General features: G+C 40.2%; 13 protein-coding genes across 13 annotated transcripts; 7 read left to right on the forward strand and 6 right to left on the reverse strand.

The window, feature by feature from the left end:
• Positions 1-1375: 1375 nt before the first annotated feature.
• On the reverse strand, positions 1376-1585 carry P174DRAFT_370566 (uncharacterized protein; the record flags this gene model as incomplete). The annotated part of the gene is made up of 1 exon (XM_024822338.1): positions 1376-1585. A coding segment is annotated over one exon (210 nt), but the record flags the coding sequence as incomplete, so codon positions are not given.
• Positions 1586-19549: 17964 nt separating this feature from the next.
• Positions 19550-20325, forward strand: P174DRAFT_388260 (16 kDa allergen; the record flags this gene model as incomplete). The annotated part of the gene is made up of 3 exons (XM_024823395.1): positions 19550-19738; positions 19803-19887; positions 19946-20325. 3 exons carry the CDS (start codon positions 19550-19552, stop codon positions 20125-20127), a joined length of 456 nt encoding a protein of 151 aa, XP_024682109.1. The 3' UTR covers positions 20128-20325.
• A 1548-nt stretch (positions 20326-21873) lies between these two features.
• Positions 21874-23204, forward strand: P174DRAFT_459701 (uncharacterized protein; the record flags this gene model as incomplete). The annotated part of the gene is made up of 2 exons (XM_024829790.1): positions 21874-22023; positions 22092-23204. 2 exons carry the CDS (start codon positions 21874-21876, stop codon positions 23202-23204), a joined length of 1263 nt encoding a protein of 420 aa, XP_024682110.1.
• A 115-nt stretch (positions 23205-23319) lies between these two features.
• Positions 23320-25051, reverse strand: P174DRAFT_440823 (uncharacterized protein). Its single transcript, XM_024827145.1, has one exon. It carries the CDS (start codon positions 24806-24808, stop codon positions 23435-23437), a length of 1374 nt encoding a protein of 457 aa, XP_024682111.1. The 5' UTR covers positions 24809-25051; the 3' UTR covers positions 23320-23434.
• A 1087-nt stretch (positions 25052-26138) lies between these two features.
• P174DRAFT_440824 (uncharacterized protein) lies at positions 26139-29068 on the forward strand. The gene has a single exon (XM_024827146.1). The coding sequence runs from the start codon at positions 26155-26157 to the stop codon at positions 28930-28932; it is 2778 nt and encodes a 925-aa protein (XP_024682112.1). The 5' UTR covers positions 26139-26154; the 3' UTR covers positions 28933-29068.
• An 11587-nt stretch (positions 29069-40655) lies between these two features.
• P174DRAFT_440825 (uncharacterized protein) lies at positions 40656-41425 on the reverse strand. The gene is made up of 2 exons (XM_024827147.1): positions 41128-41425; positions 40656-41077 (listed from the first exon to the last, which is right to left on the reverse strand). Exons 1-2 carry the CDS (start codon positions 41308-41310, stop codon positions 40865-40867), a joined length of 396 nt encoding a protein of 131 aa, XP_024682113.1. The 5' UTR covers positions 41311-41425; the 3' UTR covers positions 40656-40864.
• A 1727-nt stretch (positions 41426-43152) lies between these two features.
• Positions 43153-43362, forward strand: P174DRAFT_370332 (uncharacterized protein; the record flags this gene model as incomplete). The annotated part of the gene is made up of 1 exon (XM_024822328.1): positions 43153-43362. A coding segment is annotated over one exon (210 nt), but the record flags the coding sequence as incomplete, so codon positions are not given.
• A 451-nt stretch (positions 43363-43813) lies between these two features.
• Positions 43814-43987, forward strand: P174DRAFT_370410 (uncharacterized protein; the record flags this gene model as incomplete). Its single annotated transcript, XM_024822331.1, has 1 exon — positions 43814-43987. A coding segment is annotated over one exon (174 nt), but the record flags the coding sequence as incomplete, so codon positions are not given.
• A 589-nt stretch (positions 43988-44576) lies between these two features.
• Positions 44577-45092, reverse strand: P174DRAFT_420120 (uncharacterized protein; the record flags this gene model as incomplete). The annotated part of the gene is made up of 1 exon (XM_024824845.1): positions 44577-45092. One exon carries the CDS (start codon positions 45090-45092, stop codon positions 44577-44579), a length of 516 nt encoding a protein of 171 aa, XP_024682116.1.
• Positions 45093-46669: 1577 nt separating this feature from the next.
• Positions 46670-48201, reverse strand: P174DRAFT_388269 (aldehyde dehydrogenase; the record flags this gene model as incomplete). Its single annotated transcript, XM_024823396.1, has 2 exons — positions 46670-47808; positions 47868-48201. The coding sequence occupies 2 exons, from the start codon at positions 48199-48201 to the stop codon at positions 46670-46672; spliced, it is 1473 nt and encodes a 490-aa protein (XP_024682117.1).
• Positions 48202-48641: 440 nt separating this feature from the next.
• On the forward strand, positions 48642-51097 carry P174DRAFT_450533 (Zn(II)2Cys6 transcription factor; the record flags this gene model as incomplete). Its single annotated transcript, XM_024828946.1, has 6 exons — positions 48642-48941; positions 48998-49105; positions 49190-49537; positions 49598-49761; positions 49848-50063; positions 50131-51097. 6 exons carry the CDS (start codon positions 48642-48644, stop codon positions 51095-51097), a joined length of 2103 nt encoding a protein of 700 aa, XP_024682118.1.
• A 174-nt stretch (positions 51098-51271) lies between these two features.
• P174DRAFT_450534 (uncharacterized protein) lies at positions 51272-51731 on the reverse strand (the record flags this gene model as incomplete). Its single annotated transcript, XM_024828947.1, has 2 exons — positions 51272-51567; positions 51627-51731. 2 exons carry the CDS (start codon positions 51729-51731, stop codon positions 51304-51306), a joined length of 369 nt encoding a protein of 122 aa, XP_024682119.1. The 3' UTR covers positions 51272-51303.
• A 226-nt stretch (positions 51732-51957) lies between these two features.
• Positions 51958-52523, forward strand: P174DRAFT_483692 (uncharacterized protein; the record flags this gene model as incomplete). The annotated part of the gene is made up of 2 exons (XM_024830751.1): positions 51958-51973; positions 52120-52523. 2 exons carry the CDS (start codon positions 51958-51960, stop codon positions 52521-52523), a joined length of 420 nt encoding a protein of 139 aa, XP_024682120.1.
• Between the last annotated feature and the right edge of the window lie 11131 nt (positions 52524-63654).

Raw genomic sequence — 63654 nt, forward strand, 5'->3', positions numbered from 1 at the left:
AGTCCACCAGCGAGGCATAAAGGTGAGTGATTAGCGATGGGTGGCTGCCGTTAGAAATATGCTAGACTGTAGTAACCTCTTCTATCCATCTGTGATATCCACTGACTTCATGAAGGACGGATGATCAGGTTTTATGTCTATCATAGAGCGCATACACTCATCAACCATTGACACGTGCGCATATGAGCGCTGACTATAGACAATTCTTCTCCACCCCATCTGGTCCACAACCTGGGCACACGGATTATAGGCAAAAAGGCCACCCACGCAGGTGGTCTATTCTCTAGTATCTTGCCTGAGTCAAGCTTAAGAATAGCGCGGATGCGGGTTTATTCGATCCCAGACTCAGAGAGTGTAGTAACCAGACCTCTGTCAAGGACATTAACCTGTTGCTCTATTACCCTATGAAAGTCTCTTGAAATGGCCTATTAGCATAGTAAGTATAAAAGGCTAGAGAGCCAATATACAGTTGTTATTTGTATTCAATAAGGGACCTGACGCTTTGAGACACTAATTACTAACTATATGCATATTTAAGGATGGCGCATCCCATAAATTATGGTTACTCTCTAAGCTATTAAATGGAGCGGTAGCTAGCACAGCTAGAAGAGCTCAGGCAATTAACCTGCTTTTTAGATATATTAGGTTATGGCCATGGGGAAGAAGTAGTTAATTATTCTCTTAGTCACTAGGTGATATTATAGGAGTGGTGAATCACAAGCTTCTTTCAGCATGGTTCTATATTAGGTTATCCAATCCTCTTCTTAAGGGTTGTACTCTAGTACACTTAGATTGAACCTTAAGACCTGCCTGGATATTAGTCTGAGAATAATCTTATTACCTCTGACTAAGATTGTTTCTTATCCCTTCTCAGCTTTAACAGAAGATTAGCCTCCTTTGTAGTCTATGGTTCACCCTTTCTAGAGGTCCCATGGGCCTCACTGGTATCTTGCTATTTTTACTCACCCTCAGCAGAGAGGGCTGAGCAATAGGCTAACTGAGTATCTTCTTTTCTACATGTTAGCACGGAGTCAAGCATGCACCCTGATAGAACACCTTTAAACAGCTAAGAAAGAAACTATAAACGCCCATCGAGCGGCAGAGACAGGAAATGAGAATGGAGGATGGTGAATGAATCCTCTCTTATCTATTATTTATTAGGAACTTATAGCTGTTTTAGGGCTTGCCTATTTGATTGCTGCCTCTTGTATTTAGATGTTGTTGATGGTTTGCTGACATTGTTAGAGTGAGATGGGTTGGGTTTAGTATTATGATTAAATAGGCGCAATTCTTACTAACCATGGGTGTGGGAATGGTTATTTATTTAGGTGCTATTATTTCTGCTGTCTATACTATTATTATAATCTTGATAACTCTAAGCTACATTGTGAAGAACAGGTAGAGGTTCTAGATATAGATAGATTATCTCTGAAATAATAGTACTGTCGCATCCTAGAACTAGCTGACACTGACTACTAGCCTCCCATGGGCCATCATCAGCAAGGATTGCGGGATTAATAGGAGTAGTGCTCTGTATATCTAGGAGCCAGAAGATCTCTTTCAAGCTATTATCCAAGGTAGATATGCTTAGTAATAGTAGGATAGCTTCTGTAATACCTCTAGGAAAGCAGGGTAGCTCAGTTAGGGTCCTAGTGTTTTCTTAGGAATTGCAGTGCGAAGCTATATCTGGGGTTAAGGCGTGAGGTGTTTAAGGTGCTATATTATATAGAGGTGTTATACTATGCTTAGCCTTCTTTAGGCTTATCATGCTTAGTGGTTTAGCAGGTATCTCCCCGGGTGCACATGGGCGAGTGTTCATACTTAAATTCATGCAGACCTTGGCTGGTGGCCGCACAGGGAGGTGATGCTTAGGAAAGGGGAGAGTGCTTGGGAAGGACTCATAGCAAGGTCTAGAATAAGGGGAATCACTAGTTCTTTCAGAGCATGGATAGGGTAATCTATAAGGGGAGAATGGCTTCCTATGGGGAGGAGCCCATGGCTTAAAGTTATTCACTTAAAATATAGGGGTCATATTGTATTATGAGGACTTGGAAGTGTTTAGGGGCATATAGTGGTAGGAAGGCAACTGGGACAAGGGGAAAAAAAAGGGCATAGGAATTAAGTAATTACTATAACTTTCATGGCTCTGTTAGTCTCCTTATACATCCTCTCCCAGGCTGTCCAGTCCACATTTCCGTCCTTCCCTTGGAAGTACCTACTCAGCAAATTGTGCAACCTACAAATCCTATCTAGCGCCGCTAATGTGTCCACCTCTGTGTAGCAATAACACCTGGGGCCCGAGACCTGCCACTTTGAGCTAATCACATTCGGTTATTGCAGCTCCATGCCTCACAAGTCAAAAACACAGAAATAGACAGGATGCGGCAATTTTGCTATTGGTTCACAGTCAAGGCAAGAATACAGAATGGCCGTGGAGTGGAAGACAAAAACCAGTCCACAGACATAGCAGACAGGCTGGAAGCCAGGCCAGGTACCTAGCTAATTAGGAAGCTTCCTGTCCATATGTAATCCGGAAGCAAAAGTGATGAAGTAACCAGAGAAGCTTATATAACTCATCACAGCAGGAGCGTGGAGGATCATCATAATTTTAGTGAGAGGGTCTTACTGTATGGGATGTTAGAAGCAGCAAGCAAAATGCGAAAACCACTAGACAGCTGGTGCGCGTCATGGGATAACTACAATAACTGCACTATGAGGGCTAGAGTAGGCTGGTAATAGATAGCTCAAAATTCAATGAAGCAACAGTACTGGGTCTTGATCTTTCTGATAACCTATCAGCAACTCCATAGCTGCAGGGGGCAAGAAGAGTGGAGTGGACAGCGCTATACTAGGAAAGGGCAATCATCGGATAACATAGCATCCAGGAAAGAGGCCAGAGCACCAGAAACTGATATGGTAAGGAGAAAGGGGGAAGAGAAAGTGCGTGGTCATTCAAGGGAGAGGTGTCGGGCTTATATAGATGGAATGGATGCGTTGAGGTGGCAGGAGAAATGAGTAAAAGCAGCGACAGGTGGTGCTATCCTTAAAAAGGTACACACTATCCTGCACCGGGAAGTACGATGCCCGTCAGCGGCAGGCGGTAGTCAGCAGCAGAGCGATGGTTCAATGGGAGCTGTTTCTGGCGCCCCGCTAACCATCACAACAGATACTATAGTTAAACTAGATTTAATTTATATTCTAGTTAATTACTGGATTATGATTCCTAAGCCATGGAATCCCTAACACTATATTATATCATCCTATTAGTATAATATTAAAATTAATCCTTTTAAGGTGTCCTAATATAACTATTAGAACTAGTTCTAATTTAGTTTAGAACTAGTTCTAATTTAGTTATAATTATAAGAGTTCCTAAGTTCTCTCTATTCAGACCTATAATTAGTTTAGGTACTACCTTTATTTTTCTAAGAATCCCTAGCTTTCCTATAAATACTAGATTTATAAAATTGCCTGTTGCTCCTAAGTTAATTATTATTTTAGCTAATTAATTAAGAATATTTATAACTATCTTTAAGTACTTCCTATAATATACTATTACTATAAGGTATTCCATTTCCTATTTTAGTGCTCTTATTATTAGAGGTAGCATAGGAAAATATCCTCCTATTAGTTTGCCTTAGTAGTGCATTATATATTAGTCCTTAAAGCATACCATCTAATATATTACATTATATTCTAGGTATTATTTATATCCTTTATAAGAGCATTTAAGCTTCCAGCATAGACAGGTATCATTCTCCTCTATGATTGCTAGTACTAATAGCTAATATTTTACTATATACTTATTATTATGATAGATATTATAATTATTACTATAATAGGTGATCTATAATACCTATTCATATTATAGGTGTCCTTAGAAATATTTATATAGATACTAGTAGAGTTGCATAACCGAACCGCAAAAATCGAACCCGAACCTCACCGAACTCGCAGCGGTGCGGGGTCGGGGCAAGCCTAGGGAATTGCTTTGGGTTCGGTTTCTCTACCCTGGAACTGTTTCGGGTTCGGTTAAAACTGCCGGTTATGGTTTTTGCAGTTTACCGGATTAGGTTAACCAACCCGCACCCATTTTACCTAGAAATCACTGAATTCTAGGTATTTCTAATTAATATAAATATCACTGGATAGCCCTTGATTCAGGCTATCTAGTGATATTAATATCATTTAAAACACCTGGTGGTTTGCTGAGATATAAGGAAATTTCATCTCTGTAATAGGTTGGTATGAAAGTAGTGGTAGTCTATTGGGATAATCGTTCATCGCAGGGGGCGTAGAGCCTTCGAATCGTGCGAGGGTAGGGGGTAGGCCAAAGGCCGCCCCGTACATGTCCCACTGATATCAAGGGATTCTGGCCCCTTTTATAATTCTACCTAAGCTATGAAGGAATGTAAGAATCTACATGGTTACATACATGCTAATAATATCTACTAATATCCTCTGCACACTCTTATAGACTTAATTAAAATCACACATGTTAATTAATATTACATCCTCCCCTGCTTGGATTGAACTCCATCCACAGAGTTCTTAGTTAGCAAGTAGAAGGTTAGTTAGCACCCATTATTGCAGCTAAATGGGTTTGACCATTACCAAGATATATTAATTACTAGATCTAGTATTTAGATAGTATCATTTCTTTGTTAAACATCCATGGACTAACCAAATTGTTCTTTATTCTCTAGCTTTAAAATCAGGGTGGTGGTGGTCAGCGTCTTCTTTATTAATATATAAGGGTTGTAATTAGATCCCTTCACTTAGTAATATTAATATATGAGTTGCCTAAGCAATCAGCAATCACTAAGCAGTGTATAGGGAATTATAGTAAATATTACTATTTATAAATACATGTAAACAAAAGAATTAATAAAGGTAGAATTAACTAATAATTATAAATAAACAAGTAAGCATTTACTGCTAGTATGTGTAGCCTAGGTATAAATACCCTTAACCTTTAGCACTTCATCATGTATGATATTTTATAGTTTAAACCTTAATAGTATATCCCCTAGCTAAACTCCTTCTTATCTAAACTAACATTCTCTTGTCATTGCTCCCTAATATAGAGTATTTTAGTGTTCTTCATGTCTTATTTCATCTTCATTCTATTAATTTCAAGATGCCTAATATTCCTAAACGTGCCAGCGTTATGCAGGTGGCTGAGAAAGAGATTAGCTATAAATTAATAAGCACCTAAACATCCTGCATAATGTTACTGGACCCTATATAAGAGATTAATTAGGCTACTTAAAATAAGCAGATTCTTATAAAGGACCTCAAGACACAACCTAACCATGATGCCTTCCTCCTGCAACAACACAGCGATGAAATGTCTGAACCATGTTCCACCTGTGCGGGTGGTCGTGGTACCTTTCATTCCTGCGTAGCTGCCCCCGATGTAGTCGATTCTTTTCTAATTCGTGCAGTCCGTTCCTTAAGCAAGGGGGACTTCGTGCTCTTAATGATGACAGCCTTGTTGTACGCAACTAGCCTATGGAAGTAGAGAATATTACTACTAGTTTGATGGAGACTGGGCAACTGGTTATAAATACTCCCCTTAAGAAAGGCAAAGTATCTGCAAAGAAGTTAACCCTAGAGATTGTTGTATCTTCTCTGTCTGAAGGCCCTACTACTCATTCTTAGAAGAAGATATCCTTTTTCAATCCTCCTCCCTTCACATTAAAGACAAGCACTCCTACTTCACCTTATAAGTCTATTAATCTTCATCCATATGGGTTCTTCCAGGCTGATGAGTTTAGTATAGTCTTATTTCACTAATATCATTCCTAAGATGCTCCTTCTAAGGCCCCTTCCACCCTTCTTAATAAGGGCAAGAAATATCTGACCCCTTTAACTAATACTACTCCTTTGAAGTAGAGACATTAAGGTCATTCCATGGATGGTTAAGTGCTTACCTAGCTAATCTCTACTAAGGATTTTAAGAACTTAGGGTGCCTACATTCCATTTACTAAGACCTAGTAAAGTTTAATAAGGTTATAGTAAATTAGATTAATGCTCTAGAGGCCATTGAGGTAGAGGAAGAAGATATAGAGGAGGTTAATAAGTATAAGAAGATATATTAGAACTAGGTTCTTTTAGACTAGGGTAATCATTAAGGCTGAGATAGAGGATGAGGTGGTTAAGCATAGCTCCCATTAAGGAAGCTGATAAAGTCAAAGAAGCTTTTTTAGTTAGATTAATTTTATAGTTCTTAGAGTTTAGTGTGGATGTGGCTCTCTTATCTGGTATTAGTTTATAGTTTTCTTTTATATTTAGCTATCTTTAAGTAATTAGCTTTAGTTAACTAGGTAATTCATTCCTTTATCTTAATATTCTTATAATATTAAGCAGCTTATCCTTCTCTAATTACTCCTAATAAGCTGGAATCACCACTATAAATAGTCTATTAAAGTCTATATCTTTCCTGCTAGTATCCCTTTAGGGTTAATTACTCCTTAATAATTTATATATTATTCCTCTATTTAGCTTATTATCTAAAGAAGTTAAGTTAATTTCACTCTAGTCACTTCCTAGAGTTAACTCCTTTTAATAGTGCACAGGTTAGCCATTCCCTATTAGTGTATTACCAACGCGTTCTTAAAGCCTTATTTATTAAGTATATTATTTTATTAAGATATCCTCCCCTACCTACTTTGAATATACTCCTAGACATTCAGCAGATTCCTAATCCTTTTAAGTTATTTTTAAAAGTTTATTATATAAGAATGAGGGGTTATCAACCTCTTTAAGTACCTTATATACTTTAATTAGTGTATGGATTAATAATCCTACCTTCTATAATTATTACATCAGTATAGTAGATGTCTATAATTTCTCTAGTTTATTCCTAATATTAGCTTCTACTAATTATTAGCTATTAATAAGGTTCTCTACTACATATCTACTAGGCTCTGCGATAGCGTACATGCTAAGCAGGTATAATTAAATAATTTAATATAGGCTAAACTATTTACTTTAGAACTTCTGCAGAGATTTGTTTTAAATAAGGACCTATTAACTAGGTTTAAGGTGGGATTCCTTTATATTACTATCTTAAATCAGGTTCTATTTAATCATATGTACTAATAACTTCTTGTTAGCTAGGGATTAAGTATAGTTAATACATTATAATTATATTTTGATATCTTAACTAGTTAGTTAATTATATTACAGATAACCAGGTAGCAATGGATGTACACTATAGAGAAGATAAAATAGTAAAAGCCTTGTCTAGGTATGAACATGCACTCATGTAGCAAAAACTATAAGAGGTAGGTATTCATCCTATAGATGTGTTAGTTTACCTATAAGATACTTTATTAACATCTTTCCTAGTAAGCTGTTCTGTTTTTAGTTTTGCTATTAGTTCTGGGGTGATTCAGAGTCATTATATAATATTTAGTTTTAAGAATTTTAAGATATAATGCTATAACTTAAGATAGGAGGTTGGTTCTATTATCTAAGAGTAGTTCTTTAAATACTCTATAGTTGATAAAGATATCCTTATAAAGAAAATAAGCTAATATTTTATCTTTCATATTAGGTATAGCTCTTACTATGACCTAACTAGTTACATGATTAATAGCTGTGATAATCTATTAATTATTATTTAGAGTTGTTAGTAAATGCCTAATGAGATTAATCCCCTAATGCTTAAATAGATAAATGCCCTTTTTCACTAGGTGTTATATAGCTTTGTGTTCAAGATTTAGTCTTGAAGGCTTTACTATTTAATAATTTAAATAGCTTCTAGCAATATCTTAGATATCCCTTTATATTATTGGCCACCAGGCATGGGTATAAATTACTCTAAGTAAGGCTAGATAAGCTAGATGACTAAATTGGTCATGGAGCTATGATATAAAGTTATTTTAAAAGGGAATTTCAAGATATAGTATTTTAATATCTTCATCCATGTAGTACAGTTAATTGGTAGGTCATTGGTTAATATATTCTATCTTAAGCTAAAAGTTTGGTGCTAATATTTTAATTTTTATTTTAATATTATTAGATATATTTAGATTATCACCTTTCAAGAATGAGACCATTAATAGATGCTATTCTAATTTAGAGAGGTTAAGTAGCATGTAAAGGTGCTTTTCACCTATCATCTACCATAATTATATTGCAGATAGATTAAAAGTAGGCACTTGTGCTCTATTCACTGGACCTTCTTTAACAAAGTCAGGTCAGTAACTTATTATATTAGGGACAACCACTTTAGTTCCCTTGCAATATCAGATAATAAGATTATACACTTAAAATTCTTTAATCTAATATACAAGGCGTTTTAAGTACATCTTTATATTAGTAAGGTACTAAAGACTTTCATAATCTATTATAATTATGACAGGTTAGCTATTATTAATATAATAGTCCTATTATCAGAGTGCTTCCTTAATTACAAGAAGTTCCTTCTCATATATGGGGTAGTTCTTTTTAGCATTATTAAGTTTATGTCTGTTAAATACTACTGGATGCCACTGTCCCTTTTTATCTTATTATAATAGTACTATACTAAGTGCCTATTCAGAGGCATTAGTTTTAATCTAATATAGTAGAGAGGGATTAGCAATCCTAAGAATAGGTGCATAAATTATTATATTCTTTAGTGTTACAAACACTTGCTGATATTAAGTATTCTAGACTATAGGTTAAAACTTCTTTTTATAAAGTAAAGCATCTAATTCCTTTAGGAGTTTATGAAGAGGGGTAGTAATTCTTATAAATTTATATATAAATTAGTAATAGTACATTGCTAGTCCTAAGAACTATTAAACTTTATAAATATTTATTAGTTTTAGCTATATCTTTATAACTTCCACCTTTGCAGGCATTAGTTAAATAAATCTATTACTAATAATATGACTGCAAAACTCTAGCTCTCTCTTAGTAAACATATACTTAGAGAGCTTTACATATAGTTAATATTCTTAGAGTTAGTTAAGCACCTATTAAACATGCTTCTCATGTTCCTTATCTAAGTCTGAGAAGATTAAGATATTATTAAGGTACACTACCATGAAGTTAAGATCTTATATAATACCATTTATTATTATTTAGAATATTGCAGGTGTATTATAAAGTCTAAAAGGCATTACTAAGAATTCAAACTTACTAAATAATATATTAAAAGCTATTTTTAGAATTAATAATTCACCTATTCACAGCTACCAGTATCTAGAGAGGAGATTAAGCTTTAAAAGACACTTAGCTTAACCTACTTAATCTAGAAGTTCTTGAATTCACAGTAGTAGATAGGTATTCTTAACAGTTACCTTATTAAGTAAGTAGTAGTTAATATATATTCACCATTTCCTATTAGCTTTAGGGATAATTACTACCAGAAAGCCCCATGCACTAGCTAAAGGGCAAATAATAGCTTTCTTTAATAGCTCTTTAACTTACTTCTTTATCTCATGAAACTTTTTAGGTAACTAAGGGTAAGAGTTTATATTTATTAGTAGGGAATCTCTAGTGTTAATATAATACTATATTAACTAAGCTAGAGGCATTCCTAGGTGTAACTCTTCCCTAAACACATCTTTATACTGGGCGAGAAGAGGCCTTAACTAAGATAGTTCTGCTAATACTTCCTCTTCCTTTTCCTTTTTAAGCTCTTAAATAATGAATAACCAGGCTTCTTATCAATCTTTTTAAAGGGTACACTAAAGTTGTTTTGTGGAGATAAGACTTATAAGTGCTTCTAGGCCTGATTTAATTTAGTATTAAAAATTAATAAGGTTAATAGTTACACACTTTATTCCTTGCCCTTGATTATTATTTAACCCATAATCTAATTAATATTAGGATTAATATATCTTAGCTAATCTCAACCTAGAATAACATCATACTCTGTCATTTCAAGAACCCAAGGAGTGATGATATAAGGCTAACCACTAAGTCTAAGAGGGATTTAAACTTGACATGATATATATATAACTTTGTTATTTAGTAAGTAAACTTATAAAGGGTTAAGTATATGCTGAAAGCAGAACTATAATAAGGGTAGTAAATCAGCTAGGTGTTTTAATATAAATATATAGCTAGAGCTATAGTCTAGTAGTGCTTAGATATAGGCCACTATCCTAGAAGCTTCAAGCTTAGCAGGGAAGTAGATAAGATCAGATCTAAGAGTATTTAGATAGGCATTAATATAATTGCAATCTTCTAGTTCTGAATCTATCTATATAGTATTAAGCATTCCCTTAATGGGTGGTTGATCCTCCTTATTATTATTCCTATTTGAATTACCATGATATTTGGGTGGTTTGAGGTCATTAGATACCTTACACTCCTTAACTTTAGAAGCCTTTAGCAGTTAACTAACTAGTGCTTCCTTATCTAGCGGTTATTTACTTTTCCTAATTATTTCTTATAATAGGTCTTTAATTAATTTAGTGCTGCATAAGCTTGTATATTATAGCCTTTCTATCCATAATTAAAGTAAGCTTAGTTTATTTAATACTAAGCCTTCCATTCACGCGTTCCCTTCTTTAGATAATTAGGAGATACAAGGATAGCATTCAAATTAATATCCATTAGGTCTATTTAATGATTGTTAGTCTTACCAAAGGATTAGAACTGTACCTAAGTATATAAAGCAACTCCCTACTTATACTTAGTAAAGTAATAAACCACATCATTAAAAGTAGGTGATTTGCTGTAATCTTCTACCTAGCAAGCATGCAGAATTAGTTTTAAGTTAGTAATAAACTTCTAGACTAATATATTATTAGGAATTCTAGATTTAATATATTTAGCAGCTTCCACTAGAGAAGCAGCATAAGATTACACTATCTAATTACTCTAAGTGCACCTCTCATACTGTTCCTAACACTTAATTTCTCCTCTAATCTCTCTAAAGTTTTCTCAAATCCACTACTTGAAATTATCTAGAGTGGTAATAGTAGCTATTAGATTATATTTAACCTTTTACTTATAAGCATCCTATTACTCCTTAGCTTAGCTAATAAGGTAATACTTAACTACTGTAACCTTTTTAAGATTAGTAGCATCCTTTTAAGTAAGAGTTTATTTATTATAAAAGTAATTATTAACCTACTTAAGCCACTTCGCTACAGCATCCTTACTGTACTTACTATTGTACATAGGGATAAGCTTAAGGTTAGAGACCTTTTAATATGGCTTGTGTTCTTCAGAGTAAAGAGAAGAAAGAAAGTAGGGGTTAGGAGCTATAGTTAAAGCTCTAGTAACCCCTTCTAGCTAAAGATAATTATACTCAGCCTAGAGAAGTCTAACTAGGTATTCATATAATTTAATTAGTTTATTTCAAGCATTCTAGTTAGTTATGCTATAAGCTGCCTGAGCAAACCACTATTAAAGATAGTCCCAGTCAGTCTTAAAGCCATTACTATTATAGGTAGACTAGGTTTGAGGAGTCTCTATACTAGAAGATAAAGATTTAATGTTATCCATTTTGACAAGAGAAGAATAATAATTAAGTTAGGAATAGAAATCTAAATTAAGCTTATTAATAGTAATTTAAATCTATTAAAATAATTTTAATTATCCCTATTTATCTTATCCTTTATAATTAGACAACTCAATCCTGTTATTAGTCACTTTTTAGAAGGCTTAGACAGTTAATGACATCTACTCTATTATATGGCTGCAGGGAAGAGCTAACTAGATATCCTAGGTGAATTATTACCATCACAGGTATCTAGATCAGCCTAAGGAGGTTAAAGCAGTTAATCTAAGGTATTTTCCACTGAGTTAAGGATAGTTAATATAAGGCATTTATTAAAATCAACCCATCAGCAGCATCCTCAAAGTCCTAAGACTATGGTCTTTCAGTGCTGCTAGGATTCAGATCAAATCCTTCACCACAGGGATTTCAAACCTTCTCAGGAATCAAGCATCATACAATCACCTAATCCAGACATGCTACTAGATGGGATAATCATTCATCACAGGGGGTGTAGAGCCTTCAAATCATGTAAGGGTAGGGGTAGGCCAAAGGCCGCCCTATACATGTCCCACTGATATCAAGGGATTCTAGCCCCTTTTATAATTCTACCTAAGCTATAAAGGAACATAAGAATCTACATGGTTATATACATGCTGATGACATCTACTAATATCCTCTGCGCACTCTTGTAGACTTAATCAAAATCACACATGTTGATCGATATCACACTATATATATATGCGACCGACTGTTGACAATGACCATATTTAAAAATGATTTTTTAACCACCACCCATTCAAACCTATAGATATTGAACTCATATTTTAGATCTAGATTAATATGATGATAATTACCATATATTTCATATAAAAATCATAATTTTATATAAGCATGCTTGATAGGGGCATCAGAGGGGTCCCCGAAGGGGGAATGGTAAGGGTTAAAACGGTTAAAATTAGCAGTTTAACCAACCCAAAACCGAACCGAATCTAACCATGGTTAGTTAGTATAGGCCTAGCTAGGCCTAGCAGCGGGTTTTGCGGTGAAAACCGCAACCGAATCACATCAGGTCTGGGTTTGGTGCGAGTTCTAAATTTTGAACCCGAAACCGCAGCGGTTCGGTGCCAACTAGGCTTGAACCCGCCCGAACCCGCACCAAATGCAACTCTAGATACTAGTTATAGTTATATTTCCCATGAAATAGTCCTAGTAGTCTTTTCTCTAATACCCTCCTAAGTTTATAGTGATATTTATTTATCTACTATCTATATATTTAATAATAGACTATATAGTTTCTATAGTATATTATATATTATTCCTAGGATTTAACTTGGGTCTAATACTCTAAGCTTTAATATATATTTAGATGAATAAGGAGAAACTCACTAATATAGTAGATAAGGTCTTATTTATAACTATATACCTAACTAGACCAGCATTTAACTGGTTTAAACCTTTTATTAGAGATTATTAAGAATATGCTATAGATTTATAGGATGATAAGACTAAAGAGATATTTACTAGCTATAAGGCTTTTAAGAAATAATTAGAAGGAACCTTCAGTAATATTAATAAAGAGTAGAATACTAAGTAATAGTTATAGTAGCTTAAATAAACTAGATCTATAGGAGAATATATATTAAGATTCTAATTAATTATATCCTACCTAAGTTAGGATGAAGACATGAATATTATATATTTTAAAAAAGGATTAAAGCCAGAAATCTAGGAAAAGCTAATCTAGATAGAATAACTAGATATACTTAGCAAAATAATTAAATAAGTAGTTAAAATTAATAATAAGTTGCAAGACTTTAATACACATAGAAAAGATTAAAATAACTAGAATAATTTTAGTAATAGATATACTATAAACTATTAAGTAAATAATAGAAGGCTAGCATAGCTATAAAACTAAGGGTACTTAGACCCCTATAGACTATAACTAATAGAGTTAGATATAATATATATAGTACTCTTAAATAAAGAGAGAGAATAGTAATAAAAAGAGAAACTATATTTTTAGTGCGGGAAGCTAGAACATATATCTAAAGTCTATAAGTAATAACCTAAGAAGGGTAAGCAGTATAAAAAGAAGTAAATATAAGCTATAAAGAAGCTTAGTACTATAATTAGGAGAAATAGTTATAATACTACCAGCATTATTAAACTAAAGAAGGTTAATAAATAACTTAGAAGGCTATATAAGGAATATATAAGCTTAAGTAATAAGGAAATTAAAAGGAGCTTAAGAAGGAAGACTCTACTAATTATAAAAGTATAAATAATAATTAGCCTATTAAGAACTTGAATATCCTTACAGCCACTAATCAGGAGTTACTAATCAGTAATAAGTATAGTTCTAATAAATAGGAAGATATTACACCTAAAGGAATTATTTACTAATTAATAGCACCCTTATAGAAGATTAATCAGGTTATTAGCCCTAATTTAGAAAATACTAACTAGGATAAGCTAGATTAAGAGGATTTTCCTATAATAGACTAGGCCATGATTAACTAACCTATTAATCCACTTAATAAAGAGTATAGAACTTAGTAGGTAGGCCTTAATCTTAATAAGGAGCAGCCCTACAAGATTCCTAAGACACCTAGAGATAATTCCCCATAAAATAATAATAAAGTAGATTAATATGCTACATGGCTAAGATAGCTAGATAGAAAGTAGAATTAGAAGTATATTATAGACTGGCTGACCCAATCCGCAAATCCATATCCAACCCGCCCAATCCGCACTTTGGGTTGGATAGGGGTTGACCCTGATCCAATCCGCATGGATATGGATGGATGACATCTAACCCACATGGATATGGATAACCCATTGGGTGCACGTGATCTAGGGCCTTAAGGGACTGATAAGCTTATCCAACCTAATCTAGGCCTAGGTAGGGATATATTTTTATATATATAGATAGAGAATAGTCATATCTATCTATATATAAAATAAAAATATTAGATTTACTAAGAGAAATTAGAGTTATGGTGGATTTTATATTTTAGATAATAATGCTTAGGACAGTAGTAATAAGAAATATATATCTCCGCACCATTTTTCATCCCAACTTTAGGAAGCCCCTATACCCCCTAATTAAGCATATTTCAGCTTATAGGATAGGTAATATATAATATTTATATACTAAGTTATTATATTAATAAACAAAATATATAGATATCCTAGTGGTGTGGCTAGAATACTAGAAAAATGGGTGGTAATTAGAATACTAGGGGTCACCTGACTAGGTATTATGGATATATCCATTATCCGCAATCCAACCCGCATGGATATGAGGGTGGGTTAGATAGGTGGTGGATCAACCCATAACCCACATGGGTTGGATTGAACCCCTTGCGGATCAACCCATAACCCACATGGGTTGGATTGAACCCCTTGCGGATCCATCCAAACCCAATCCACGACCAGTCTACCCTTAATTACTAGATATCTCTATTTTAATAGGCTTTTATAGCAATCACAGGATATTTTATTAATAATAAATAGAATTATTAAGAAATTTTACTTAGTTTTAAACTACTTCATGGATCTCACTTAGGTACTAACCTAAGTACTATTCTTTTTAATCTACTTCAGCAGTATAAGATTATAGATTATATACTTTCTATTATAATAGATAATACATTAAATAATATTATATTAATAGAAAGTATATAAGGTTTAATCTAGTTAAATTAAATTAGCACTAATACTATAATTATCTGTATTCCCTATATTATGCATGTGATCTAGCTCAGTTTATAGAAGCTTCTTAATTAGATAAAAGCTAATCTAAAGAATAAGATAATAGAGATTAATTAGTTAGAGGCCTAATTATAGTTACTATAAGTAAGATAGTAAAAGTAAGAGATTATTAATACCCTTAATAAAGTAAGTCTCTTTATAATATAGTATTTAGATTAGTATATTAATTATTATAATATTACTAGGTAAGGGCGCTTATAATTTTTATTAATACAAGCCCTTAATATTATAAAGCCTTCTATAATCTCTAGACTAGAGCACTAAAGCTTATACTAATCTAAGATATTAGGACTTACTAGAATTCCACCTTCTTAATACTCTAAAGAGTAAAGAAACTACAGCTAATCTTTAATTAGTTCTACTCATAAAATAGTTATGATCACTTAATACTTAACTAAGAAGAATAGTACTAGATTAAGTATCTTCTTTAGATTACTTAACTATTCTTTAAATTTACTACTATACTCTCTTAAATAAAAGATGTGACCATCCATGTTATCTTTAGTATCTATAATAAATTTTTAATTATCTTAAAGTATTAATTTATTAGCTTTAATAGAAGAAAGTAGCCTGGAGGAAGCTTATGCTTAGTGCTCTCTATATAGTAAAGAAGAAGCTATCTATCTACTATAGGGAAATAGATAAGATCTATAGTAATCTATTTATAATTAGGATAATCCTTATACTATAAAATAAGCTTTAGTTCTTTAGTAATAAGGATTAGGGCCTTAAATTATATAATTAATATTACAAAAGCTTTAAAACCTATGTAGGTCCATATAAGGAATACTTATCAGCTATATAGGGCTTACTATAGGTATTATCTTGAAATATTAAAGATTAATGTGCTTTTTGCTCCTAATTTTAATTAATTAGTAAGTACTAATAAGACTATATAGTATCTTAAGAGTGGTAAGTAATATTAGTATTCCTGCTAACACTCTATTAATTAATATTATCTAATAAAGATAGCCCTAATTACTCTATGGATATTCTGGAAAGAGCATAAATATAAATTTCCAGCTCTTGCAAAAATAGCATGTAATATACTCTTAATACCTACTACTAATACTAGTATTAAGTAGCTTTTTAATTCTACTTAAGATATCTACTATTATTATTAAGGCTCACTTAATTCTATAATAATCTAAGATCTAATGCTATTTATGTGTATATTAAGATTTAAAATAGAAGAGAAGGAACTTTCTCTTATAAAATAATATCTTTTAAATAAGGAATAGCAAGCCCTTAATAAAGAGAAAGATACTTAACAGCTTTAAGATACCCTTAAGCTAATCAGTGATAATAAAGAAGATAATAGCCTAGAGATTAGTATAGACTAGCTAGCTATCTAGCAGCTATCTAAGCATGCATAGGGTAAGAGATAAAGGAGTATAGTATCTAATAATAAGTAAGAGGGCCAGGAACCTTTTCTATTAGATAATGAAGTAGTTCTTCCCTTACCTAATATATAATAGCATATCTCTAGATGACATTAGAAGTATATAAGGCATAAGGATGATTAGTTCCTTTATTATTAGTTATTAGTATTATAGGCTAACCTATGACATGCACTGCATTATATATATAGCTGTGGTTATATAGTGATAGTTAATTATTATAATAATTAGTATATTAGCTATATATACTTAGCTTCTCCCTTCTTCAGTAATAGTTAGAGTATAGCTCTATACTAGGATTCTGGCCTGCTTGAATTTATATATATAGTTTAAATACCTATAAATATAAGATAAGACTATATAATTAATGCATATCACATGATCTGTGATGTTTATCTGGTTTATCTACCTAACTGGGTTACCCAAAACCCAGCTGGGTTCTATATGAAAGCCCAGAACCCAACTTAGAACACACCCCTTAAGCCCAAAACCCAGCCCAAGTTAGGTTTGATACATGTTTCAGTTGGGTTACCCGGAACACCTGCCTAGGTCTAAGATTAGCTATAGTTGTGGTGTTGACCCGAACCTATGACTCCCTATATAGAACCATCCAACAGGGACCCTGGCGGCGTGGTTAGCCATGCAGGGTCTGGGAGAGGGATTCCAGTGCATGGAGGGTGCTTAGTAATGACCAGGGCTGCCCCATCACTGGGCTGAATCATCAGTTTGGGTCATAGGAGTAAGGGGACCGCCAATTCACAGGCCTGAACTGGGTGGGAGGCAGAGATATATATTACTACTGCAGAGGGGCACCTACAGCGTGAGATTCCACCCCCTAATGGGTACTAAGTTTGGCACAGATGATTATACAGCCACCCTGGCAGATCAGGGCTCCATGACTGGGACGATCGGAGGCAGCATGATAAGATGAACTAAAGGAGACCCCAATCACCCCGCCCAGACGGCAGGGGATGCGGTGGTGGTGGGATGCCATTACTGGGATGGGGGGTCGCAGGCGCCATAGCCAACGGCCTGATGGGGATGGGCGGAGCCTGCTTGTAGGGATGGCACTTTCATGCCAAAATTGGATGAGTTCTCCCACAGCACATGCATACCAAGCTCTGCATTATGTAGCATTTTTTATTGTCCCTCAGACATCCCTCCACAGACTGTAGTTCTGCGTATATTTAGTGCAGTAGTTTCTTGATTCGATCCACTAATTCACCTGTTAATCATGAGATAAACCTCCTCCAAGTTATGCAAACAAGTCTTACTTTGAACACCATCAGGTAAAAGGTCCATCATATCCACCATCTCCCATTTAGTAAAGAACTTGAACACTCGGTCTGGCGTATATAACGAACACAGAGCTATTCACGCGCCAAAGAACACCAATTGCGCTGCCTCTAGGATTTAGAGCTCCTCCATGGGCGGGTTTAGCTATGCGACAAGTACCATACATGGTATCCCAAGCATGGGAGGCTCGCTTCAGCTTGATTAAAAAAAAGCAAGGAACAGGCAGTTATTTTAGTAGGCCACAATGTTTATCTTACCTAACCTTTTTATGAAAGTCGAAGCTCCATTACCCCCTAATAATGGTGGTATTGTTCTTACACGCCTCCTATATACACCAGGGGCAACATGGGAGCAGGAGTGAGATTGGCAGTGAGCCTCACCAAACCACGGAACCTTACTTCAACAGGGTCCCAGTTCGCACTCGCTTCCAGTCACACTGACCACGCATATTGAGCTGTATACAAGCCTGACATGACATCATGCAGTACGGTATGGCTCAATACCTGGTCAGTATTAGAAGATATTTATCTTGCAGCTCTTCCTATTTTGTACTAGTGGTTCCTGTTTTAGGGCTCTGGAGACAAAGCAACAATCTTTGGGGGGTGACACAGGTTTTGGCTTCGAGTGCAAGGTGCTGTGGTGATCTAATTATACTTATTGAGTCCTGCAAGACGAGCATACTCCAGGTCCTATTTAAATGGGCAAAAGGCGTGGGGAGAGTGTGTGACACAACCCATGAATGGCCTGGAGTGGCGTAGCCCTTGCTTCTGTGATCTAAGTCATTGAACAAGTTGTTCGGATTAGGCTGTCAGCTTCTCGTATTGTACTGAGTTGGGATATAATATGAAGGTAAATATGTGCATGAATAACTTACATTGTATCAAAGGTGATTATGACCGGTCTTTGAATGTGGTTGGCTCAATAGAATAATCACGCCAAGCTTCTGGCGGCGGGGCTAACAAATAATTGACGTGAGTTTGGGGGTCAGGCTGATTTCGAGAATCTCTGTAAAGGACATGTCTACTCTGGAAGGGAGAATATACACATCGTACTACAAGCATTCCTTGCGACATACCCATGGAGCCGCGGTCTGACGGGGGACAGCATCCACCATCGCATTCACGTGGGGAACGGGCGGATGAATTTGGGGGTACTTGGCCGGGGCCAGAAGTGGGGAAACCAGCTGAGATTCTAGACTGACGAATTCCTTGATTCCAGGAGTATCTCCACACCACTGAGATCATCCTTACTTGACGTGGATCACTGTCGACAGGACGCCCATCCAATGTTGAGAAACTGACCGCCGGGATGCAACGGTATCCCGTGCGGTGTCTGATGCGGAGTACATGCAGTGGCTATAATGCGCATGTCTCACCTGCCACCCGTGTTGATTGGCGGGGAAATGGATACCCGAGTAGTGGCCTGACAATCCAGGACGTTGAATGGGCCAGGGCGCCGCGATGTCTTGGATGCTCTTCTTGGATGTTCCTCATCGGTAACTCATTGGTACTGCGGTGTTTGAGTAGCAGAGCTATATGAAGCCCGGGCTTCCCCTCATCTAATCGGGGGTGAGACAGGTACTTTAACTATTCCTTGCTAACCTTTAGACTAATATCCGCCATGAAGACTTCTCTGATTGCGTTCGGTACCCTCCTCGGCCTGACCTCTGCCCAGAATGCCATCGTGAATAACGACTGTAGCACCACCGTGTACGTGCAGTCGTTCCCCTACGATGGCAGCGCCCCCGGCCCTCTGACCACCATTCCCTCGGGCGGAACATTCTCGGAGAAATTCAGAGCCTCTGGATCGGTACGTTTATCTGTTCTGCCCTAAAGCCAGATAATGAGAGAGGCTGACCAGAACGAATGCGCAGACCATCAAGATCACCAAGACCAAAACGCTGGATAAGCCTCTCTTCTTTGGCTATTCATTCTCTTCTAACCCAGACTATGCGTACTGTAAGTATTCCATATCCACTTGTCCTCTACGAAATCTTCCACTAACAGCATTTTTCAGATGAGCTGAGCACCGAATGGGGTAACCCCTTCGCGGCAAACCACAACACGCTGAGCCCCGGAGAAGGCTGCGAGGAATTTGACTGCGCAGCCAACGATGCTGGCTGCTACAGTACGCCGGCTCACAAGAAGGTCTATGGTTGTCCCCAGCCGGTTACTTTGACGGCGTCACTGTGTGTATAACCATCTATCTTTCATACACTATACAACGATTTAGGGGGATGGTTATCACTCTGCTTGCTTCCCTGAAACTATCACACTCTATCAAGGTCTTTTGCAAAAGTAAAATGTGTGATATACACGGCTATTGGCCCCGCCTAGTCCTATGAACCAACCGTACCTTTTAGTCTTAATCAACAAGAATCCGATCGGTAGTAGTCTTATCCATGGCTGGTTCTCAACCATAGTTAGTAAGTATAAGAGTTCAGATGTAGAGATTTCAAGGACGATATGTGCGATGGCTTCTTGCTCTGCCATGTCCCAGTTGCATGGTTTTTAATTGCAGGCCCCAGGTGGATATTGTACCTACCCTTATCCTGCGACAAGAAGCATGCGACGTCATTGGATAAAACCATAATTAGCAGCATCGAAGGTGCAGCTCTGTAGCTAGCTATATATATACAATCTACTGGGCGGAGACATAACGATACCAGCTAGAGGACGTTGGACAAAGTTGTAGACATACTCGAAATCGCAGCGGTTCGGTTCCAACTAGGATTGAACTTGCCCGAACTCGGACTGAATGCAACTCTAATATTACCTAGTAATCATAACAGGCAATCCATAGTGGAAGTAGTTTAAAGTTTAAACTATAAGTAGCTATAGGGAGTTAGGCTACTTAGGGAGGTTCCTAGCCAGTAGGGTATTATTAACTAGGCTATAAGTTACTACTATAATTACTAGGTTATGGGAGTGTATAGGTTTGCTAATAGAAATATATATTATAATAATTAGAATGAACTACTTAGCTTCCTCCAAGCTGTTTAGTTCCCATATTTTTATTCTACATGTGCGGAGTTCGGGCAAACTATTATGCAAGCAAGAGGGGCCCCAACGGGGGTGCGCCAGTGGCTCAGCACGTGACACAAGCCATGGACAAAACATATATCGACTGTAGCGTTGGGATAGTCATGCAGAACTTCGACGCCGTCAGGAAACTTGGGCGGCAAAGAGTCTTTCGCGGACGGCTGCGATAATTTCGGCGGACCGACCATATCCATGTAGGTTGGATCAGGGTTGACCCCCATCCAACCCAAAGCATTTGATGGGTTGGATATGGATTTTTGGATTGGTTCAACCAGTCTACGTAATTCTTATAGTCTCTAGATAGAGTGGATATAGACTTTAGAGTAGAAATAGATATAGACTCTGCTAAGGCAGGATATGGACTCAGTATAGTGACTGTATAGTGCAGCTTAAAGTACATATTTTATGAGGACTGAGAGAGCTTGTAGACAAGATTATGGGCATATGTTAGGAGCACGTGGAAATTTACCTCATAGATAGCCGATATTACAAGCAGAAGTCCTCCCCCGTACTCAACTAAATCTTTGACCGTTTTATGATGTTGGAGACTTGATATGCTACCGAACAATTTCAGTACACCAAACATGTGCGGGAACCGCGAGTAAAAGGCGGCTCACTTGTGAATTGTTATGTTGAACAGTGCCTTGCTGGGAGAAAAGTAAAGGTTCGGCCTGGCCCGCACCGCCCACCACGGCGGCAACCCCGCACTGGTCTGCGGCTGATTCATTGTACTTATTCATACTAGTGGCCAGTGTGGGAGCCATGGTAATAATCCATACCTCGAGCAGAAATACATATATGTGTATATAACCTATATACTAATGTAGGAGGCCACACTGTAGGTAGGCACGACCAGCTGACCACAAAATTCCAAGTTTTAGGTTTTTGCCGATGTTAATTACCATGTCCCATCCGTTACCTGCATCCCTTCGAGCAGCCTGCGCTCATCCGGACTCACTATTCACCCTTCCAGAAGAGGATCTCCTGCGCCTGGTATATAAGGAGTTTCCCCAAGAGATCGACCGTCTCAAGAGAGCATACTCCGTTCGGCCCGTCGCCCCTCAACCGCGCCCAACACCCCGTCGCCCTCATACATCCTGTACCAAAAAAACTTCGATGAGGTAAACCGGACGCTCGTAGCACTCCTGACGCTACGATGGATTCACACAGGACAATATGAGATCTTCGTTGGTTCCCAGCCTCCAGAGCTCCGCTTATCGAGCTCCTCATTCGATTGGATCCGGAAATTCTACGCCCAAGTCATCAAGAGCCCTAACGATCTCTACATCCTCATCACCTCCGTCGTCATTAATGATCTAGGCAAGGATCCGCAGCTCGCATCGGACTGCCGCGACCTAACGGGGAAAGACATCTCTACTCTCAACCACGACGCCATCCTCCTCAACGCCTGCACGACCGCACAGAGCCTCGTCCCAGCGCTGGCTCGCTTCTCCGCCCCGCAAGACAGGGACAAGCTCATCAGGGGGATCAAAATTGGCGCATCATTCAACTTTGGCCAGCTGGCACAGGCAGAAAATGCTCCCGCCTGCCTATCCGTTTTTCAGATGATGGAGGCTCCTCACCACCGCCACAGCTTCCAGCTCCGCTTCATGGAGCAGCTACTTGATGTTGCTGGCACGGCAGGTCACCTGGACTGGACCTGTGCGAAGACTCTCATCCAGCCGGTTTTTAACGCGTATTGTGATGTCTACGATGCCTGCGAGGGCGTCATGGCTGGCACACTCGATGTGCGCAGTGGATATGACCTTGTCTTGGCTCGACGGGCAGATCGGCTCCATAGCACGGGATTCCGGCTGCTTCATGTGGAGGAGGATAGAGAAGACCGTGCCCTGATGCGGGTGTTATGCATGGGGAGCGTGACGTCGCTGGACACCGCGCGGCGCTATGAAGCCGCATGGAGGACTCTCGGCAACGCGACCCGGGAGGCGCTGGTAAACGATCTTAATATTGTTGGCTCGAAGGATGCGCCAGCCGTCCAGCCGACTTACATGCCGGCATTGCTTTGCAGCGTCCACGATGACCAGCGAGCGTTGACATGTGCATTGGGGTATCTTGCTCGGGTCATGGGTGCGACGAAGAATCTGACCAACTCCACACCGGTGGTTATTGAGAGGAGTGTCTTGGGCGTGCTGAAGCAGTACATTGAGAACGAAGATTTTGGCCCTACTGTTCTGGAAAGGGTTGATGTACCAGATGCTGCGGTTGCTCTGTAACTGGCGCGATATCTCTTATACACGATCATCAACTATTAAATACCCTTACATGCACAGTTTAAGAGCATGAATGTATATTCTTGAAGCGCGGTCTAGTTTAAAACTTCCACGGCGCTGCATTTACCCTTTGCTTTCATTTCCTTTGCTGGATCTAGAGATGCTCACATGTACATAGCCAAGGCCATCGCCGTATTCATTGACGTTGTCAGATTCGTTAAACCATCGTCAGCCTACGTCCCATCACGGCCAATTCGCTTGTTATGCTTCATCTTCTTCTCAAAGTACACACTCATCCACTCCCGATTCCGGGGCATCAACCCCCAAGCGGCCATGTGTGTCTCTTCCTCCTCCGTTAGGCCCAACCAAGCATAAAGATCTTGCCGGCGCTCGACAATTTTCTTCTTTGTCGGGGGAGGACGAGCAGGTTCCAGGTCAAGGACGGCGCTTGCTCGTCTCCTTCCACCCTTCTTCTCGACGACCGTCACCACCTGAGGTAGTTTGGGCTCCCCTTGATCTTCGCTCCACTCGCTATACCAATCCGGGTAGGACGAGACAGTCGCCTTTAACCTCGAGCCCACCCAGCAAGTATATGACCAGGCCTCTTTTTCATCGTCGTCATTGCGTTTGCGGCTCATAACTGCTTTCCAAATCCTCCTCCCCATGTGCGAATCATCACAGCCAAACTTGAAGGCGGTTAGGATCGTCGCGGTGACCATCACCACCACTGTACATATTTGCGTGTATAGGGCCGACATGCCAATCGTGACCACGTGCACGCCGAACGCGACCCAACCCAAGAACCGGGTCGCCTGGTAGATGCCATGATTTGGCACATCCGGGGCGGTCGTAAACAGTAATTGGATTAGATGAGCGGCTGCAGCAATCGTGACAGCTTTCGACTCGTCGGTTATCACGATGACTTTAGCGATAGCGCAGGGGTCCTTGGGCGCGACGGGAATGGCCATGTGTTGCTGTTGTTGGTGTGGCTGTTTGTCTTTCTCGAGATTCGTTATCGTTTCGTCATATTTGTCCCGTTTCTGCGGATAGTTGTAGTTGCGCGCTTCCTGCTGCGCTCGACTGACATTGGCATCTATCCCGGCGCAATTCTGCGCGACCAGGATACATCGCACAACTACAGACACTATCATCGCCATCACATTGGCGAACCCCCACCAGTCCGCCGTCAGCACAGTCAAGGCAATAAGCATCCCGTGGACCGGCAGCGCCACAAGCAACACGCCGACAAGGATTGTCTTCCACCTTGAGGGCCGTTGGTGCTCAACAACCTCCCAGGTAATAACACTTCGCGCCTGACGCAGTTCCTGTGCGCGCAGCCATCGCGAGAACCAGCCCGCCAGCTCGGTCGTCACGATTCCTGCGGAGATGTTGTACAGCGTGAAGCCGAACTGCTTGGAGGTGAACCGGTTTCCCGCCACGACGAAGGCGCCCAGGAGAGGCATGTAGTCTAGGTAGTGGCTCGGGACGAGCCGCCCCACTATGCGGTCCATCTCCTCCGCGCCCAGCAACGTTACCAGGCCGAGCGCGTCGATGCGTAGACCTGCTCCCTCTGCCCAGGTGTTCAGGCGCTGGTGCCAGGGATACATGGCTGATTATGATGAAGACTGACTGCCAACCGGTAGTCAATATGTTAGTAATAGTGTCGTGAAGAGAGGGGCTGCAAAGGCCGTTTATAATCAGTCATACTGCCATCTGCAACGATCTGCCAGCCTTGGCCTTCTTCTTCTTTCCTTTCTTTTGGTGGGCGGGAGGGTAGGCCAGAAAAATCGTCTAGGAAGGAATTTAACGATAACTGTTTTTCGCGGGATAATGGAAAGATTTCAGAGAGTCTTGCAGACGTACATAGAGGTACATATTCATACAGATATTCCGTGTGTCTATGTACCTTAGGAGATTATGGCCTTTCCTTGAGCCAGGCTCCTTCAGCCTTCAGCTGCAATCAGAATTGATCAGGCTGCATTAGACACCGCTCGAGCCTTGACGCCAGTCCCGAGCAGTATTAGCCTGCCGGCCCGCAACAATACTCAGTCGAATTAAAAACAGTTGTCAGCCGTAATATTATGAATGATGTCTGACTGCGATCCCGCGAAAATCGGAAAAGACAAGCTCAAAAGAACAGATTAGGTGAAAGCAACAGACCAATCCTAACGACGAGGGGGCCCTCTCTCCAGTGACTCAAATAAGGAAAAATAGGGTTCCATTTCAACGCCGTGGACATTCTTTGACGATTACTAGTTGAAAGGAATAAGAGCATTCAAAACGCACTCAAACACTGGTAATTTCGTCCCAGTCGCCCTAACTACTCTGAGTACTTCACTCTGACGTGAGAACTAGTTACCTGAATAATATATGACACATAAACACAGTCCACAACTGCAGCGCCGGAAGGGCTGTAGCTGACTTGTTGACAAACCAACCAGCAGCGACAGACCTTGTTATGGAGGGTAAGGGACCCAGGCCGAATACGAGGGTGAGGCTTAGCGGGGACAACACGGACGGGGCTCGTGCCGATCCAGACCCCCTTTTACACCAAATGCTCCATAAGAACGGATTAGATCAGCAGAATAATTCAGGGAACAGTAGTAGGCGATTTTGAGGCGCTGCGGACTGTGAAAGGGGCGTCCAGATTCCTGTCAGAGCACCGTATGTATTGCGCTGATTGGGTGCTAAGACGAGTCTGAAAATATCATTTACCGAGTTGGAAACTGACCTCCGAACTAAGCATTTGTTGGCTAGTTGTGAAAGAGGAGTCAGATTATTAATTTCCACAATTTTGCGCACGGGGCCAAGACAGCCTCGTCTGACGACCAGCTCTCTTCTGGCGAGGTTGAATATTATATAGCCGTTGAATGCTCGCCACTAAAAGGTACTCAGTAGGGAGATAATTACGCTCCATAACAGGGGTGGAAAAGGAGGCAACATGGAAAAGACAATGGCGGCACCTTCACAGGTTCCCATCACCAACGAGCAACAGCAATCCCACCATGACGATAGCCATTTCCATCTTCCCTTCGTCAGCACCAACCGGGCAAAGGACCATCTCACTAGACAGTACAATGGCAAATGGTCGATAAGAGGGAGATTCCAGCGACCAGCCATAACCGCAGACCAGCTTGATAATCGCGCGCGAGAGCTGGAAGATGCCCGCGGCGTGTACAGAAAGCGACGGTATCGAAATGCTGATGGCGATAACTCGCACGAGAAGTATCCCGACCTCGACACGTACTACAGCACCAATAAGGAGATCCCTCGTCGGCTCGCTGTGCAGGCGACCCCGGAAGCGCATAATGATACTCGGCCTCGGCATTGGGGTCTGCGCAAGATCAAGGGTCACTCACCGCTTATTATTCGGTTGGCCGAGTTTTGCTTGAATCCGCTTGGATATGAGTATGATGACAAAAAGGAAGATTATGACGATGACCCTGACGAAGATGAGGCGATCCCCCATGAGAAGCAGAAGGAGAGGAAGGGTTTGGGCCAGGTGATGAAAGATCTTTGTCGATGGACCCTGCATGCCCTGGCATCGACGGTCTGCACGATACTCCTCGCGTGGGTTATCCAGTTGATGCTCTCTATCCAGATTGTCACCGCGCCATGGACAGATGACGGGTCGAGCGAGCCGTACGCGGAATACGAGAACGTGCAGTGGTACTGGCCTAAACATGCAATCAACCCGCTCGATCAGGCGCCGGCACCGAACAACGACAAGCCGCAGTCGCAGGTCGCCAGACTGGCGATCCCTCGCCGCCTGGTGGTCAAAGACGCCTCCACAGGCCGGTGGGTGGCGAAGAAGACCAACGACCTCCGTGATCCGAAGACCGGCCTGCTCCCCCCGTACATTTTCCTCAGTTTCTCGCGGGCGAATTTCCTTGGCAAATCAGACGAGGCCCTGCGGCCTTTTTTCGATCGGGTCGCCGAGAGCCTGCTAGCTCATGAGAATGAGCACAGCCAGGATGACGTACCGGTGCAGGCGTTCTGGGTGGACGTGTATTGTGTCTCGCACGCAAGCAAAGAGCAGAGGACCAGGGATGTCCACACAATCTGTGACGCCGTTCGCTGTGCAAAGCGCGTATATGTGGTCCTGCCCAATGACGATCCGGAACACAAGAAAATCTGGGGTGCGCGCATTTGGACCTTGCCGGAGGTTTTACTCGCTGCGGACAGAATTCGATATTGTTTCTCGTCTCCACCTGCAGCGGGAGAAGTATACGATAGCCAGGTTACCTCAAGACCGCACGAGCTCACATTGACCGACATGCTCGAGAGCTTCTGGCCTGGGTCCAGCCCCAAGTCATGGAAGGAAGACGACGATGACAAGGAAGACCCATGGAAGGACGATGGCAAGGAAGACCGCAGGTTGGAGCAGCAACACGAAGAGGCAATCGGCCACCTCATCAACCATTACAGCAACTCCGCAAAACTGAGCGAGTTGCAGCTGTTTACCTGTGCAGTCCAGGCCCTAGCGGAACGAGCCGAAGGGAAGTCGACCGAGGGCTACACGACGACCGACCTGGCCTACGCCGCCATGGGACTGTTGGCCTATCGAATTGTCCCCAATGCCTCGGACAACGCCTTTCAAGCCATCGCTCGGCTCTCGCTGGTTAACGATAGCAACCGATTGCTCGAGCGCCTTGCCTGCCTGTGGCCGCACCCAGCAACGAAGAACGATCAGGAACAGGACCTCATTGTGGCCGGCAGCGAGGAGCTTCTGCGCAATATCGCGGATCGCGATCAATACTCGGTCCATCTCTGGGACATCCAACCCATGTGCGATGTCGTGGGTATCGGTGATGACCCATTCACGCCCACTGTTATCCTGGACCGCTGTCGAGCGATCCCCATCCGGTGGAAGGATTTCCCGAAAATCAAATATGTCAAGGACCTCAATGGTTTCCGTGCCACCGTATCGCAGAAAATCGTGTACTGCGGCGCTTGGTTCCTAGCAACCGGCTTCGGCCTCTTCGCGTCCGGGCTCGCGCTCCTCTTCTCGGTTTTGCCCTACGACAACAGCAACAGTAACCGTGACGATCGCGCACCGCGGCAGCAGAACGAAGTCCAGCCGGCCATGTATCTCTTGGGCGTGGCTTTGTTCATTGGCTGTGGATGGGTTATCTCGTGGTTCAGTCCGTGGGCGGTGCGACAGCTCTGCAACGGCGGATACACGGGGGTCTCATGCCATTTGGTCGGGTTTGAAGGAACGATGCCACTGGAAGAGATCGAGAAGGCCATCTGTGGCTTCGACAATAAACGTTTCTCCTATGCTGCCTCGTCGACCATCTTCTCCCAAAACCTACGCCATCCCAAGATACGAGCCGGCAGAGCCCCGGGCGAAGGAGGATGGGCGGCAGAAGCCAAGCGCCTCGGAGTGCCTCCAGGCCACCGCCTGTTCACCATTGTGGACACAGGGAACTGGACCGTGTCGGTGATTGCTGCTGAACGACCACCTGTGGTGGCCTTGATCTGTGGCCGCGAGGGCGGTATGCTCCGGACCCTCCTGTGCAGCTGGCGCTTCGAGAACAACTGTCTGTACCGCGAGTGTGTGGTGCGCATGCGGAGCTCGCTGGAGCACCTCGCCACGCCGAATGACTGGCTGAAGGTCAGCTTGGCTTGCCAGGGCGATGTGGCTCGCACACGAGTGAATCACCGAAGCCTGGAGAAGCATCCAAAGCGCGCGCCCACTCCTCAGGTTGCTGTTTGGGCGTCAGGGTAGTCGCTAATGTCGTATCTTCCTACTATGTTGACGTATAATACTATAATGCTTGTATGGCTATATAGTCCCTGCGTCGCTGAGTTTTAGAATAACACAAACGGACAGAGAAAATGGCGTACCATATACATTTCCGTCCATGCTGATTACATGTGACTACAGTGGGGTGCAACAAGTGTCGACCACCTTACCTTACCGCCTACTATAAACTACATGAAGGAGTTTGATTCCATTATAACTCATAATTTGTAGACCCACCATCCCAGGACAATATTCATGAGAAAAGTGAGGACGAAGTAGAATAGGCACCTGTTTCTGTAAATAGTTGAGATAGGCAAATACAGCTTCCGCAGTGATTCCGTCTTATCGAAAAAATTTTTAGTTTGACAGCTTCTCTGGACTTATTTATTTCCCCAGGATAGCATGCTCGCGATCTGACTGGTCAAATCAGAATTTCAAAATCCTTTAGTTACCGCAGGCGGTAAGACGGTTGACAAATGCTGCAAGTTGGGCGTCAGGTGATAGGGAGCTAGTCAGGTGGTGGGCTACGGTATCCGTGGTTGGCGCCATTCATTCTATCTACAGGCCTGAACGACGGCGAATATTCCAACTGCTGATGATAGCTTTTCCAAGATCTTAAGAGCCCCGACAGTCTTGTGCCGCCTTATCTTACTTACGAAAGCTTTGCACATTGTCAAGAAGGTCGACATTTTGGAGTCAGGTTATCTTTTGAGGTGATTGCGCACAATGCAATGTTCCTGTTACACTTGTCGCCGGCAGCATGTTAAATGCATAAATGCATAATGGCCTAACCGCCCTGCAAGAAATGCACAAACGCTGGGCTAGAATGTTTTGAGAAAAGGCCTCTTAGATGGGCTGAAGGTGCGACCTACTAAGGGAAAGTAGGCACATTGTCAGCCATGAATACTTACTATACCATACTTAGGCTGTTTGCATCTTTATTAAACTTCCTCTCTTTATAATTGTAGTGCCTGGATATCTCCTGCTAGGCTGATTATTCATCTAAGATCATCTTATTAATTAGCTTTACTAGTTACAGCATAAACAGTTCTACTGGTTCCTTAATAGTAATTATCTGATCATCTAGATTAATATATTTCTAGACCATTTTCTACATAGTAAGTATTTAAATGTAAAGGCTCAACTGCAGCCCAGCCACTCAATTATGCAGCCACCCCTTGCTTCCTAATTATTTTCAACCTCCTGTTTTCACACCTTGAGCCGCTTTCGAATCATCACTGAATGCATCTAGGATAGACAGCAAAGATAAATAGTATCCCCCTTGTAGACTGGTTAAACCCAACCCGGGAACCCTAACCCAACCCGGCCCGAACCCGCCATGGGCCGGGTTTGGGTTCAGGTTCTAGGGCCCGTGGGTCGGTTGGGTTCTAATTCTTAGAACCCGCTAAGGGTTGGGTTCTAAAAACGGGTTTTAATTACAATACCTAGTAATTAGAATACACTAACCTAGGTTAGATTTCTATGTAGAATGCATTATTTACATACATATTTTGGATGCTAGTATAGATGCTAGTATGGTATAGAAAAATTAAATACATACTAACTAGATTAGGTAGGCGGAGAGTTGATTTTTCGGCAGAATAGAACCCGCTGGGTTGACTATCTAGAACCCGCTGGGTTATGGGCCGGGTTTAGGCCCTAGAAATCTAGAACCCGAACCCGGCGGGTTGGGTTCAAAAGATAGGAGAACCCGGCCCAACCCGCGAAAATAACAACCCTACCCCCTTGTCTGGTATTTAAGAAGATAAGGATTAGTTTTTATTTTATATGATCTACTACTCTCTACCATCCTCTTCCATTGATTATTATTACTAATTCTTACCTAGTTAACAGGCCATCTACCCTGATACATAGATCCTTACAATTTCTAATCCTTCTTTCTTTGACTACTTAAGTATTAGTTATAATGCCTGCTAATTTTCACCATAGAGCTATTGCTTCTAACCCTTTGCCAGTAGAATAACATGGTTCTATTAAAGAAACATCTCCTAATCTAAGTAACTCCTCTACCCCTACTAATCAACCTTAAGAGTTGAAGGGTGCTGAAATACAATAAATCCTATAATAAATTACTGAACTTGAATGCCTTCAACAGATTCAAAGAGTTAATAAGTTTAAACAGCTTTCCCATCAAAATAACACATCTTCAACAGAAGATAGGCAGGAAATTAAATTTAAGAATCTTCCTATCTTTACTATTAAATATTCACTTTAGAAAAGAGAAGAATGGCTCTAAGATATGGAATATATATTCTAAGGAGCCCCAAAGAAATATGCCCCTAATAAGTTTAAAATTATTACTACTATTATATAAATAGACTCTACCTATAGGCAGTGATAGTACATTAAAATTCATAAAATATTAATAGAAAGATAATAAAATACTAAGAATTTATGGTAATTTTTTAAAGACTGGACCTTAAGCTTAATCTAAGACACTAAAACTATTAAGACTAATATTATTATTAAATTACATTAGGCCTATTAACGCCTAGATAAGGACCCTAGAGAATTTTATTATTATCTAGATTCTCTAGAACAATATTTCCCTAGATAAGATAAAAAGTAATAAGCTCTGGCCTTCTTTAGCAGCCTGTAAAGGCTCAGCTGCAGCCCAGCCACTCAATTATGCAGGCACCCCTTGCTTCCTAATTGTTTTCAACCTCCTGTTTTCATACCTTGAGCTGCTTTCGAATCATCGCTGAATGCATCTAGGATAGACAGCAAAGATAAATAGTATCCCCCTTGTCTGGTATTTGAGAAGACAAGGATTAGTTTTTATATTAGAAAGCCTCAAGAAGGGAAATCTTAAGATAGTAACCCATCAAAATGCTTTTAAAGGAATTCTGAGAGATTTATAAAACCTAAATGAAACTAACTTAATAAGGATGGGAATCCCTTAAAATGCTATAAATATAGTAGTAAAGAACATCTTACTAACTAGTGCATTGCAAGGGATGCTAAAGTCTAATTAATTATAGAAAATAATGAGGGGTTGGAGTAAAACCTATGCCTCTAACCTCCTACCTAGTAGTAGGGACTACTACTCATTTCTATATTCTAATACAGCTAGCTAACAGCCTTAAAACATATACTAATCTTAATAGCTGTACTAAGGTTGATATTATTAGCATTACTTTTATAAAATCACAAAAGCTATAGCAAGCTAAACTTACTACCCCTATTATTAAGGCAGTTAACAACTTTGTTACTCCTACTTATGGGGTTTAGAAGGTTCCTATTATTACCCATGATTCTAGGGGCATTAGGCAAAGCTTTAAATAAGCTTATATAGCTATTAATTAAGATCCATAACCTAAAGGGAGTCCTATCCTTCTTTTAATAACTATATTACAGGACCTCTGCATTCACCTATCACTATGGAATTACTAATAGTAGTTTAAAACACCTACCTTCTCTCTAATAGCTCCACAGAAGTTTAAGAAGCTATATTATAACTATACAACAGTATTTGCATTAGTTAAATTACCTGAAGAGATATAGCTTTCTAAGGAAGAGAAGAATCAGAAATATTATTCTCTTGAAAATATACCTCCAGAATTAGCTGGGTTTTATAATGTATTCTTAGCAGAGAAATTAAAGATTATACCCTCTCATTCCTCTTAGGATCACACTATTAAAACAAAACCTAATAAATTACTACTATTTAGTCCACTATATCCCTTATCCCAAGCGGAACTTCATGAATTAAAGGAGTATCTTAATAAGAACATTATATATAGAAGAATTCAACCTTCTAAAAGCCCTGCTAGAGCCCCTATTCTTTTTGTCCTAAAGAAAGATGGGGGGTTAAGGCTATGTATAGATTACTAGGGACTTAACAAAATAATAGTAAAGAATCAGTACCTATTACCCCTTATATTAGAGATTCTTGACCAAATCTCAGGGGCGAAATACTTTAGTAAGATTGATATCTAAGATGTGTACTATCAAATCCATATTAAGGAAGGAGATAAATAGAAGACAGCCTTTTATACCTAATATAGTCACTATAAATATATAGTTATGCCTTTTAGCCTTATAAATACACCAGCTACCTTCTAAAATTACATTAACACTGCCTTACATAACATTCTTGATATCTTCTGTGTAGCCTATCTTAATAATATCCTAATCTTCTCCTAAACAAGATAGGAACACACTGAACATATCTCTTAAGTCTTAGAAAGACTATAGAAGGTGAAACTTTATGCTAAACCCTTAAAATACACCTTCTACTAAAATCATGTTAAATTCCTAGGATATATCATTTCAGCTAATAGTATATCTATAGATATAAGCTAGGTAGAAACTATTATTACATAGGAGGAACCCCATAGTTATTATAATATCTAGGTCTTCTTAGGCTTCTATAACTTCTATTAATAATTTATTAAGAACTACTCCTTGATTGCTTTACCTTTAACTAATCTCCTGAGAGGAATGAAGGAAGGAAAGAAACTAGGATTAGTAAAGTTCAAACTTATTAAAAAGCTTATATTTTAAAGACTTATTACAGCCTTTCAGGCAGCACCACTATTATAGCACTTTAATTCAGCTCTACTAATTTAGATAGAGATAGATGCCTTAAAAGACAGCATGGCTAGTATCCTCTCCTAACCAGATAAACAAGGGAGATGGCATCCTATTACCTTCTAGTTAAGAAAGTTCACAGGAGCTGAACTTAATTAGGTAATACTAGATAAAGAATTATTTACCATTATTTATTCCTTTAAATATTAGCATTAGTATACTAAAGGAGCCATGTATTAGATTAAGGTCCTTTCTAATTATGCTAACCTACAAGGTTTTATAAAATAACTAAAGTTAAATGGCAGACAGGCCTATTAGTTAATTTTATTAATGCTATTTAATTTTATTATTAAGCACTAAAAGGGGAAGGCTAATCCCACTAATACACCTACAAGATAATATGGTAATCAGACTATGCTATAGTCTGAGAATAATAATATTATTATACTAATTCATAGATGAATGGTTGCTATATAGTTACTAAGGACTAAGGGTTAAGATAACTATAAACTAGAGCTGGGCAATGCGCTATTAGAGCTCTATAATTATAAAAACCACCTATAGCAGGAGGTAATTTACTAAGATAATCTATAGCAGTTAACTAATAACCAGTCAATACCATAAGCCTTAGTTGAGTGTGCTACTTAAAAGGAAAATATTTACAAATATGAAACTACTAAAGACCTGAAGGGTTTAATTAAATAATTATAAACTAAAGATATTAAGGTTTAATGCTGAATTGCCGCTGTTAGGCAGAATGCTATAGGGCAAAAATATTAGAATATTAATTCTAAAGATCTTTTATAATTTAAAGGCAAGTTATTCATGCCTAATACTATAATTAAGGAACTAATTAATTAGTATTTACTATAATAAACTACTAGCTGGTCATTTCAGCAGAAACCATATAGAAGCTTTACTAAGGGAAAAGTTCCACTGGATAAATCTATAAAATAATGTTAAAGCATATATTAAAGAATGTCTAATATGCTAAGGCACTACAGCACTAAGGTATAGGCCTTATAGCAAGCTTAATTTATTACTGCAACCATCCTATCTATTTAGTGAACTATTAATAGATTTCATAACTAGACTTTCAACAGTACTATATAGGATTAATCTAGTTAATAGTATTTTAGTTATAGTTAATAGGTTCTCTAAATAGTCACTCTTCTTCCCTATTTTAATAATAATAACTATAGCAGAACTAGCAGAACTATTCTATTAAGAAGTTAAATTAAAATTTAGACCACCTAATAGCATCATTTCAGACCAAGGACCAGTCTTTACTAGTAAACTCTAGGTGAAATTATGCTATATTATAAAGATTAAGTAAAGACTATTAACTATATTTCATGCCTAAACTAATAGTTAAATAGAATGGATGAACTAAGTCCTTAAAAGATACCTCTATTATTTTGTTAATAAAGAATAAAATAACTGGGCAACTCTGCTAAGAGAAGCTAAGTTTACTATAAATAGAGTAATTAACACATTACTAAATAAATCCCTATTTAAAATCTTACTAGGCTATAATCTAGATTTTTATATATATACCAAGGATAGTACTATAGGGGGAGAGATTCCAGCTGTGATAGCATAAGTATAAAAACTTTTAGATCTTTAAGAAAGATTGAAGGAATAATAGCGCAAAGCTAGTGAAATATAAGTAAAGTACTATAATAAATATTATAAGGAGTTAACATTAGAAAAAGGATAACTAGTAGGGCTATTAATAAAGAATCTTAAGTTAAAGGTTCTAAGCAAGAAGCTAGCTCCTACTTTTATTAGACCTTTTTATATACTAGGTGCTGTTAGTTTATAAGCATATTATCTTGCTTTGCCTATAAAATATAATTAAATTCATAATATCTTTTATATATCATACTTAGAACCATGGAATCAGGCAAAGCATGATTAATTACTACTAATACCAGAGCTTGAAGATAATAATAAATAGGAAGTTAAAGAGGTTAAGGATAACTACATTATCAGAAATGAATAGTACTATTTAGTTAAATAGAAGGACTGGCCTTTAGAATATAACTAGTGGGTCTATACTAATAATATAACTAATGCACAAGAAGTAATATAGAAATATAAGAAAAGAATTACTACTATCAACTAACGCAAAGGCGCTAGGAAGGCCTAGCTAAGGCTAAGTATAATAGATAAATGCAGAATATAACACTAACTTAAATATCCTTAAGTACTAAAGGAAAAGACTAATTAATATTAGCTAAGTAAGTCTAGCTAGCAACCACTATTTCATTACTATAGAAATAGATGCTAATTACCTTGATCTCCTCTATAAAAAAGAGAAGGGAGGCAGCCTAAGCCATATACCTAGTATTACCAGGCATAAGTTGAAGAGCTTTAGCTAAATAATATGCAGCCTAATTATTAGTAGTAGCCCTAGTATTTAGGTACTAAATATAAGCTATTTTAGTATAATAACCTTTAAGGAACTTATTATACTTATTACTCTGCAAGAATATTAGTATTAAGATAGTACTATAGTAATAAATTAACCTAGAAACTTACATGCTGTTCCTTTTTCTTTCCTATAATGCTATATAACTAATAGTGGTTCTACTCTATATTTTTAAAGGTATTAATAAGCCTAAGAAAGGTGACTAAAAAGTCCTTAAAAAGGCTCAGGTCCTAGGTATACTAGGGATTAAAGAACCTAGTATACTATTTAATAATAGCAGACAGGTTAAGGGCATTCCTGGCCATACTAGGTGCAGCCTAAGAAATAGCTGTTAACACCAAACTAACACATAGGACTAATATAACATACAGGTTTATAGAGTAAATAATAGGTGTTATACTAGATATACTTTATAGAAGTGCTGTCTAAAAGCTTATAATTAACTTTAAAAGGAAGACCCCCTTAGGGGTTAAAGTTCTTTAATATAGTATAAAGGTAATATATATATTAATACTTTCTATAAATAATAGTATTAGCTATAATGAAACTTAATAGCAAGAAATATAAAGAGGAAGCAAAATATAATAGAAATAAATAAGAAATTATAAGGATTAAAAGAACTTAAATATTAAGTATTAATAAATAAAAAGGAACTGTAATACTAAAGAAAATACTGTGATGTAAAAGAGAAGTATTAATATATAAAGGTAAAAGAAGAGAAAATATAAATAAAGATATAATTAAGATAAATATACTATAGTTATTATCTATAATAATATTATTTACTACTACACTATAGTACACAATAACAAAGAACATAATAAATTTTAAAATATACAAAGCTAATATAATAGAAGTGTTACATCTATCCTATAATTAGTTATCTCTATTAATAACATTACATTATGTCAACTATTGTAAGGATCTACGTATCAGGGTAGATGGCCTGTTGACTAGGTAAGAATTGGTGACGATAATCAATGGAAGAGGATGGTAGAGAGTAGTAGATCATATGAAAATAAAAACTAATCCTTGTCTGCTTAAATACCAGACAAGGGGGATACTATTTATCTTCACTGTCTATCCTAGATGCATTCAGTGATGATTTGAAAGCGGCTCAAGGTGTGAAAACAGGAGGTTGAAAATAATTAGGAAGCAAGGGGTGGCTGTATAATTAAGTGGCTGGGCTGCAGCTGAGCCTTTATAATTATACCCCCTCTAGTTATAATAACTGTCCTCAGTCAGAGTTATTGTTGGTGAGAACCATGGTATGGTTAAACCTTAATAAGAGGCAAATAGTGATCTCACTATGACAGCATAGTGATATCACCTAGCTACCCACTGCCTATAAATATGTCCTCAAGGTCACTCCTCACCTAGTTTTACAATTAATCAAGCAATCAAGAGAAATCAAGGAATTAAGACATTCAGCTAAGATATCCTTAGCTACTTCCTTCTACTATTCTTCCTTCTTACCTTGGCAAGCTATCTATTCCCCTTTGCTTTAGTGAACTCTACTAGTTAGTTATACACTACATACTACTTATCCATTCACATTTAGCCCCTGAGAATTAGTTAAGAATCTCTAATATAAGGGGTAATAGGTACTAATTCTTCACTATTATCTTATTAAGTCCATAGTAATTAACACATAGTCTTAGTCCCCTATCTTTCTTTAGGATGAAAAGGATAGGAGCTCCTGCAAGGCTTTTAGAAGGTTAAATTCTTCCACATGCAATATTCTTATCAAGATACTCCTTTAATTCACAAAGTTCTACTTAGGATAAGGGATATAGTGGGCCAAACAGTAGTAATTTATTAGGTTTTATTTTAATAGCATGATCCTAAGAAGAGTAAGAAGGTATAATCTTTAACTTTTCTGCTAAGAATATATCATAGAACTTAGCTAGTTCTGGAGGTATATTCTTAAGAGAATAATACTTCTTATCTTTCTCTTCCTCTGAGAGCCATACCTCTTCAGGTAATTTAACTAATATAAATACCATTGCATAGTTATGACATAGTTTCTTAAACTTTTAAGGGTTGGTTAGGGAAAAGGTTAATATCTTAAACCACTATTAGTATTTCCATGGTGATAAGTAGATGCGGAGGTCCTATAATATAGTTATTAAAAGAAGAATAGGACTTCCTTTAGGTTATGGGTCTTAATTAATAGCTATATAAGCTTATTTAAAACTTCATTTATTACCCCTAGAATCATGGGCAATAATAGGGACCTTCTAAACCCCATAAGTAGGGGTAACAAAGTTATTAACTACCCTAATAATAGGGGCAGTAAGTTTAGCTTGCTGTAGCTTTTATGATTTTGCAAAAGTAATGCTAATAATATTAACCTTAGTATAGCTATCAAGATTAGCATGCATTTTAAGGCTGTTGGCTAGCTGTATTAGAATATAGAAATAAGTAGTAGTCCCTACTACTAGGTGGGAGGTTAGAGGCATAGGTTTTACTCTAACCCCTCATTATTTTCTATAATTAATTAGACTTTAGCATCCCTTACAATGCACTAGTTAGCAAGATGTTCTTTACTACTATATTTATAGTATTTTAAGGGATTCCCATCCTTATTAAGTTAGTTTCATTTAGGTTTCATAAACCTCTTAGAATTCCTTCAAAAGCATTTTAATGGGTTACCATCTTGAGATTTCCCTTCTTAAGGCTTTCTAATGTCTTTTCTCTTCTGTTTCTATCATTTCTGTAAAAAGGTATGGTATTTTGAAGCTACAGACACTATTTTATCTTAAGTGTCTGGTAGTTTATTAAGGTGTTCTTGAATATAAGTATATAACTCTGGTATAAGGCTGCCAAAGAAGGCTAGAGCTCATTGCTTTTCATCTTGTCTAGGGAAATATTATTCTAGAGAATCTAGATAATAATGAAATTCTCTAGGGTCCTCATCTAGGCATTAATAGGCCTAATATAATTTAATAATAATATCAGCCTCAACAGTTTCAGCGTCTTGGATCAAGCTCAAGGTCTAGTCTTTGAAAAACTGCCACAAATTCTCAGCATTTCATTATCTTTCTGTTAATATTTTATAAATTTTAATATACTATCACTGCCTGCAGGTAGAGTCCATTTATGTAATAGTAGTAATGATTTTAAACTTATTAGGGGCATATTTCTTTGGGGCTCCTTAGAATATATATTCTATATCTCAGAGTCATTCTTCTCTTTTCTAGAGTGAATATTTAATAGTAAAAATAAGAAGATTCTTAAATTTAATTTCCTGCCTATCTTCTGTTGAAGAGGTGTCATTTTAATAGGAAAGTTGTTCAAACTCATCAACTCTTTGAATCTGTTAAAGGCGTTTAAGTTTAGTAATTTATTATAGGATTTATTTTATTTCAGCACCCTTCAACTCTTGAGGTTGATTAATAGGGGTAGAGGAGTCACTTAGATTAGGAGATATTTCTTTAATAGGACCATGTTGTTCCACTGGCGAAGGGGTAGAAGTAATAGCTTCATGGTGAAAATCAGCAGGCATCATAACTAATACTTAAGTAGTCAAAGAAAGAAGGATTAGAAATTGTAAGGATCTACGTATCAGGGTAGATGGCCTGTTGACTAGGTAAGAATTAGTAATAATAATTAATGGAAGAGGATGGTAGAGAGTAGTAGATCATATGAAAATAAAAACTAATCCTTGTCTACTCAAATACCAGACAAGGGGGATACTATTTATCTTTGCTGTCTATCCTAGATGCATTCAGCAATGATTCAAAAGCGGCTCAAGGTGTGAAAACAGGAGGTTGAAAACAATTAGGAAGCAAGGGGTGGCTGCATAATTGAGTGGCTGGGCTGCAGCTGAGCCTTTACAACTATCGTGATATTGTTTACTTCTTTAGGAAAATTTGAAGTTATATAACTCTGACTGAGGACAGTTGTTATAACTAGAGGGGTATAATTATAAAGGCTTAACTACAGCCTAGCTACTTAATTATGCAGCCACTAGAGGGGGTATAATTATAAAGGCTTAACTACAGCCTAGCTACTTAATTATGCAGCCACTAGAGGGGTATAATTATAAAGGCTTAACTACAGCCTAGCTACTTAATTATGCAGCCACCCCTTGCTTCCTAATTATTTTTAACCTCCTGTTTTCACGCCTTAAGCCACTTTCAAATCATTGCTGAATGCATCTAGGATAGACAGTGAAGATAAATAGTATCCCCCTTATCTAGTATTCAAGAAGATAAGGATTAGTTTTTGTTTCATATAATCTACTACTCTCTACCATCCTCTTCCATTGATTATCATCACCAATTCTTACCTAGTCAACAGGCCATCTACCCTGATACGTAGATCCTTACATTAAATGTATCTAAATCCATGCCTACTAATCATCTGGCTGATCTAGAATAATTAGGACCCTCTGAGTAGGCATAGAATTGGTAGTAATTGAATAGTTAGACATAATAGCTTGCTAGGGCGCTGAGATAACCTATTTTGAATGGCCTTACCCCCTTCCTAAAGCAGTATCTATTAAGGCCTTGGAATGGGGTAGACGTTGCCTTACAGGTATGGTATCTAATAGCTATTAATTGGGCCAGGCTCATAACTGTCAACCGATCCCTGATAATAGTGAATCTATGGTAATCGCTAGTAAGCGGTATGTTTCGGGATGAAAGAGGGTCTGATTTCTGGCAATCTAGATGTCTAACTAACTACTTATAATTAATGAAATGAAAACCCTGTAAAATCTCCTTAATCTGGTGAGTTGAATCTATAGTAGAATCCAGCAATCTGATTGGCCCAGCCAGAATTTAGCTAAATATTGATATCCAATACTCTCCGGATTCAATAGTGGTAAGATATGGCTGACACGATGTCAATGCACCATGCTTAAACCATAAATTTCAGTGTCAGCGCTCTCTCTAAGCCAGTGTCGCTCTGAAACAGCCGCTATTTTTTCTTCTCCAGCGCGGCCAAAATTACATCCATATCCTGGCCATGCAGGATCCTTTCGTCTTCAATGTAATAATAATAGCCTGGGGTGAGTACCTCGCTACCCTTTTTGAACAGAATTGTCCCACCGATAGGAATCACAATCATGCGGCCTGTGGGGTTTTTAACCTTGGACTCCTTGAAGACGTGAAATGCGGTGCAGGTGGTGACCTATCTGCATCAGATGAAGCACCTAAAACAGGAACATTTCTCAAACTGACCGGCTTGCCTTGCGCTCTTAGCTCCATCTTGAGCTTAGTAATTTCATCGGTAAACCTGGGACCTCCATGCCTCCAGCCCCAGTTTGCTCGCGCCTCCTCCGCGGTTTGCCTGCTGTTGATAAGAGATCTCATTTCGCTGACAATCCCGGGCAATGTTCCCATGAGTTCCTGTACACGGGCCATGATGAACGGTATGTAGGTTGTATATATTCTAGAGGCGAAAAAAAAGACGGCGGAATGTAACTGCAAAAGTGTGTGGCTCTCCCTCCACACTGGATACCAAAGGTTCCTGTTTTATAACAGACACCAACCCAAGGCAGAATCAACAAGGTTGGAGAGAACGTGGGGTTGCTGATGCCAAGACCTCATGGAATATCTGACAACCGCTTTTTCCTCGACGGGCTAGTCGCTGCACTGCCGTCCACATACCAACCGTCCCCGCTGACTTTTTCTTTCCCTCGTCCCTAATACAATCTCCCAACAAATCGCTATTCTGTTGCTCTGTATTCTGACACCCCGTCCGCTACGATGTTGTCCCCGCACTCTCCTAGTGAATAGCGTGGCCCATCACCCATCCGCCTTATTCTTCCAAGGCCTCCCGCGATTACTTCTGCCCCGCATCCGACCCGCCCTCCAGTTTCAGCGTCTACCGAAACAAACTCCACTAATTTCTCTGCTAGTTGCTTTCCTCTATCTGTCCACCTTTCCAAATTCCAGTGTATATCAGAAACATACAAAAAACAATGGCCAGTGCCGGGTTCGAACCGGCGACCTTTTCGCGGTTTCCCCTACGGTTCCGTCACATCCACAGCCTTGCTATGTACCGAGCTCATCCACCGTTGAATCTTTCGTACCTGAACATGATAGCCGACGAATATATTGGGCTTTCCCTCAACCAGCCCTAGCCACACTCTCTGCTGAAAGATCGGACCAGCTAAACATGGTTCCACGAATAGAGAGGTTAACAATGGATAGTGAAAGAAGCCCTTAACACATCATTGACCATGCCTTACAATTATTGGATGATGAGCTGGGATAGAGACAAATTGCTTCAGAAGCTTTCCCTCCACTGCTATCTCAAGCACAAATCTGAGCTTTAGTATCCAGATATGAGGAATATATAAAAGCCGCAGCTGAGAGTAGTTGTGGAAGATTTGTCCCTATTTTGGAAATTATGGAAGTGAGCAATGAGGACCTCTGTGTTAACTACTATGTGGCTACCTTAACCATTACATCAAACATAGAGATGATTAGGACCTGTGCTTGATATGTCTTAAATCTCTTTCCTAAAACACACTCCCTAGATTCTCTGCCTTGAATTATGTTAATATGACTCTATGTTAGAACTACCTGTTAGTGCTTAAAGATCTCACCCCTATTAAAGAATGCCTTATTGCTAAATGCCACCCCCTTAGGGTTATTATTAAATAGTGACCTAGAGGCTGCACATCCCCTTTAAACTACCATGCTTTGCGCAGCCACTTTATTATTATCCTGCAAGATCTAGAGCTGCTGCTTATAATCCTCCCAAGCCTAGCATTAGCATTGCATGATGTGATTAGAGTTTTTTAGTTAGGAAAAAAGCTAGTATTATATACTAACCTACCTCTATTCTTGCTTATATAAAAATATAGGGTTCTTGTAGCCCTCTAATACTTGGCCTAACATAATCAAGTTTACTAAAATCTAACTATCAACCACCAGACCCTTAATATATAGACTGACAAGTTCATTCCACCTGAACTCTAGGAAAATATTATCTGTGCTAATAAGCCTTATAGCCATGAATGTGAGGGTTATTTAATTTAATTAGATGGGGGTAACTATGAGAATGACCTCTAGGTGGTGCAGGATACTATGCCTGGCTTTAATAATTATGATCCCCTGATGACTGGCTACGTGTCTGCAGATATTAATAGTGAATGTTAGAACCCTGACAGGCGCCTCTTGAATAGCTTGCTTAATATGGTCTCTGACCAGTTGCCAGTATCTACTGAGAATGTGCATCTACATGACTGGTAATGTATCCCTAACCTTTCTTACAGAATTCGGGGTCACGCAATACTTGTGGACTACTGGCATGACCCTATGTACTTCACTGCCGCTTTTCCAACTCTGTTTCCGCATGGTATTGGAGGCCACCTGGAAGATCGTCCGTTTGCATTTACCGAATCGGCGTTGAGGCACCATAGCAGGAGGTATGTTTCGCCTAAAAAATCCATCCATCACTTCTGACTCTCGTAGATTCGCTCGCCACAAAACCTTCATGTATCTTGTATATGACGTGTTACAAATTTGAAAATCTTCCCTGGCTAATAGATTGCTCCTGGAACGTCGCCACTGACTGTCTGTGACAGATGATATTGCTTCTCTTATGGAGGATCAGCTTCGCAATGCACTAAATGATCTTGACTCTAATTATGAAATTAATAATCCTGTCATCTCCCGCCCGTTGTTCCTTTTGAAATCTATTGTGATGTGGGTCCCGAGGTCTTTCATACAAAAATTGAGAATGTGCTCTAAGATCTGAGGTCTAATTATTTGCTTTAGAATGCTAGCTTTTTGGCTTACTATTAATCCTTCAGACCTTTGGAACCCACTTGTTCTAATTTTGGCTGGTGTTGAGTAGTCTGAAGACATCCATTCTGCCTCTAACTCTGCTGTACGTGCTGCCGCTGCTACATCAAACCCAGTGGTAGTTGCGGCTTTTGTCCATCACATCTGTGCTGCTGTTTTCGATGGATTGCTAGCCAGTGGTTGCAATCATAGGGGAATTCTTGGAGATGTTTTGAATTATTATAGGGTGGTGGAGACTAATGGTAGAGGCATGTTGCATTTATATGCAATGGTGTGGTTATGAGGCAATCTTCATTTTAGTACACTACAGAGCCGCCTTCTCTCTAACCCTGAATTTGCTGATTGTGTGATCCGTTACCTGGAGAACATTATCATCCAAAGCGTAGACGAGAGTATTTCCAACGACCCAGAGGTGAACCTTTGTAGAAGAACATTATATCCCTCACGCTCATGGTGGTCAGATTCATCTAGGAACACAATACTGTCTCACAGCTCTGTGGGGATGAAGTCGTCACTCCAGTCGTCAAATCACGGCGCGGTTGATAGGTACGTTTTTATACAGGTGATTATGGTGAAGCAGGTATTCCAACGCGGCTAGGACTTTGGACTTCCGCACTGATATGAAAGGGGCCAAGTCCGAGTGTAAAGGACGTTGTTGTCCTAACCAGACGACTGCAATAAGATCAGGTTATATTAATTTAGGGCTTGGCAAGATGTTGAGGAGGGGGCCTGGATCCTGCGGTATAACAATAAAATGACCTTGAAGCGCCCGATAGTTGAAAGGAGCAGAATGCCCCCCTGGCCTCAACTTCAAGATCAACTGAGAGGATGAGATCTTGCTATGAGGCACTCCTCAACGGGAGTGAGGTTGTCTAGGAGGATGGGTAGTGCTGACACATGGCCACATTAACCAGTTTTTCCCCAGAAAACTTTGGGATGGTCTTCCGGACAAGTGCATTGTGGCATAACAAGTAAAGGCTCCAGCGGTTGCCGTGTAGGCCGCAACTGTTGAGGTGATTGACCAATGGCATCAGGATAGGATCATGGATGTCGACGTGAACCACATTTGCCGCACGGACATCCATGCCACAAGAAGCGCACAGACCCCTCGCAGAAGCGCCTGGTAGCTCATCCTCGTATCGTCCCATCGATGCACGTATCGTTTTGGGAGATATGGCCGGAGGAAACAGGTCAGAGGCAGCAGAACGGGCCTTGAATTCATCACGAAGAAAGGCCAATGCCCGATGCAAAATCTCCTGAGAGGCATTCGAACGTAACGTTCTTTGTCTTTTTGGTTTTGCAGCCAAAGTAGCGAAGCGCGCCGTTCGACTTCCAGAGCCGAGTTCCGCTGGAGTAGGGAAAGGGCTAATAAACGTAATGGATTGCATCTTTGGGCGTAAACCTCGATAACCATCGACTCGTCTTAGTAACGAGGTGGGCCTTGCGCAGGTTGTTCGTGAGTCGCCACTGGAGGGAGAGGGTTGTCACTGACAATAGTAGCGCGTTTAGACGGGGCAGGCCGTTTAGGGCATATATTCGATACTCGAAAAGACGTTGATGGATTTTCTGTCGCTTTGGATACGAGCAGTGGTGTTGTGAGGGAAGTAGGCTGGCATATGGCTACTGGATTCTGGGTGAACGGTTGTGTTAGGTTTGGTCGAATGTGGTGAGGGCTAGTCGTCGGCGCCGGTGCTAGTGGTAACAGTCGGCGAGGGGAAGGGGGAGAAGGCGTAGGCAGGATGGTAGGTGGTTTTGGAGACTGTAATAAATCTGAAGCGCGCCGCAAGGTACGAAAGGAGTTTTGAAAGAGATTAAAACATGGGGACAAAGTGGGTGCCTCTGGCGGACTCTGGTCCATGATCGGTAGACTAATAACAGAAAGAAAAGGCTTGACGACCTAACACTGAAACGTAGTGGAAAGGCGAGGGTAGTTCACGATATGCATTAATAGTAAGAGGTATGCCAGGCCTAATAAGACCTCGACGAGTTCAAAATCTCATAGAAGGAGAAAGCGGGGTGGCGGAGCCGGAAGAGCACATGTGCAGCACGGAAGCAGGAAAGCATTTATGCCAGTAACAGCAAACAAAAACCAAAATTCATACAACGCAGAAGTAGCTAGTAGGCGTAAGCACTAAGTTGCCCAAAAAGAGGTATCAGAAGTGTATACAAGGATCACAGAGGAAAGCATCGTCCAGGATCAAGGTAGGGAGAGCAAGGAAGCCAAACCAAAACAGGAAGTCGTTGAAGGCCAATTGCAAAGGTAAGAAGCAGGAGAAAGGGGCCAATAAGGAAACACAGTCGGCAACCAACGAGAAGCGAGAAAACGCCCTAGAATGGGCGAATCGGAGGCAAGCGAAGGTGCAAGTTTGGCAGGCCAGCATTCGCGGCAGAAGCCGCGTACCTCACCTGTAGCCATGGCCGAAATAACCCCTTTCACTCGTTCCTCGTTTCAGGGCAAAGTTTTTGACAACAGGGATATTCCCTACGCAACCAAGGTAACCCTTCCTCTCACCTTCGTTCGTTTCAGGGCACTAACGATGCTTAACCAGGGTTCAGCTTATCGGAACCACTATCAGACAACTCTATTGGTGAGAGCCAACGAAATGCACAGTACTCCGTACATGAGCATTGAATGAGTCGAGACCACCACCCAACTGTAGGTACCTTGCTTATCTCCCTTATTCACGCCCTGATAACCCTGGATCAGACTTGACTAACTCGTGGAATAGGAATGTCATCGTGGCTTCGCCTTAATTTCATCTATATCTGAGCCCACATGGATTGTGGGGGAATCTGGAGTAAGAGGGCAAGGACGCTTGCGGGTCTGGTGGAGTTCCGGGAGCCTTCTAACAGATCTTGAGGGTCGTAGTGCGTATTGCCAACTAGTAGAGCCTCACTAAGTAGTTTAAGATCTGATTGACAAAATGGTCCTTGACATGTTGCCAAACCCTGCTAACGGTAGGATCTACAAAGAAATAAACACGCTCTTCAACTGCGTCCAACTATCCAGACAGGTCTTGCTAAACTCCCTACCTCCTGCACTACTCTGCTTCCATCCGCCCATCGGTAGATCAACAACCATGAATGGGCTAGTACAATTCACCCCAACCGCGCCAGCCTCTAGCGCTTTGGCAACTCTCACAGCCCGCGACACATCGCTCGTGAATACGCTCGAGTAGAGGCCGAACTCGGTATCGTTGGCCCTCTTCAGGACCTCCTCCTCCTTTGAGAAGGTATTGATCACCAGAACAGGGCCGAAGATCTCCTCTCTGACCAACTTGTCAGTTTCAGGAACATTGCGGACGATAGTCGCATCCACGAAATAACCTTTGTCAGCAGCCTTGTTTCCACCAAGTGCAATATCAAAGCCTTGGCTCTTTGCGTGGTCGAGGTAGGACAGAACGCGATCAAACTGCAGCTTGTCGACCTGAGGCCCTTTCTTTGTGTCCGCGAGCGTAGGATCTCCCGGGACACCCAGCTGCGTCATCTCCTGCTTGAGGGCTTCAGCGAACTTGGGAGCGATGCCTTCTTGTACGTAGATCCTGGTGCTGGCCATGCAGACCTGTCCAGAGTTGTAGAGGATGGAGAAGGCAGCGGACCTTATAGCCTTCTCAAGGGGTGCGTCGTCAAAGACAAGCAAAGGGCTTTTGCCGCCAAGCTCCAAACTGACGTCCTTTAAATTAGACTCAGCAGAGGCTTTCTGAATGGCCCGCCCGGTAGCGACCGAACCCGTGAACGATATCCTTCTGATGTCCATGTGCTTGGCGATGGCCTGACCACATGGTCGACCAAATCCACTCAGGATATTGAGGACACCATTGGGGAGACCGACCTTCTGGCTCAACAAGCCGAAGACGATGGACGAAAGAGGTGATTTTTCTGACGACTTAAGGACCATGGTATTACCAGCTGCCAGGGCTGGACCAATCTTGGTGACAACCATGAACAAGGGAGCATTCCAGGGGATGATGCCACCGCATACTCCGTAAGGCTGACGGATGGACAGGTTGAGGTATCCAGAGGTGTTGAGAGAAGTCTCACCAATAACGTCAATGGCATGACTGGCAAAGTATCTCAAATACCGCTTCACCATGCCCAAGACAACTGGTATCTGGTCAGCACGATACACGTCGTACAAATGCAAGGATGAGGGAATCGCTGACATTGAGTTCCGGACCGTGGCATTCCCATGGCGGTGGCCTCCAGGTGCATGAACAACTCCTCATGCTTTTCAATCTCATCCGCCAGCTTGAACAAGTAATCGCACCTCTCCTCAGCTGAGAGAGCCGCCCACGCTGGAAAGGCGGCCTTGGCAGCCTCGACAGCAAGATCTACATCTTCGACACCGGCTTCATGGACAGAAGAAATGACCTCTTCGGTTGTGGGATTGGTTATGTCAAACGTTTTGCCCGAGACCGAGGGAACGAATTCGCCATTGATGAACAGTCTATTCTCCTTGAGCGAGTCGAGGTTCTTGATTGGAGTCCCTGGAGCCATGGTGATGTTTGATAGGAGGAAGTATAAGCAATGCCGGATGATACAAGTCGATATTGAATGTCACGAAACAAGCAGAGAGGGCCCGCGATGCTGCTCCTTTTATATCAATAGCCATGCGAATCATAAGTGAGAGACCTCGACATCACACACCAGAGTATCGCATGTTGCCCCAGACAATTGGCTCTGAATACTGTCCCAATCCTGCAACGGGTCATCGGATTTATGGACCGGGACTCCGGGCCTTACTCAAGGCCGAAAATCTTAAGCAGCGCACGGATCAAAAGCTGGGGTTTGGGTCGATCGTCTCTCCAGCGGCTTTAGACTATAGACTCCGAGGGCTGAAAACCGAGTACCATCCCCGCGTTTCTCAACATCCATCAACTCCATACCAACGACACGAGACAAGACCGCTGTAATCCACATTCTGTTGCTGTACCGACATGCCTGTGGACCAAAACCGAGCACCGCGGAACTGCGTCAGCTGCAAGGAGCGCAAAGCCCGCTGCGACCGCCGTCGCCCGTGCGTCAACTGCACCAAAGCCAACCAGGAATTTATTTTTCCGACTACTGGTCGAATACTACGGCAACCCCAGCGCATGCGGCGGGAGACTCCGGCCAGTAGCGGGAGGCAGGTTGATCTCATGGATTGCATCCACCGGCTGGAGAACGTGGTCAGCCGTCTTCATGCCAGAACTGATACCAGCCAATCTAAGCAGCATGAAAACCTCGCAGGGAGTGAGGTCTCACTCATGAACCAGGATGAAGATAGATTTTGCGATGTTGGTTCTTCCTCAAGGAGGGGCTGCGCCGCGCCAATGACTCTTCAGAGATCGGTGTTTTGGTTCGTCAAGAACGAGGGAGACTCTACGTTGGTGATGGCTTCTGGGCAGACCTACAGCAGGAGGTAAGACTGCACCCTCCTCACCTCAAGAGGCCTGATAGTAGACGAGTGCTAATAAACTCTGACCAAGCTCGATGCATAAAGCAGAACATCAATGCGGCTAGCCATGAAGATGATGCCGCCGACTCCATCTACACTCCGAGCCTTCAGTCCTCTCACAGGACCATCTCGGCCAGCGCAACCAGCTTCCTCTTTAGCAGCCGCTCCATGAGTACGGCGAGCACGGAGGACCTTCGGCCTTTACCATCTCAAACGCTCTTCACCTGGCAGACATTTGTCGAAAATGTTGATCCCTTCATCAGGGTTCTGCATGTTCCAACTATTTGCAAGATGATTCCCGATTCCCGGGGAAACTTTGATGTGCTGCCCTCCTCAATGGAGCCGCTGATGTTCAGCATTGCCTTTGCGGCCGTCAAGTCTTTAAGCAGTGAAGAGGTAAAGTCCAACCCCGTGGTACACTCGGGCCTTTCGGCCTAACCAAGGACTTTCGTGCAGGTTCAAATCCACTTCCGCTCCAATAAGAAAGATCTTGTATCTCGATTCCGCCTCGGAACAGAAAATTGTCTTTCCCGAGCAGACTTTATCAACACAAAAGAGCTTTCCGTGGTCCAGGCCCTCCTCGTGTATACCCTGTTAATCCGCTTGGAGGAGTCACAGCGGTACGTCTGGGCCTTGACTGGCTGATCTCTCGGATAGCGGTGGCCCTTGGCCTCAACCGTGATGGCTCTCATTTCCCTGCTATAAGCCCCTTCGAGACCGAGGTGCGACGACGCGCGTGGTGCTACATTCGCATCCTCGACTTTGCCACGGGGGACTTTCAGGTGCCAGAGACGTCGATATCTGACGCCATCTCCGACACAAACCTCCCGTTGAACCTGGACGACGATGACGTGCAGCTAAATATGTCAGCCCTGCCAGAAGCGAGGAACGGACACACTGATATGGCCATCTGCCTCCTCAGGTGCAGGATACGGAGAGTTGGCAAGCATATCAAAGATGCAACGTCGCCCATGTACCCCTGCCGCCAGGAGCGAGCTAGATGCCGACACTCTCCACCAGCTCGAACAGCTCTCGAAGTTCTCTCAGCAGGAGTTTGCAGAGTTTCTCGCCCCCAGCCAGCCGGACAAGCCGATATACCTCTTCACTCGGACAATGGCGGCTGTTGCAGTGAGACGATACGAGCTCATAGTGCACCATATTCGTCAACCATCTTTACAACACAGCAACGGTCGCCTTGAGACCGGTACGCTGTTCCACTTGGCGGTGGGAATCCTTGAGTACATACATATGCTCCAGCATGGTCCTCTCACCAGGTGTTGGGCGTGGCAGCTCGACGGTTTCATACAGTGGCAGCCGCTTGCTCTGGTGCTCAGTCGGCTGTCTGTCGTTGAATTTAACGCAATGGCAGAACGCGCCTGGAGTGTCGTGACGAGGATTTTGGAGGCATGTCCCGAGTCCATTAGAGAGGAGCCGCTCTGGCAACCGCTGCTCAATGTCATTCAAAGCGTGAAGAAGCGGCGGCTCCAGCAACTCAAGAACCGATCAGACAATAGTGTACGAAGACATTATACCCCTTCGGATTCCACGGGCGCTTTAAGAAACATGAAGGCTGAACCTAGCGAGGGGGGAGGAAGTGCGCTTTCATGGATCAGAGCAGATGACCTTCCAGGGGCTGCGCAGATCGCAACTGGGACTTCTCCGCCAACCAGACATCCGAGCTTGGAATGGCGGCCCCAAGCCTGGTTTTTGGCCAGAATCAACGATCCAGATGCACATGTAGGAGGCATGGATGCTATTTCGAGTGTCTACCAACGTGAAGAAGAGCACTTGCCGGTGGAACCAGAGCAGTCGGCCCCGCGGTCACTGCCGAAGTCACAAGATCAGAACACAGGTGATGAGTCACTTCAAGATATCAACAACCCAGGGTGGGACGAATGGAACGGCATGATCAACATGAGCGAACAGTCAATGTTGTGGGACCGGTGGGCATTTTGAGCTGGAAGATCGACACGGGGAACATCCATGCATTGAATATCGGCACTTAAATACGCGTAGTTCATGGACGAGTGGGGATGTGAGTGGTCTAGAACTAGTAGCAATATAGGGAGTGCTATGGGGCCCGCCTGCGGCCCTCACGGCGCTGTAGCCCTCCGAGGACGCGAGCCCTGCGCTCTCTTCACAAGGAGCCCTACATCAGCGGATTAGACCGCAGGTGCCCCGTACGGGCCAAATACCTGTCCTCGCACGCTGTGCTCATTGCCATTCGTCTCCACTCCTCCAGAGAGAATTGATTTAGATTTTGGCATCGCGGCCTCTGGGTGGTCCCGCTCGTACTGCCGCCATAGTAGCAGATTTGCGGAGTCCTCGATGCCCTTGCCATTTAACTTGATATTATATCGGCGTAGGTGGTCAATAGTCCTCACAATAGCTTGCTTCTGGGCCTCAGTAAGCAGGCGTGGGCGGTTCTGGTTGCCAATCTTTGAAGACCCCCCTGGGCCCTGCGCCGCAGCTGTTGGTAGGGTACAGCGATGTCACGCGCCAGCGCGGTCAGTTTGCGATTTTTATCGCGTTGATAGGCTTCAAGGGCTAAATAGATTCGATTCTCTATTTCCTGGTATGCGCTAGCCATGGTGGTGGGTGGTGGTGGTAGAAAATAGTAGGTAATGGGGGATTTTTTATCGTTGGAAAGTTTTTATCGTTGGAAGGTGGGACCACCCAAGAGCGGTAGCGGTTGGGTGGTCCTTGCCATGGATAATACGTATCATCAGACTTTTTCACGTCTTCATCTGCCTCTATTAGCCCACCAGCGATTCTTCCTATCCGCTGAGCCTCATATCCCCTGAATCCACTCCACCATGGCTGCCGAATCCAGTAAAGCAGTAGTGGAGACCCTTTGGGATACCTACATGCTGATACTCAGTGGAGAACCTGGATCACTAAAGTCAAGGCTGAAGCAACGAAGGGGAATGTTAGGCAATACATGAATCCCGACCTTCCTGAATAATCGGTTCGCAAAGCTCCTATAGATTCGCGTGATTCTTATCCTCGTCCGAGCGAAATCAAGCCTGGGGCGATCGATGTCTCTCAACTGGATGAGCCGAAGTACAAGAAATACCAGCGGCTAACCTCCGAATTCGATAAGGAGACCCGCTGGAACGATTCAGTTCACACAAAGATTAACAAGGTCGATACCTTGATCCAGGCCAATGTTGCTCCGGAACACCATCATATTCTCCAGGGCAAGGTCACCCCATACGAGAAACCGGTCCGCTTGAAGCAGCAGTTTGAACCTAAGGGTGATACTAGCCGCCAGAGTGTACAGATGCATGGAGAGATTTGGTTAGAAGACCAATTGGCAGTATCTCAATTGAAAAATGGCTTGCAACGTGGTCAAATTTCTACGAAGAGGGCAAAGCAATGAATATCGCATATAGCGATGATAAAGGAAACCCTCAGGACTGAGATGCCATTCGAGATTTTCTCCAAGCAGTTGAGACCTTCGATGAGGTCTTCGTCTCTCTCTGGAGAAGTATATCTCAGATCCATCCTTCGATTTTCTTTCCAAGATGTCTTGGCAGCATACAGAAATCATCGGAATGCAAAGGGCACAGCCAAATCTCAGGGCAACGCCTGCAATATCGCGATGACTGGCCACCCTTGGTGAACAACAGGAGAGTTAAAACGACCATGGGAACAACCAGAATGCTCAAGGGAACAGTCAGAGTTCTCAAAAGCGATGCCTATGTAGAAACCCTCGACATACATAGAAGAATTGCGATCATATTAATGCTTCCAAGAGGCCCGAAGGGTGGAAACCTTCTAAAGCTACCCTCGAACGCATTGAGGCCAGTATCAAGAAGCTCAGCGCAGAAGAGCAGAAGGAAGTTAGGAAGTACTGGAAGGAGTACTGGAATGCTGCTAGCGACACCGCCTCCAAGGCAAAGGGATGCTTATCAACGGAGTTAAGAGCGTAGGCCGAGGGGACTGAAAATACATGGCATAAAGTTTTAAACCCGGATTAGTCATTCTGAAGCCGCACCCGACGGCGATTATGGGTTCGAGAAAAATACGCAAAATGGAGAAAAGACTACTTTGAGAACAAACAGACTTCTGCTTCTTGCATTTCCAGCCAGACAAAGACATCTTCTATCTCTGTTTTGCTTGCACAGCCGTGTTGGAGGGGCATTCTTCTATACAGTGTGTAAGAATAGTGAATATTCCTCAGACCTGTGGAGACTTTACTGAACTTATACACAAGAGTGATAAAATAAATATGGGGATAAGTATATAAGTAAGCGTGTTTAATATCTTCCATTTCAAATAATCTTTCTAAGACTTAGGCTGTAGTGCTACCTGGGAAGGCTGCTATCACTCCTCTGAGAATTGCATGTGGATTAATATAATTTAGGTATTAAGCCTTTATAGTAGCGCATAGTTCCTTCTAGTCTTAGAAAGACTGTACTGTGACAATCCGTCACCATGTTCCCCGCGGACCTCCTTATAATGGAGCTTTCTGCCCATCTTAACTACTTACCTCTCCAGGGCTGTTTGGATTGTTTGTACTATTCCACCCTCTATTTACATATCTCCCCTACTATGTACATACTTCCTCCCCCTCTTCTCTATGCTTAGTTTTCTATTGAAATACTACCATACCATTAGAATATGAGCAGTGCTATTATATAAAACTAAGCATTACTTCCTTCATCATCTCTTTCATTAGAAGGTGCAAGATCTAGTAAGAAATGTGTTCTTTTTTATATTAAAGCACTGATCTTACCTCCTCTTGCAAAGAACCCCTCGCATGCTAATAATGCTAATGGTTAGAGATAATAATATAATCTATTAACTAAGATCATAAAGAATAAATAATAGCTAGACCTGCAGCTTCCACTAAGGAGCCTAAGAACCAGTAAGGAGCTGGAAATAGAACCTATAACCCCTCCACTTAGTGTACTAGACCAGGCTCAGGTTTTGCTAGAAGGCTGACTGCCCTACTTAACCAGACAGAGAACAGTAGCCTTAATGAAGATACCTATAAGCTAGCTAACAGCATCTCCTATAAAGAATTCACTGCCTATTAGGGAACAGACCCTAAGCATTACTAGTGTGATATCGATCAATATGTGTGATTTCGATTAAGTCTACGAGGGTGCGCAGAGGATATTGGTAGATGTCATCAGCATGTATGTAACCATGTAGATTCTTACGTTCCTTCATAGCTTAGGTAGGATTATAAAAGGGGCCAGAATCCCTCGATATCAGCAGGACATGTACGGGGCGGCCTTTGGCCTACCCCCTACCCTCACATGATTTGAAGGCTCTACGCCCCCTGCAATCAACAATTATCTCATCTAGTAGCATGTCTGGATCAGGCGATTGTATGACGCTTGATTCCTGAGAAGGTTCAAAATCCCCGCGAAGGATTCAATCTGAACCCCAGCAGCACCGAAAGACCATAGTCTTAGGACTTTGAGGACGCCACTAACAGGTTGATTTTGATAAATGCCTCATATCAACCGTCCTCAACTCAGTGGAAAAATGCCTCAGATTAACTACTTTGACCTCCTCAGGCTGATCTAGATACCTGTAACAGCAATGATTCACCTGGGATATCTAGTTAGCTCTTCCCCACAGCCACATCGCAGAGTGGACGTCATTAACTATCCAAGCTTTCTAAAAAGTGACTGATGACAGGATCAAGTTGTCTAATTATGAAGGATAAGATAAATAGGGATAATTAAAATCATTTTAATAGATTTAAATTACCATTGATAAGCTTAATTCAGATTTCTATTCCTAACTTGATTATCATTCTTCTCTTATCAAAATGGACGACATTAAATCTATATCTTCTAGTATAGAGACTCCTCAAACCTAGTTTACCTATAACAGTAATAGCTTCGAGACTGACTGGGACCATCTTTAATAGTGGTTCGCTCAGGCAGCTCATGGCGTGACTGACTAGAATGCTCAAAATAAACTAATTAAACTGTATGAACACCTGGTTAGACTTCTCCAGGCTGAGCATAATTACCCTTAGCTAGAAGGGGTTGCTGGAGCTTCAACCATAGCTCCTAACCCTTACTTTCTTTCTTCTCTTTGCTCTGAAGAATGCAAGCCTTATTAAAAGGTCTCTAACCTTGAGCCTATCCCTATATACAATGGCAAGTACAGTAAGGATGCTGCAGCGAAGTGGCTTAAGCAGGTTAATAATTACTTTTATAATAAGCAAACTCTTACTCAAAAGGATGCTACTAATCTTGAAAAGGTCATAGTAGTTAAGCATCACCTTATTAGCTAAGCTAAGGAGCAATGGGACGCTCATGAGCAAAAGATTAAATATAATTTAACAGCTGCTATTACCACTCTAGATAATTTTAAGCAGTGGATTTAAGAAAACTTCAGAGAGATCAGAGGAGAAATTAAGCATTAGGAAGAGTATAAGAGGTGCACTTAAAGTAACTAGATAGTATAATCTTATGCTGCTTCCCTAGTAGAAGCCACCAAATATATTAAGTCTGGAATTCCTAACAATGTGTTAGTCTAGAAGTTTATTACTAACTTAAAACTAATTCTACGTGCTCACTAGGCAGAAGATCATAGCAAACTAACTACTTTTAATGATGTGGTTTATTACTTTACTAAGTATGAGCAGGGAGTTACTTTATATACTTAGGTATAGTTCCAATCCTTTAGCAAGACTAATAATAGTTAAATAGACCCAATGGATATTAATTTGAATGCTATCCTTGCATCTCCTAATCATCTGAAGAAGGGAATGCGCGAATAGAAGGCTTAGTGTTAAATAAACCAAGCTTACTTTAATTATAGATAGAAAGGCTATAATATGCAAGCTTATACAGTATTAAATTAATTAAAGACCTATTATAAGAAATAATCAGGAAAAGTAAACAACCACTAGATGAGGAAGCACTAGTTAATTAATTGCTAAAAGCTTCTAAAGTTAAGGAGTGTGAGGTATCTAATGACCTTAAACTGCCCAAATATCATGATGATTTAAATAGGAATAATGATAAGGAGGATTGACCACCCCTTAAGGGAATACTCAATGCTGTACAGATAGATTTAGAACTAGAAGATTGTGATTACATTAATGCCTATCTGAATACTCTTAGATCTGATCTTATCTACTTCCCTGCCAAACTTGAAGCTTCTGGGATGATGGCCTATATCTAAGCACTGCTAGACTGTAGCTCTAGCCATACATTTATATCAAAACACTTAGCTGATTTGCTACCCTTATTATGGTTCTGCTTTCAGTATATGCTTAACCCTTTACAAGTTTGCTTGCTAAATAATAAAGTTATGTATACATCATGTTAAGTTCAGATCCCTCTTAGAATTAGTAGTTAGCCTTGTATCATCACTCCTTGGGTTCTCAAAACGACAGAGTATAATATTATTCTGGGTTGAGATTAGCTAAGATATATTAATCCTGATATTGATTGGATTATAGGTTAAATAATAATTAAGGGGCAAGGAATAAAGCATGTGACTATTAACCTTATTAATCTTTAATACTAAATTAAATCAGGCCCAGAAGCACTTATAAGTTTTATCTCTATAAAATAACTTTAGCATACCCTTCAAAAGGATTAATAAGAAGCCTAGTTATTCATTATTTAAGAGCTTAAAAAGGAAAAGGAAGAGGAAGTATTAGTAGAACTATCTTAGTTAAGGCCTCTCCTTGCCCAGTATGAAGATGTATTTAGGGAAGAGTTACACCTAGAAATACCTCTAGCTTAGTTAATACAGCATTATATCAACACTGGAGATTCCTTGCTGATAAACATGAACTCTTACCCTTAGTCACCTGAAAAGTTTCATGAGATAAAGAAGTAAGTTAAAGAGCTATTAAAGAAAGCTATTATTCACCCTTTAGCTAGTGCGTGGGGCTTTCTGGTGATAATTATCCCTAAAGCTGATAGGAAATAGTAAATGTGTATTAACTACCACTTGCTTAATAAGATGACTGTTAAGAATACCTATCCACTACCATAAATTTAAGAACTTCTGGATCGAGCAGGTCAAGCTAAGTATCTTTTAAAGCTTAATCTCCTCTCCAGATACTGGCAGCTGCGAATGGGTGAATTATTAATTCTAAAGATAGCTTTTAACATATTATTTAGTAAGTTCAAATTCTTAGCAATGCCTTTTAGACTTTATAATGCACCTACAACATTCCAAATGATGATGAATGGCATTATGCAAGATCTTGACTTTGTGGTAGTGTACCTTAATGATATCTTGATCTTCTCAGACTTAGATAAGGAACATGAGAAGCATGTTTAATAGGTGCTTGACCAACTCTAAGAACATTAACTATATGCAAAGCTCTCTAAGTGTATATTCACTAAGAGAGAGCTAGAGTTTTACAGTCATATCATTAGCAATAGATTTATTTAACTAATGCCCATAAAGGTGGAAGTTATAAAGATATAGCTAAAACTAATAAATATTTATAAAGTTTAATAGTTCTTAGGACTGGCAACATACTATCACTAATTTATATATAAGTTTGCAAGAATTGCTGCCCCTCTTCATGAACTCCTAAAGGAATCAGATGCTTTACTTTATAAAAAGAAGTTTTAACCCATAGTCTAGAATGCTTAATGTCAGTAAGCATTTATAATGCTAAAGAATGCAATAGTTTATGCACCTATTCTTAGGATTGCTAATCCCTCTCTGCTATATTAAATTGAAACTGATGCCTCCAAATAGGCACTCAGTATAGTACTATTATAATAAGATAAAAAGGGACAGTGGCATCTAGTAGCATTTAATAGATGCAAACTTAATAATACTAAAAAGAACTACCCTATGCATGAGAAGGAACTTCTTGCGATCAAGGAAGCACTCTAATAATAGGACTATTATATTAATAATAGCTAACCCATTATGATTATAATGGATTATAAAAGTCTTCAGTACCTTACTAACATAAAGACATACTCAAAATACCTTGCATGTTAGATTAAAGAATTCCAAGCATATAATCTTATTATCTGATATTGTAAGGGAACTAAAGCGGTTGTCCCTGATGTAATAAGTCATTGACCTAACTTTATCAAAGAAGGTCTGGTGAATAGAGCACAAGTGCCTACTTTTAATCTATCTGCAATGCAATTGTGGTAGATGATGGGTGCAGAGCGCCTTCACACACTACTTAACCTCTCTGAATTAGAATGGCATCCATTAATGGTCTCATTCTTAAAAGGTGATGATCTAAATGTGTCTAATAATATTAAAATAAAAATCAAAATATTAGCACCAAACTTTCAGCTTAAGACAGAATATATCAACTAATGACCTACTGATTAGCTGTACTATATGGATGAAGGTATTGAAACACCATACCTTGAAATTCCCTTTTAAAATAACTTTATATCACAGCTCTATGACTAGTTTGGCCATCTAGCTTATCCAGCCTTGCTTAGAGTAATTCATACCCGTGCCTGGTGGCTAATAATATAAAGGGATATCTAAGATATTGCTAGAAGCTGTCTAAATTATTAAATAGTAAAGCCTTCAAGACCAAATCTTGAATGCGAAGCTACATAACACCTAGTAAAAAAGGGCATCTATCCATTCAAGCATTGGGGGATCAATCTTATTAGGTGTTTATTAACAACTCTAAATAGTAATTAATAGATTATCACGGCTGTTAATTATGTAACTGGTTGGGTCGTAGCAAGAGCTATACCTAATGTAAAAGATAAAATATTAGCTTATTTTCTTTACAAGGATATCTTTGTCAACTACAGAGCATTCAAAGAACTACTCTTAGATAATGGAACTAACCTCCTATCTTAAGTTATAGCATTATATCTTAAAATTCTTAAAGCTAAATATTATATGACAACTCTAAATCACCCTAGAACCAATGGCAAAAATAAAAACATAAATAGCTTACTAGGAAAGATATTGATAAAGTATCTTATGGGTAAACTAACGTGTCTGTAGGATAAATACCTGCCTCTTATAGTTTTTACTATATAAGTGTATATTCATACCCAGATGAAGCTTTTACTATTTTATCTTCTCTATAGTGTACATCTATTGCTACCTGGTTATCCGCGACACAATCGACTAACTAGTCAAGATATCAAAACGCGATTGTAATGTGTTAACCATACTTAATCCCTAGCTAATGAGAAGTTATTAGCACATGCGATTAAATAGAACCTAATTTAAGACAGTAATATAAAGGAATCCCACCTTAAACCTGGTTAATGGGTCCTCATTCAAAATAAATCTCTGTAGAAGTTCTAAAGTAAATAGTTTAGCCTATATTAAATCATTTAATTGCACCTACTTGGCATGTACGCTATCGCGGAACCTAGCGGATATAAAGTAGAGAACCTTATTAATAGCTAATAATTAGTAGAAGCTAATGTTGGGAATAAAACAGAGAAATTATAGACATCTACTATACTAATGCAATGATTATAGAAGGCAGGATTATTAATCCATATACTAATTAAAGTATGCAAGGTACTTAAAGAGGTTGATAACCCCTCATTCTTATATAATGAACTTTTGAAAATAACTTAAAAGGATTAGGAATCTGCTGAACATCCAGGAGTATATTTAAAGCAGGCAGGGGAGGATATCTTGATAAAATAATGTGCTTAATAAATGAGGCTTTAAGAATGTGTTAGTAATATGCTAATAGGGAATGGCCAACCTATGCACCATTAAAAGGAGTTAACTCTAGGAAGTGACTAGAGTGAAATTAACTTAACTTCTTTAGATAATAAGCTGAATAGGGGAACAACATATGAATTATTAAGAAGTAATTAATCCTAAAGAGATGCTAGCAGGAAAGATATAGACTTTGATAGACTATTTACAGTAGTGATTCCAGCTTATTAGGAGTAATTAGAGAAGGATAAGCTGCTTAGTATTATAAGAATATTAAGATAAAGGAATGAATTACCCATTTAACTAAAGCTAATTACTTAAAGATAGCTAAGTATAAAAGAAAACCATGAACTAATACTAGGTAAGAGAGCCATGTCCACACTAAACTCTGAGAACTATAAAATTAATCTAACTGAAAAAGCTTCTTTAACTTCATTAGCTTCCTTGATAGGAGCTATGCTTAACCACCTTAGCCTTTACCTCAGCCTTAATAATTACCCTAGTCTAAAAGAACCTAGTTCTAATACACCTTCTCATGCTTATTAACCTCCTCTATATCTTCTTCCTCCACCTTAATGGCCTCTAGAGCATTAATCTAATTCACTATAACCTTATTAAACTTCACCAGGTCTTAGTAAATGGAATGTAGGCGCCCTAAGTTCTTAAAATCCTTGGTAGAGATCAGCCAGGTAAGCACTTAACTATCTATAGGATGGCCTCAACATCTCTACTTTAAAGGAGTGGTATTAGTTGAAGGGGTTAGACATTTCTTCCCCTTATTAAGAAGGGTGGAAGGGGCCTCAGAAGGAGCATCTTAGGAATAATGTTAGTAAAATAAGACTATACCAAACTTATCAGCCCGGAAGAACCCATATGGACGAAGACTAGTAGACTTATAAGGTGAAGTAGGAGTGCTTATCTTTAATATAAAGGAAGGAGGATTAAAAAAGGACTTCTTCTTCTAAGAATGAGTAGTAGGGCCTTTAGATGGAGAAGATATAATAATCTTTAGGGTTAACTTTTTCACAGATACTTTGCCTTTCTTAGAAGGAGTAATCAGCTTCATAGAATAAGATTAAATAGTAGATTCTAGTGCTTCTTTAGCCTTCTTAATAGGCTAGTTATATATAATAAGGCTGTTATTATTAAGAGCATGAAGTCCCCCTTACTTAAGGAACAGACTGCATGAATTAGAAAAGAATGAAATAAAAATAAGGAAGGAAAAGAGAATTTATACATGTTAAGGTCAGGCTTCCAGACCCTAATTTACTAAGGTAAAAAGAGCAGTCTGCACCTTTGCCATTCCATACGCAATTTGCACAGGTGCCAGCATATAAAGAATAACATTATCCAGAAGAATTAATTACATTAGGGGCAGCTACGCAGGAACAAAAGGTACTATAACCACCTACATAGGTAGAACATAGTTTGGACACCTCATCACCACGTTATTGTAGGAGGAAGGCATTATAGTTAGGTTGTGTCTTGAGGTCCTTTGCAAGAATCTGCTCATTTCAAGTAGCCCAGTCAATCTCTCATACAGGGTCCAGTAACATCGCGCAGGATATTTAAGTGCTTATTAACTTATAGCTAATCTCTTTCTTAGCCGCCTGTACGGCGCCAGTGTGTTCAGGAATGTTAGGCATCTTGAAATCAACAGAACAAAGACAAAACAAGGCACAAAGAACACTGAAATACTCTATATCAGGGAGCGACAACAAGAGACTGTTGGTTTAGACAAGAAGGAGTTTAGCCAGGGGATGTACTATTAAGGCTTAAACTACAAAATGTCGCACGCGACGAAGTGCTAAAGGTTAAGGGTATTTATACCTAGGCTACACGCACTAGCAGCAAATACTTGCTTATTTATTTATAATCATTGGTTAATTCTACCTTTATTAATTCTTTTGTTTACATGCGTTTGCAAATAATGATATTCACTATAATTCCCTGTACACTGCTCAGTGATTGCTAATTACTTAGGTAACTTGCGTATTAATATCACTAAGTGAAGGGATCCAATTACAACCCTCACATATTAATAAAGAAGATGCTGAGCCACCACCACCCTGATTTTAAAGTCAGAGAATAAAGAACGACTCAGTTGATTCCGTAGATGTTCGATAAAGAAATGATACTATCCAAATGCTAGATCTGGTAATTAATATATCTTGGCAATGGTCGAACCCTGTTTGGCTGCAATGACGGGTGCTGACTAAACCTTCTGCTTGCTGACTAAGAACTCCGCGGACGGAGTTTGATCTAAGCAGGGGAGGATGTGATATTAATTAATATATGTGATTTTGATTAAGTCTATGAGGGTGCGCAGAGGATATTGGTAGATGTCATCAGCATGTATGTAACCATGTAGATTCTTACGTTCCTTCATAGCTTAGGTAGGATTATAAAAGGGGCCAGAATCCCTCGATATCAGCGGGACATGTACGGGGCGGCCTTTGGCCTACCCCCTACCCTTGCACGATTCGAAGGCTCTACGCCCCCTGCGATCAACAATTATCTCACTAGGAAGCCATCTCCTAGATTTATATTACTTTAGACACTAAGGCAAATCAGAACTGTGCAGAGGCAGCTCTCCTAAATAAGTAACTTATTAAGAGCCAGAGTAAGACTAATAACCTTAAGTGCTAGAATAAACAGATCTATTAGGAGCATGAATAGATCCAGACCTAGCTTATCACTGCTAACCTTAAATATGATAAGGCCTGAGAGAAGCTTAAAGAGGTAATCTATAAATAAAATAACTTTACTCTATAGGTAGCCTATAGATCTAGCATTAGAAATACTAATTCCTAGGTAGACTGGTCGTGGATTGGGTTTGGATGGATCCGCAAGGGGTTCAATCCAACCCATGTGGGTTATGGGTTAACCCATGACATCGGTAACCCGCCTTGAAATCCATGCGGGTTGGATTGCGGATACCTATTTTACCCATATCATGCACGTGATTCCAGTCTATACTACTTTTGGTAGGCGGCGAGATCTCTCATTAAGAGAATATTACAGATAATCCATAACCCAAAAGTCCACAAACCCATTAATATTACCAAGTGACTGGCATGGCGGGATATTATATTTCAAAATTTTGAAATCTCATTATTACTTTTCACTTATTGATTCATGCGGCCTTTACTTATTATAATATTTACTATGATACTATCTTTATTTTCATTATTTTTATCTGATTAAGAGAGTACAGCCTATGTGCACACGTAGGTTCATTAGATATTAGGGTAACTAGTGGGACTGTGGGAATGTGGGATAATTGTTCATCACAGTGGGAATAGAGCCTTCAAATTATGTGAGGGTAGGGAGTAGGCTAGCAGCTGCCCTATAGCATGCCTCATTAATATTGAGGTGTTCAAGCAAATCAAGCTCCCTTTTATATCTCTACCTAAGCTATGAATAAATATAAAGATCTAAATAGTTACATATATAATAATAAGTTAATGACAACTAATGGATATCTTCTACACACTTCATACACTTTCTTGAAGCCATATGCATACCTGTCGATATCACACTGGTAAGGCAACAATGCAACTGAAGGCCATAGCCTACCTTACTGCTACTCCATAATGTATCCTAGGAAATACTATTATATTTATTAGGGAAAGGAAGGATTAATACCTGAGAAGTATCATTAGTCTAGTGGTAAAGTTCTTTTTATTATTAATAAGGCACACGTTCAATTCTTAGATCATATAATTACTATTTTTTTTACCTTCCTTAACTATGCTTCCTTAACATAAGTATAATTCTTTAATTTAGCATTCCACCACATAATACGATGGTCTGAAGGATACAGAACTTAGAAAAGAGAAGTAATATGCTCTATAAGAACACCCTTTTTTAGGATAATGAAC

Source organism: Aspergillus novofumigatus (genome assembly GCF_002847465.1).
Source record: "Aspergillus novofumigatus IBT 16806 chromosome Unknown P174scaffold_4, whole genome shotgun sequence".
Lineage (NCBI taxonomy): Eukaryota > Fungi > Ascomycota > Eurotiomycetes > Eurotiales > Aspergillaceae > Aspergillus > Aspergillus novofumigatus.

Excerpts from the sequence above, each read along its gene's own strand:
- P174DRAFT_440825 (XM_024827147.1), bottom strand. The coding sequence starts at position 41,310 with ATGGCCCGTGTACAGGAACTCATGGGAACATTGCCCGGGATTGTCAGC. Across the intron at positions 41,078-41,127 it reads TAAGAGCGCAAGGCAAGCCG|GTCACCACCTGCACCGCATT; the intron begins GTCAGTTTGAGA and ends TGATGCAGATAG.
- P174DRAFT_440824 (XM_024827146.1), top strand. The coding sequence starts at position 26,155 with ATGGCGGCACCTTCACAGGTTCCCATCACCAACGAGCAACAGCAATCC.
- P174DRAFT_440823 (XM_024827145.1), bottom strand. The coding sequence starts at position 24,808 with ATGTATCCCTGGCACCAGCGCCTGAACACCTGGGCAGAGGGAGCAGGT.